Genomic DNA, 61,440 nt, shown 5'->3' with positions numbered 1-61,440 from the left:
TTGTTCATAGGGGCCAGTATTATAGTAGTTATATTCTTGTACATAGGGAGCAGTATTATAGTAGTTATATTCTTGTACATAGGAGCAGTATTATAGTAGTTATATTCTTGTACATAGGGGCAGTATTATAGTAGTTATATTCTTGTACATAGGGGGCAGTATTATAGCAGCTATATTCTTGTACATAGGGGGCAGTATTATAGTAGTTATATTCTTGTTCATAGGGGCCAGTATTATAGTAGTTATATTCTTGTACATAGGGAGCAGTATTATAGTAGTTATATTCTTGTACATAGGAGCAGTATTATAGTAGTTATATTCTTGTACATAGGGGCAGTATTATAGTAGTTATATTCTTGTACATAGGGGGCAGTATTATAGCAGCTATATTCTTGTACATAGGGGGCAGTATTATAGTAGTTATATTCTTGTTCATAGGGGCCAGTATTATAGTAGTTATATTCTTGTACATAGGGAGCAGTATTATAGTAGTTATATTCTTGTACATAGGAGCAGTATTATAGTAGTTATATTCTTGTACATAGGGGCAGTATTATAGTAGTTATATTCTTGTTCATAGGGGCCAGTATTATAGTAGTTATATTCTTGTACATAGGGAGCAGTATTATAGTAGTTATATTCTTGTACATAGGAGCAGTATTATAGTAGTTATATTCTTGTTCATAGGGGCCAGTATTATAGTAGTTATATTCTTGCACATGGTGGTCAGTATTATAGCAGTTTTATACTTTTACGTACATGTCAGTATTCTGTAGTTGTGCTGAAGATAAATCTACCCTGGCTTCACACGGAAAGTATTTCAATATAATAATAAGTTTAAGGTCTGTTGAATTGTAGGGCTATAGAGCTACTACACCCTGGCAGAACAGTCTTTTATTGCAGTGTTATGGTCTTGCCAGACAATGACAGATATGATGAGGGGTGAGATCTTCTATTGAAGCAGAGTTTCGGGGATTTATATTGCAGATTATAGTGGGATGAACTTGGGGCATACTTTATTTCTCTGATAATCTACAGTCCTCATTTTGCCAGAACCTTTCATCTACTTTCCTGGGATTCATGGCGCAATATGATAATTGCAGAAGCAAGCGGTTAAATCTTGGTAAACATTGTATATCGATCTCATTGTCGCCCTCGGGTTGAACGTGTGTGTGTGTGTGTGTGTGCGCCTCACAGTACTAATGTTTATGTATTGGAATAGAAAGCAAACAAAGAACTGGTTTATGTGGATTTCCTTCACCGCCCCATGTTCTGAACTTGTACAGCGATACCAGAGATGGGCATTAGGAGATGCTATCGTTTTCCCATCAGAAGTATTGTATTGTGATCTAAGTTGTCAGCTATGTCCGTCTATTAGGCTGAGGAGCACTTGATGTTTATGCTATGAGGATCCAAGATAGGTAGGAGAGGCAGCGCCCTGGCGTAATAATGCTCCTCAACCTAGAGCTGGCCATACCCATTATATTAATGTTAGTGAAGCCCACCGATTTCAGCAGGATTGGAGGACCATTTAATGTCCATGGAGGCCTCACAATTACCCCTGAAGGCATTGGGCAATTAAAATCCAATAGCTTGATCCTTCTATCTCCCGTTTGCCATCGTTTAACGAGAATTGTTGAGGTCCCAGTAGGGCATCTAGGAGCAGCAAGTGTAACAAGAAGGCAGTGGGAAGAAACTGAGTATATGGTACGTTGCTTGATTGTTTTTTTTAATTCCACCAGAACCAAACATTTCAATAAACAAGCTCCAGCTGTCGTCATTCTGGCCAGAAATGCAGCCGCCTGACCCCTTGATCTGGATTTAGTTTAATGGTTTCTCGTGGTGGTTCAACCAAAAGAGGAGGTGCTGGTGGGTCAAGTGGTCTCCCCATTGTATGCCTATCTGTATCCCTGCAAGAAGCCTCTCCCACAGATTGGGCTGTAAACAGCAGAGCCACAACTGTATGTGTGGTGCCAGGTCTGTAGGGCCCCTTCATTCTACTGAGTGCTAGGGATGTCACCGACCAGAACTGATGGCCGGTCCTGGGGACAGACTATCATGTCCAACAAAACCCTATAACAATACAGTTCCACAGTAAATCCTGTCCTCAGACTGAATAAAGCATCACGCGATATGGTGTTCTGTAATAAACGGTCATTCTGTGACATCATTCAGACTTTATTCATTGTGTGTATCGCCGTTGGCGGGATGCCTTTTGTGCTATACAAGACGGAAACTGAAATTCAATGATCACAAGATGATATTTCTTTACTACTACAAGAACTTCTTCAGTAATGATGTGGCTGTAGATACAGTGTCACCAAATGAGCTGCAGCGCGGGAAGGCCACCGGTGGGATTGGGCGATATTAAATGCCCACAGCGGCCGGGATCACCGGGGAACGGAGCACAAACTGAGAAATCTTCTGCAAAGTCTAGACAAAGAGATTCAGCATCAGTAAATGAAGATGGGGAACTCACTAAAAGAGTTAGAGCGGCCCGGTGTGCAACAACATTAGGGATCTCTCACACGGGACGGAATTACACTGCAGGACACAGCTAGCCTGCGGATATTGTTGCAGAATTCACCGCTGCTGCGGTGGGCGGCCTAGTCTGTAAAAGGTTCCTTTTATGTTCTAATTAGAGATGAGCGAACGTACTCGTTTTGGGTGATTTCACAATCGAGCATCGCTTTTTTCGAGTAACTGACTACTCGAGTGAAAAGATTTAAGGGTGGCGTGGTGGAGCAGGGGGTAGCAGTGGGGAACAAGGGGGAGCTCTCTCTCTTTCCCACTCCCCTCTGCAACCCCCCACTCACCCCACGGCGCCCCCCGAATCTTTTTTCGCTCGAGTAGTCAGTTACTCGAAAAAAGCGATGTTCGATTGCGAAATAGCCCTAAACGAGTACGTTCGCTCATCTCTAGTTATAATCCCTGATTACTCAGAAGGATCACTGATCAGGATTATTCTGACTACAAGATTGAAGTCGGGAAGGAATTTTTTTCTCTAAAAAGGAGGAAAATTGGCTTCTACCTCATAGTTTTTTTTCTCCTATTTCTGGATCAACATTAAAGGGGTAAAAGGCTGAACTGGCTGGACTGAGGTCTTTTATCTGTCTAACACAATATAATATGTTATAATATAAGTGTATGATGGAACGTTATCCTGACAACCAATAGAAAAGAGATTCCTGGTACAGGGGTGATTTTTAGATCTGTCAAGGATATCTATGGAAACAAATCCCCCGGCTGCCAGCTGCCTGCCATGGTCATCCCACCTACGGTTCTCTGGCTGTTGTGTAACTATAGCCCCCAATATGCTTTGACAGCCGCAGGTGCTGAGAGTTGTAGTTTCACAATAGCAGGAGCCACAGGCTGGAGACCACCGATGTAGGGTCATGACTTTTTATACTACCTCCATTGACTAGTGATTCTCATCATCTGTGCACTGAGGGTTTATGTCCGCAATGAGTGATCATATTATCTGCAGTCTGTATTCTGTGTATGCATATGATAATACACAGCCTGTAACCATCTCATATACTCACGGTCTCAGCATCTGTTTGTTGCCAACTCTTCCAGAAAATGAGCAGTATGATTCCATAATGAATCACCTTCCAGCTTAGTTCGTTCTACAAAACGACAGAAACATTAATCATAAGCAGGATGCGAGCGCACGTGATCCAATCCCTCACGGATTTATAGTATTGATTGATCATTGTTAAACACTAATCTACATAATACCATTGTGTCAGAGGTTGAGCGAAAATACATATAACATACACTGAGTGGCCCCTTTTATTAGAGCATCGGGCCCTCGCACAATTGACACTTCTTGGAAATTCTTCCCGTAATCAGCATAAGGCTTCTTTCACAAGAGCGCATATCGGCCGTTCGTTTTCACGCCGGCCGATATGCGCTGTCATCTGACGCATTGGATTCTAATGCATCAGATCACATGGGCGTATTTCTGAGACGTAAAAACGCCCAGGCAAACCAATATAGCGCCAGGCGTTTTTACGTCGACCTCAAAGCATAGTCCTGGAACTATGTTTTGGGCCGAGAATACGTCGGCTGTTGCATAGGCTCCTATGGGAGCCAATGGCAGCGGCTGTAGGTGGAAGGGAGTTTAGCAGCGTGGCTGCTAAACTCCCTCCCTCTGTTTTCCTCCCCCGTGCAGGCTCACCTCTGTCCGTCCCTGCTTGTTCTGTGCAATTGGAGGGGGCGGGATGGGGGCAGAGCTAAGCGCCGGTCCGCCCCGCCTCCTCCCATTGATGGCTATAGACAAGGGGTGGGATGTGAGCGGAGCTAAATGCCTGCCCTCTCCCCGCCCCTTGTTCATAGCCATCAATGGTAGGAGGTGGGGCGGACCGTCGCTTAGCTCCTGCCCCCTCCCATTGCACAGAGAGCGGGGAGGAACAAGAGGTGAGCCTGCGATGGAGAGGGAGGGGAAATGGGCAATGGTCTGGTGAGCTCGGCCTCACCAGACCATATGAACGGGCGCACAAACGTTTGATTTGTGCGCCCGTTCACCAGATTTTTCACTAACAACGTAGCATAAATCGGACGGCGATGAAAACGTCCAGGTGATATGCGCTCGTGTGAAAGAAGCCGAAGTCACATGGAAAGTTTTTCGTGAATCAGTGTCAGTGTGAATCCACATTAGATGGGAAAATCTAGTGATCTGAGTTACTTCTAACGAGGCCTGGTGATCAGTGCTACACTAGCCAGAGTCAGGATTTCACTGGGGTTTTCTCATGTAGCAGTGTGGAAAGTAGTGTAATTGAGGGAAAACTGTAAACCATAGGGATGAGCACTGCACACTGTAGGGAGGAGAACTGTAAACTACAGAGATGAACATAACACATTGTAGGAAGGAACAGAAAGCACTATAAGGAGGAGCACTGCACACTGTAGGGAGGAGCAGTGCACACCACAGGGAGCAGCACCATGCAGTACAGAGAGGAGCACTGCACATTGCAGTGAAGATCAGAGAGCACTGCGTACAGTACTGAGAAGCAGTGCACATTTGCAAGGAGGAGCACACTACGTACTGTATTGAGGAGCAGTGCACACTTGTAGGGAGGAGCACCATTCAGTGTAGAGAGGACTACTGCACACTGTAGGGAGGATCACTGTACACTGTAGAGAGGAGAACTATAAACTACACAGATGAACATCACATATTGTAAGGAGGAACAGAGAGCACTGTAGGGAGGAGCACCACAAACTGTTAGGAGGAGCACTGCACACCATAAGCAGCATCATGCAGTGTAAGGAGGAGTACTGCACATTGTACTGAGTAGCAGTACCATGCACGGTACAGAGGAGCACTGCACACTGTAGGGATAAGCACCGCATATTGTAGTGAGGAGCAGAGAGCATGGTAGGGAGGAGTACTGCACATTGTTGTGAGGAGCAGAGAGCGCTTTAGGGAGCAGCACCATGCAGTGTAGAGAGGAGTACTGCACATTGTACTGAGAAGCAGCGAGCACTGTAAGGAGGAGCACTGCATACTGTACAGAGGGGAAGTATCACGCAGTGTAGAGAGGAGTACTGCACACTGTAAGGATGAGCACCGCACATTGTATTGAGGAGCAGAGAGCAGTGTGTGTGTGTGTGGGGGGGGGGGGGCACTGCATAATCTAGGGAGAAGCAGCACCAGGCAGTGTAGAGAGGCGTACTGCACATTGTAGTGAGGAGAACACTTTATGGAGAAGCACTGCGTACTGTACAGAGGAGCACTGCACATTGTAGTGAGTAGCAGAGAGCACTGTAGAGAGGAGCACTGTGTACTGTACAGAGGAGCAGCACCATGCAGTGTAGAGAGGAGTACTGCACATTGTAGTGAGGAGCATAGAGCACTGTAGGGAGGAGCAGCACCACGCAGTATAGAGAGGAGTACTGCACATTGTAGTGAGGCGCATAGGGCACTTTAGGGAGAAGCACTGAGAACTGTACAGAGGAGCAGCACCACGCCGTGTAGAGAGGAGTACTGAACATTATAGGGAGGAGCAAAGAGCATTGTAGGGGAGAGCACTGCGTACTGCACAGAGGAGCAGCACGATGCAGTGTAGAGAGGAGTACTGCACATTGTAGGGGGGAGCACTGCATACTATACAGAGGAGCAGCACCATGCAGTGTAAAGAGGAGTGCTGCACATTGTAGTGAAGAGCATAGAGCACCTAGGGAGGAGCACTGCATACTGTACAGAGGAGCAGCACCATGCAGTGTAGAGAGGAGTACTGCACATTGTAGTGAGGAGCAGAGAGCAATGTAGGGAGGAGCACTGCGTACTGTACAGAGGAGCAGCACCATGCAGTGTAAAGAGGAGTACTGCACATTGTAGTGAGAAGCATAGAGCACTTTAGGGAGAAGCACTGCGTACTGTACAGTGGAGCAGCACCATGCAGTGTAGAGAGGAGTACTGAACATTGCAGGGGGGAGCACTGCATACTGTACAGAGGAGCAGCAACATGCAGTGTAAAGAGGAGTACTGCACATTGTAGTGAGGAGCATAGAGCACTTTAAGGAGAAGCACTGCATACTGTAGAGAGGAGCAGCACCATGCAGTGTAGGGAGGAGTATTGCACATTGTAGTGAGGAGCATAGAGCACTTTAGGGAGGAGCACTGCATACTGTACAGAGGAGCAGCAACATGCAGTGTAAAGAGGAGTACTGCACATTGTAGTGAGGAGCATAGAGCACTTTAGGGAGAAGCACTGCATACTGTACAGAGGAGCAGCACCATGCAGTGTAGGGAGGAGTATTGCACATTGTAGTGAGGAGCATAGAGCACTTTAGGGAGGAGCACTGCATACTGTACAGAGGAGCAGCACCATGCAGTGTAGAGAGGAGTACTGCAGATTGTAGGGAGGAACACTGCATACTGTACAGAGGAGCAGCACCATGCAGTGTAGAGAGGAGTACTGCACATTGTAGGGAGGAACACTGCATACTGTACAGAGGAGCAGCACCATGCAGTGTAAAGAGGAGTACTGCACACTGTAGTGAGGAGCATAGAGCACCAAGGGAGGAGCACTGCATACTGTACAGAGGAGCAGCACCATGCAGTGTAGACAGGAGCAGAGAGCAATGTAGGGAGGAGCACTGCGTACTGTACAGAGGAGCAGCACCATGCAGTGTAAAGTGGAGTACTGCACATTGTAGTGAGGAGCATAGAGCACTTTAGGGAGGAGCACTGCATACTGTACAGAGGAGCAGCACCATGCAGTGTAGAAAGGAGTACTGCACATTGTAGGGAGGAGCACTGTGTACTGTACAGAGGAGCAGCACCATGCAGTGTAGGGAGGAGTACTGCACATTGTAGTGAGGAGCAGAGAGCACGGTAGGGAGGAGCATTGCATACTGTACAGAGCAGCAGCACCATGCAGTGTAGAGAGGAGTACTGCACATTGTAGACAGGAGCAGAGAGCAATGTAGGGAGGAGCACTGCGTACTGTACAGAGGAGCAGCAGCATGCAGTGTAAAGAGGAGTACTGCACATTGTAGGGAGGAGCACCATGCAGTGTAAAGAGGAGTACTGCACATTGAAATGAGCATAGAGCACTTTAGGGAGGAGCACTGCATACTGTACAGAGGAGCAGCACCATGCAGTGTAGAGAGGAGTACTGCACATTGTAGTGAGGAGCAGAGAGCAATGTAGGGAGGAGCACTGCGTACTGTACAGAGGAGCAGCACCATGCAGTGTAAAGAGGAGTACTGCACATTGTAGTGAGAAGCATAGAGCACTTTAGGGAGAAGCACTGCGTACTGTACAGTGGAGCAGCACCATGCAGTGTAGGGAGGAGTATTGCACATTGTAGTGAGGAGCATAGAGCACTTTAGGGAGAAGCACTGCATACTGTACAGAGGAGCAGCAACATGCAGTGTAAAGAGGAGTACTGCACATTGTAGTGAGGAGCATAGAGCACTTTAGGGAGAAGCACTGCATACTGTACAGAGGAGCAGCACCATGCAGTGTAGGGAGGAGTATTGCACATTGTAGTGAGGAGCATAGAGCACTTTAGGGAGGAGCACTGCATACTGTACAGAGGAGCAGCACCATGCAGTGTAGAGAGGAGTACTGCAGATTGTAGGGAGGAGCACTGCATACTGTACAGAGGAGCAGCACCATGCAGTGTAGAGAGGAGTACTGCACATTGTAGGGAGGAGCACTGCATACTGTACAGAGGAGCAGCACCATGCAGTGTAAAGAGGAGTACTGCACACTGTAGTGAGGAGCATAGAGCACCAAGGGAGGCACACTGCATACTGTACAGAGGAGCAGCACCATGCAGTGTAGAAAGGAGTACTGCACATTGTAGGGAGGAGCACTGTGTACTGTACAGAGGAGCAGCACCATGCAGTGTAGGGAGGAGTACTGCACATTGTAGTGAGGAGCAGAGAGCATGGTAGGGAGGAGCATTGCATACTGTACAGAGCAGCAGCACCATGCAGTGTAGGGAGGAGTATTGCACATTGTAGTGAGGAGCATAGAGCACTTTAGGGAGGAGCACTGCATACTGTACAGAGGAGCAGCACCATGCAGTGTAGAGAGGAGTACTGCAGATTGTAGGGAGGAGCACTGCATACTGTACAGAGGAGCAGCACCATGCAGTGTAGAGAGGAGTACTGCACATTGTAGGGAGGAGCACTGCATACTGTACAGAGGAGCAGCACCATGCAGTGTAAAGAGGAGTACTGCACACTGTAGTGAGGAGCATAGAGCACCAAGGGAGGCACACTGCATACTGTACAGAGGAGCAGCACCATGCAGTGTAGAAAGGAGTACTGCACATTGTAGGGAGGAGCACTGTGTACTGTACAGAGGAGCAGCACCATGCAGTGTAGGGAGGAGTACTGCACATTGTAGTGAGGAGCAGAGAGCACGGTAGGGAGGAGCATTGCATACTGTACAGAGCAGCAGCACCATGCAGTGTAGAGAGGAGTACTGCACATTGTAGACAGGACCAGAGAGCAATGTAGGGAGGAGCACTGCGTACTGTACAGAGGAGCAGCACCATGCAGTGTAAAGTGGAGTACTGCACATTGTAGTGAGGAGCATAGAGCACTTTAGGGAGGAGCACTGCATACTGTACAGAGGAGCAGCACCATGCAGTGTAGAAAGGAGTACTGCACATTGTAGGGAGGAGCACTGTGTACTGTACAGAGGAGCAGCACCATGCAGTGTAGGGAGGAGTACTGCACATTGTAGTGAGGAGCAGAGAGCACGGTAGGGAGGAGCATTGCATACTGTACAGAGCAGCAGCACCATGCAGTGTAGAGAGGAGTACTGCACATTGTAGACAGGAGCAGAGAGCAATGTAGGGAGGAGCACTGCGTACTGTACAGAGGAGCAGCAGAATGTAGTGTAAAGAGGAGTACTGCACATTGTAGGGAGGAGCACTGCATACTGTACAGAGGAGCAGCACCATGCAGTGTAAAGAGGAGTACTGCACATTGAAATGAGCATAGAGCACTTTAGGGAGGAGCACTGCATACTGTATAGAAGAGCAGCACCATGCAGTGTAGGGGAGAGTACTGCGCATTGTAGGGAGGAGCAGAGAGCACTGTAGGGAGGAGCACTGCATACTGTATAGAGGAGCAGCACCATGCAGTGTAGGGGAGAGTACTGCACATTGTAGGGAGGAGCATAGAGCACTTTAGAGAGGAACACTGCATACTGTACAGAGGAGCAACACCATGCAGTGTAGAGAGGAGTACTGCACATTGTAGTGAGGAGCATAGAGCACTGTAGGGAGGAGCACTGTGTACTGTACAGAGGAGCAGCACCATGCAGTGAAGAGAGGAGTACTGCACGTTGTAGGGAGGAGCACTGCATACTGTACAGAGGAGCAGCACCAGGCAGTGTAGAGAGGAGTACTGCACATTGTAGGGAGAAGCAGAGAGCACTGTAGGGAGCAGCACTGCGTAGTGTACACAGGAGCAGCACCATGCAGTGTAAAGAGGAGTACTGCACATTGTAGTGAGGAGAATATAGCACTTTAGGGAGGAGCACTGCATACTGTACACAGGAGCAGCAACATGCAGTGTAGAGAGGAGTACTGCACAGTGTAGGGAGGAGCACTGCATACTGTACACAGGACCAGCACCATGCAGTGTAAAGAGGAGTGCTGCACATTGTAGTGAGGAGCACTGCATACTGTACAGAGGAGCAGCACCACGCAGTGTAGAGAGGAGCACTGCACATTGTAGGGAGGAGCATAGAGAACTGTAGGGAGGAGCACTGTGTACTGTACAAAGGAGCAACACCATGCAGTGTAGAGAGGAGTACTGCACATTGTAGTGAGGAGCATAGAGCACTGTAGGGAGAAGCACTGTGTACTGTACAGAGGAGCAGCACCACGCAGTGTAGAGAGGAGTACTGCACATTGTAGGGAGGAGCATAGAGCACTGTAGGGAGGAGCACTGCATACTGTACAGAGGGGCAGTACCATGCAGTGTAAAAAGAGGAGTACTGTACATTGTAGTGAGGAGCATAGAGCACTGTAGGGAGGAGCACTGTGTACTGTACAGAGGAGCAGCACCACGCAGTGTAGAGAGGAGTACTGCACATTGTAGGGAGGAGCATAGAGCACTGTAGGGAGGAGCACTGCATACTGTACAGAGGAGCAGCACCACGCAGTGTAGAGAGGAGTACTGCACATTGTAGGGAGGAGCATAGAGCACTGTAGGGAGGAGCACTGCATACTGTACAGAGGGGCAGTACCATGCAGTGTAAAGAGGAGTACTGTACATTGTAGTGAGGAGCATAGAGCACTGTAGGGAGGAGCACTGTGTACTGTACAGAGGAGCAGCACCACGCAGTGTAGAGAGGAGTACTGCACATTGTAGGGAGGAGCATAGAGCACTGTAGGGAGGAGCACTGCATACTGTACAGAGGAGCAGCACCACACAGTGTAGAGAGGAGTACTGCACATTGTAGGGAGGAGCATAGAGCACTGTAGGGAGGAGCACTGTGTACTGTACAGAGGAGCAGCACCACGCAGTGTAGAGAGGAGTACTGCACATTGTAGGAAGGAGCACCACACAGTGTAAATAATCCATACTAATATTATAAGTGCAAAAGTAACTGTCTGTCGGTCTGTTACCTTTTCACGACTAAAGTGCTGAAGGGATGTTGATGAAATTTGGCCAGGAGATGGCTCACAGCTTGAGGAAGGACATAGGCTACGTTTTATCCTGAAGATTTATAGAGTTCTCTAGAGAGCGTAACCAGACAGATTTATTTGGTGATGCGCAGGCGCACCTACATTTCACCGCCGCGCTGTACAGCGTGGCAGAGGGGAAGGGGGTGCACATCATAAACTATGCCTACACAAACAGGCAGACACTTGAGGGCAGATGCCATTGCCACATGTATGGCATTATTGAGTGCGGTGGAGCGGAGGGGAAGGGGGTGCACATTATAGGCTAGGCCTCCTCAAACAAGCAGACAGGTGAGGGCAGACGTCGTTGTCACACATATGTGATTATTAAGCTAGCACAGATACTCAGCACTTCCCAGGATTAAAACATAAACAAAAGACACATTAACATGGATTGAAATTTTAAAGAAAATCTGCGTTGCCCATAGCAACCAATCACAGCGCAGCTTTAATTTTACCTCAGCGGTATAATCTATAACAACCAATCACAGTGCAGCTTTTATTTTATCTCAGCGGTGTAAGATTCAAAAGGCTGCAGTTCCCTTTAAAAATAGCATTTGCGTTGACGATTATTAAGGCTCAAGGGTAAACACTGAAGGTAGCAGGTGTACATTTAAAAAAAAAACATGTTTTTCTTATGGGCAGCTGTATGTGGTGTGTCCATGTGTATACAGCCCACTAACTCTCTATATCCTAGCAAAGGATGGCAAGACCAAAAACATACAGAATGGTGCTGACCGCAGATCGCAGTTACATTCCTTTCACTAGTTCAACTTTTTACCTTTCAATATACAGCAAAACACAGATTAGATTAAAAAAATACAAATTCCACGCGGACAAAGTAGCGGTAACGAGCTAATAGACAATAAAGTAGACAATAAAAGTTATTAGATAGAAAATACTTACTGAACATTGCTGCCTTCTGGGCCAGAGAGACCCTAAATAGGATACAATGCACACAGCACTGCTGACAACCTAGAAGTAAGCAGAAGATCCACAATAGTGTCAGATATAAGAAGGAGGAGTTCATGTGACTATTATAGTTATATATAGTTATATAGTTATTCCCAGTATAGATATAGGGCTATAATGAGAGGTCTAGTATTATAACCATATTACTCACATTGAGGGCGCTGGGTCTGTAGTAAGTGTCAGAGACAATGAAGAAAGTGATGGTGCTGAACAAGGCGATGCGTCCCGGGTAAATCTGCCACACAACCATCAGTTATAAACATGTAATATCACATCCTCATCGTCGTTGGCTATTCACCAGGTACTCACCAGCGGTATCACAGGTCTTGAATTGTGAATACAGAACACCCTCGCGGTCGCTGCAGCCCAAAGCAGAAGGAGAATACCCTGCGGTAAAGAGGACACCATGTGTAAACCTCAGCGTGATGACAGAAGAGAAGGAAGGGGCGGAGTTAGATTCAAGATTGAGCTCATGACATCATTATTCTGCCGCCACTGATGTTGGACCTTCACCTCATGGCTGGCATACAAGTATTTTGTACCAAAACGCATGTCTTTATTAAGTTGTGGCCCTCTTATAAATAAAGTTTATGCAAGTTTAGAGTTTATGCATGCCATGGACTTCACTTTTAGTGAATCCCTGAGTTTCCTCCTAATGGGTTCTATGGTGTTTGGATCAGAACACTTGGGAGATGAGATACCAGACGGATGATACTTCTCATATAGAAGAAGTTGTTGGAATGGAATGAAACTTTCTCTGCATGATTGTAACATTGATACAAGTAATTGATTACAATATCAGAGCAAAAGAATCATTTATTGTAGAGGACTGACCCCTTGTAGGGAGGCTCTAGTACCCTGTTGTATCACCTCTAGCTTGGAGATGGCGGGGGCATGGAAGCTCTAGTACCCTGTTGTACCGCCTCCAGCTTGGCTACAAGATGTGATATGAGTATGCATGGAGGCTCTAGTACCTTGTTGTACAACCTCTAGCTTGAAAACAAGATGTGATACGGCGAGCATGGAGGCTCAAGTACCCTGTTGTACCACCTGTAGCTTGAATACAACATGTGATACGGCAGGCATGGAGTCTCTAGTACCCTGTTGGGACGCCTCTAGCTTGCATACAAGAAACGGGCATGGAGATGCAGCGTCTGAGGAACGGGCCCACAGCCAAGGAGATGGCGGGGTACATAAAGACTTTGTCATGAGTGGCTCTACCATCTCCTCCCCTGAGGATAGCTCAGGACTCGACCAAGTTACTGCTGGGGAGGTCAACGGCAAAGGCAGTTTAAAATTACTTTGAGTCTCTTTTGTAACTCATGACGGCACCGTTCCCTGCTCTGTGGTAGAGCTGGAGGTTGTAATAAAAGAGTCCACACACAGGGTAACTTTTCATGGACAAACTGGGAACGGTCGGTAATGTCCATTTACTTTAACTTCAGAACAGTTCCAACAAACATTAGGGTACTGACACAAATTACCCTTGCAGAAGGTGGTGTGACAGGGAGGACTTCTTGATACGATTCCGGATATCCACAGGCTAGTTATCTGTGAGATCCCACTCCCGGCGACTTTCTCTCTCACCCGCCAACTCTCTACTGGTCCACACTCACGCTTTTTGTGCCGTACTCTTGCCAGACAATGATCCCTCTCCTCACTCAGTGCTTACAAGTAGCACCGGTACATCCCAGGCTGAATAATCCTGGGTCGCACAACAGGGAATCGTTTGGCCTCTTCCATGCTTCTACACATAGACCGATGGTGTCTGTGTGCGGGCTGTCTCTCCTCCAAATCCACAATGAGCACACCAAAAACTCCTTGCATTCACTGTACAAACACATATATATCACAAGGTCACATGACATACAACATGATACATTTCTCAGACATAACCCAGACATTAACCCATTCAGTGCTGCAAAGGTGAAATTCATGCAACACAAAAAACACTGACAATACGATTGCACAAGACAAACCCTTAACATTACGGAGGGGGCCCCGTTAACTCTGGGCCACTGCAGAGGCTCTAGTACCCTACTGGGACGCCTCTAGCTTGGATACAAGATGTGGGCATGCAGGTTCCGTATGGTATCCTGTGGCATATTGCTCCACATTTGCTGTAACTGAGCCTCTAGATCATGCAAACTTAAGTTGGCTTCCAAGATGGTGCCATGCATGTTCTATTGGCGATGATTCTGGCAACCGGTCAGCCATGGAAGTGCGGCAATGTTGCAGAGACATTCCTGTGGCACCCTTGTTTGTGCGCTTGAGCATTATCCTGCTGGAAAATGCCTTTAGTAAGCCACCATGAGAGGAACACATGTAGCTGCAGGATGTCCTGAACATATCGCTGAGTTGTCATTGTCCCTTGTACCACCACTAAAGGTGAATGACAGTCGTATGCAATGGCCCATCCCTTTCTCCAGACCACCACTAGGTCTCCAGGTATGAGCGCAGTCATTTTTGGTCCCAAACCTAACTTGGATTAGTTGCTGAAGACAACCCGGTTCCACTCCATGGCAGTCCAGTTTCATCGTTCATTACACCACTGTAAACAGAGGCGATGGTGGGTGTCAAGGGCAGTACATGTAATGGGTACCGTGAGACCAAATGTCCATCAGCCAAGTGTCTGGAAATGGTTCTGCCAGATGCAGGAGTCTAATGATGGTGCCACCTGTCTCTGGATGGTGGATAACAAAACATTTGGAACGGCTCGTGTTTGTTGGACAATTAAATGATCGTCTCTACTGGTGGTCTGTTGGGGAGGTCCTGAGCCCGATCACCTTGTGTTTCTGTCCTCATGCATCCACTGGTTCAAACATCTCCTAATTGTCTGGTCAAAACAGCTCAGGTGGTGGGCAATTTGTCAACATGGCCATCCATCTTCTCTCAAGTTCTGTCTAGTGGTCAACAAGGTCCTCAGAGAGCATGTTATAGGTCAAGGGTGGAACCACTTTTAGTTGGCAAGACCATTCATCTAATCACGCCACATATCTGTCTAGTGGTCAACAAGGTCCTCAGAGAGCATTTTATAGGTCAAGGGTGGAACCACTTTTAGGTGGCAAGACCATTCATCTAATCACGCCACATATCATTTTAATCATCCCAATCATTTGTATATCTGACTGAGATGTAACTGTATGCTGAGCTTAACAGCAAACCGACAACTTCTTCTAGGGGCTGGATATTTTTGACAATGAGTGGATATGACATGAGTCTGTAGGCGTTTGTGCTTTTGCACATTGTGCACTAGAGCTTTCAGGGCCTCCATATCTACAGTGTCCAGAGTTGGAGGTCCTCCACTTTGCAGTGAAATCACAACCACGATGAGGGGGACATCATTGGTCATGTCTCAGGAATGGTCTCCTTCCTCCTTTGTATGTGCAGTAATTTATTATTGTACCAATAACTGCAAGTAATGAGTTGCCGTATGCAAATGTGATGAATAAAAGAGTAACGTAGATCAGAAAGGTTATTTCTATTTGTGTTCTGTTTTCCTTTAGATTCACCTTATTTACCAGATGATCGCTCTGTAACCATACATTACCCCGCACTTCCACTTCCCAGACAAGACAAAAAAACTCACATTTTCAAGGACTGGACTTTCTGAGCTCGACTTCCGGAGTGCATACAATGATAACGCCGATATCAGAAGCTTCCTCCAATTTCCCTAAAAACAGATGAATTTCAGTCATATTCAGGTCTGGCACCAGGAACTTCGCAAACAGAATGTAGAGATATGTCCTTTCTTACCCTCATGGCTGGATATAGTAAGATATGGGAATCATGAGATAACTAAATTTTCTAAACAACATGATATCACGATACTTAGTCAGGAGATCTCTATCCTATATGGGAAGTGTCTACTGTGGCCACCTAATGGTTGTGATGTGATTTACACGATTCAAAGGATGTGCCATTCTATGTAAGACTGGCTTATGGCAATAATAAGAAACTCCAGTATGCAGTCCTTCACCAAATTAGAGCTCAGCTAAGGGTGGACACCAGAGGCACATCTAGCAGGGTTGCAGGGAATGTGGCAGCTGCAGGCCCACTCACATGGTAGGGCCCACCCGATGCGCAAGGCAAACCCTACACTCACACGATGCCGGTACAGTTGCAAAATATAGTACAGCAGGCTCCCTTTCCTACCATTCTCCATCCTATAGGCTGAAGGTTGCATTAGGCATATTCTCAACAAGGTGAAATGTGACATCAGAGTTCCGACATAGGTGCCCCAATTATGTCACTGTATGCGATTGGCAAAGTAAGTGTGTTTTTTTTCACGAGTTACTATTATTTATGATGGGGCACTTGGTGGCCTTTTATGTTTGCAGGGGCACACAGGCCATTATTATTATTAATGATGGTGAACTTGTGGGCATTTTTATGATGGAAGAGGCATTTGGGGGGCATTATTATTTAAGATGCGGCACTCATAAGGCATTATTTTTTAAAGGGTCATTCAGGTGTAGTGGCCCGGATTTGGGGTGTCTTTAGGGTAGGTGTATGTCTGTCTCTTGTGAACTGTTTTGTGTATATATGTCATCTTGCTGTGTTCTTGGAAAATCAAGGTTGGATTCTGTGAGTAAAGGAAACCGTGTACCTCCGGTTTTGAAAATTAACTTTGTTTGTGGACTCTGTTATTTGCCGATGAGTAACTATCTATGGGAATAGAGGTACTGGCGTCACGTGACAATACCGTTGACATTGATTAGCACCATTTACATTTTGCCTGTTCTGTTTTTACACTTTCGCGCCACTGATCTAGGTCCTTGCCACCATTACCAGTAAGGAGATCACAAAGCCACCTGTGAAAACCGTCTGGAGGACATCCCCGTGGTCTCCTCTGCAACGGTGCACCTCAGGCTCGGACGCCACACAGCGGCATTCATTTTTAAGGGGCATTGGGGACATTCATTTTAAGGAACACATAGGAAGCATTACTGCTTTCAAAGGGGCATTATTTCATAAGGGCATAATGGTAACCTTTATTGGTACGTAGGAGCAAAAATGATGATACTATTAGTATTTAGGTACAATATGGAGCACTATCTCTTTAGCAAAAGTTTTAGGGTCACTAACTGGCACAACTGTTTTCAGGGGTGATATCTGTGTAGCACTATTGTTCTTTTTGGGAGGTTTATCATACCTATAACATTATATTTGAAGCAGAGTATTTGGGCATACAGTGCCACACAGCAGGTGCAGTAATAGGAGCAAATGGGGCAGCGACAGGCACAGAATTGGTGAAATAGCCGGGTGTAGGTCAGTAAATGTCAGGAAGGTGTCGGGAAAGTAAGGAGCCAAGGATGCCTGTGTTAGAAACCTTGCAAAGGCAAATCATAGCTGGAAAAAGTTGTCATGGCGGTCTGGGCTAGATAGAAAAGGCAGGAAACATGAAAGACTCCAGTCTGTGAGGAAGTGACCTGTGATCATTGGATATAACGGTACTGTAATCACTTCTGTGGTCTGCAGCGCATGTATAGAGCTGGTTTCTACCTCTGTATGGTGGTGATATTGGCCATTGTATGACCACTATAAAAGGCTTCCATTCTGTCAGGTTTTCGTTTCTTTGGACAGAAAAGTAATAAGGCAACCTGCGCTATTTTTCCACCCAAAAACAGAAACGTGACAGAATGGAAGCGAGCAGAAGCCTTTTCGTTTGCTTTCTGTTTTTTTTTTTTTTTTTTTAAACCCCATTGAAATCAATTGGGAAAATGGATCCTTTTTTATTTCCGTTTCTCGCTAACACAGGTGTTGTGATAGCAGCCTGACGTCGTAAACCTTTGCGCAGAATCTTCCACACAGTCGGTGGCGGAACATCCAATTCTCTGCTTGCCCTGACGGTGAATTTCGGAGGACTTCGTGTGAAACTTACACGGTTTCCACGCTTACTGATGGACGGACGGATGATTTTCGCTTACAGATGCGACGTTTTGCGAAAATGACATTGCAACTACTAACGCCTGATAGACGTGAAAATGAAGGGCTCAAAACGCTTTCCTGCCTCCATTGGCAGCCATTTTTCTTCATATCCCCCTAGTGATGACGACGGCAGAATAAAACGTTTTGGGCTTCATTTAAGAAAACTGTTACAGTAAGAGGGTGCTTGTTGCCCATAGCAACCAATCACAGTGCAGCTGTCATTGTACTGTATCAGCAGCTTGAGAGCTGTAAAACGGTTGTGGCTAGTAAGTAGCATTAATAATCACCATTCTAGATGGCATTGGAGACCCTCGCCACCGCCGTATCCAGCAGGACTGCCCCTTAGGCCTCATGTCCACGGGGAAAATCAGGCCCGCCGTGGATTCTTCATGGAGAATCCGTAGCGGGTCCCTCCTGCCCCGCGGACATGAGGCCAAAAAATAAGAATAAACTCACCTGTCCGGACGCTGCGGATCTTCCCTCCGTCGCGGCCGGATCTTCTTTCTTCGGCCCGGCGGATGTGCGCATGCGCTGGGCACATCCGCCGGGCTGAAGAAAGAAGATCCGGCCGTGAAGAAGGGAAGAACCGCATCGTCCGGAGCAGGTGAGTTTAATTCTGGTACGGGTCTCCCGCGGATCAACAGAAGCCTGCAGGAGCCGTCTCCGGGGGAGACCCGCACAGAAATGGAGCATGTCCATTATTTTTCCTGCACGCAGATCCGCGCCTGAAGGGAAAAATGACATCCGCAGGTATTCAACTACCTGCGGGTGTCCAATGCATCCCTATGGGGCGCGGATCCGCGTGCGGGAGAAACGCTTCAGATTTTAACCCCGTGGACATGAGGCCTTACCCTCACACTATGGGGGAAATGTATGAAGTCCGTCATTTCCTGCGCCAGGCTTAGTATGATTTCCTCCGCACACTGAATATATGAAGAGCCACAAATTACACAATAATCTTTTGGTCCGAGGCGCCCCGCATCATTGTCAAAACAATGTCAGGACCGGCGCAAAAGGCAGAAAAGTCACAAAATATCTGTGCAAGCCGGGCTAAAACAAAAATGTGTGATGTCATACATGTTCCCCACCACCAGTGCCCAATCTTGTACAGTTATCAGTCCGCCCTCTCCCCTCCATTATTTGTTGTAATAGCATCCAATTTCATAGTATATCCTCATTAGCACCCATCCATCATCCATCCATCAATCATCATCCATCTCTCTCCATCTATTGGTATACATCCATCATCAAACATCCGTCATTCTCCATCCATCATCGTCCACCAGTGACAAGGTTTACCTGCCAATGATTAACTGTTAAAATAAAATGACCTCCCTTAATGCCTCATGAACAGCGGAAGCATTCTATAAACTACTCACCTGTACGGGGGCGCTTGCAGGAGGGTCACTACCCTGGAACAAGGGAAGCACAGCATGTGAAGGTTCACGGGAGAGGCTTCTTTCGTTGTATTTTGATATGTGATCAACACTCACCTCAGTGCTTCTTGTACCCACACCTGTAATAATAGAGGAGGACATCGTTACATATCGCTCATTAACGCTGTACTACAGGAAAAAGTCTTCACCAACCAAACCCTCACTAACATTATATAGGGCATATGACCCATACCATTATACTACAGTAACAGCTATGTCTGAGGGGTTGTCACAGCTCCTAAATCATGACTGAGAGGTTGTCACAGCCCCTATATAATGTCTGAGGGGTTGTCACAGCCCCTAAATCATGTCTGAGAGGTTGTCACATCCCCTATATAATGTCTGAGGGGTTGTCACAGCCCCTAAATCATGTGTGAGAGGTTGTCACATCCCCTATATGATGCCCTAGGGGTTGTCACAGCCCCTATAACATGTGTGAGAGATTGTCATATCACCTATATATTGTATGAAAGGTTGTCACTGCCTCTATATAATCTATGAGTTTGTCACATCCCCTATATCATGCCTGAGAGGTTGTCATATCCCCTATATAATGTATGAGAGGTTGTTACAGCCCCTAAATCATGTGTGAGAGATTGTCCCATCCCCTATATCATGTCTGAGGGGTTGACACGGCCCCTATATCATGTCTGAGGGGTTGACACGGCCCCTATATCATGTCTGAGGGGTTGACACGGCCCCTATATCATGTCTGAGAGGTTGTCACAGCCCCTATATCATGTCTGAGGGGTTTTCACGGCCCCTTAATCATGTCTGAGAGGTTGTCACGGCCCCCATATCATGTCTGAGAGGTTGTCACGGCCCCTTAATCATGTCTGAGAGGTTGTCACAGCCCCTATATCATGTCTGAGAGGTTGTCACAGCCCCTATATCATGTCTGAGAGGTTGTCACGGCCCCTATATCATGTCTGAGAGGTTGTCACGGCCCCTATATCATGTCTGAGAGGTTGTCACGGCCCCTATATCATGTCTGAGAGGTTGTCACGGCCCCTATATCATGTCTGAGGGGTTGTCACGGCCCCTATATAATGTCTGAGGGGTTGTCACGGCCCCTATATAATGTCTGAGAGGTTGTCACGGCCCCTATATCATGTCTGAGAAGTTGTCACGGCCCCTATATAATGTCTGAGGGGTTGTCACAGCCCCTATATCATGTTTGAGGGGTTGTCACAGCCCCTAAATCATGTCTGAGGGGTTGTCACAGCCCCTAAATCATGTCTGAGGGGTTGTCACAGCCCCTAAATCATGTCTGAGGGGTTGTCACAGCCCCTATATAATATATAGTAAACCCGTCGGACGTTGCTGTAATCTCTGAGGAGAGGAAATTCAAGGAAACTCGTTCTGATAACATTGAATTTACATTGTGTCATTTTTATTTAAACTTACTCATTTTCATATGGGAAACATTTCAAAGTGTCATTTTAATTCTATGTATTTAATCATGTGCTTGTGGATACACAATATTTTTTGTTTTTCCGTCTGGTGCGTACACGAATAAATCCGAAGGTTTTCCGAGGCGTGAGCTGCCCACATACAGTTGTCCATGTGAGAAGCAGGGATTCTCCAAATCTAGCCCACACACTTGCAGCGATTGTCCTTGTGCTCTGTTGATGGTCATTGCAAAAGCGAGTCGCACCGGAAACTGTAAACGTTTGAGTTCCAATGGCATATCTGTTGGGATAATTGGAATCCGTGGCAACAGAACATCTTCCCCTTGAATTTCCCATTCAGAATTGTAGCTACGATGACATTCATCATCTTTTTCACTGAAAGTCTTGTACCGTTGCAAAGTCGTGGTGGATGGATGTTTCGGAGAAGAATGATAGGCACGCCTATTTTCAATGTTAAAATGTGCGGTGGCATACCTGGAAAATCGAGTGAATTCAAGAATTCCGTTGGGTAATTGACAGCTTCATCTTGATTCATCACAGTATCGATGGGCTTATACGTTGTCGCTTCACCTGGTCTTCCGTTTTGAATGCTGAAATTGATGGCATTGACATCGTTGTTGGTAGCTGCTAATATAGCCCGTGCGCGGAGCCACTGATGATTTTTGTAATTCCGCGCGATATTTGGGAACACCTTTTGGATCAATTCGTCTTTTGTTGATGTCATCTTACCAAAGTTTGTTGGCAATGTGATACATTGTGTAGATCTGTCGATTGGCATCTTCTCATTCCCAATATCCAGCAATTGTCTTGCGAAACGTTCGGCGGATGCATCACTTTGTAGTTGAGCACGCATCCCGTTGCTCGTAATGCCTTTTTCTTTCGTGCTCTTTGTTATTTTAATACAGTTACAGCTATTATTGAATTTGGTCCAGTACCTGAACAACTCCTTTAAGGCTGTTTTTCTGGATTAAACTGATAACAATCTCTATGAAGTGACCCAGAAGGATCCTACGCAGCAATATCGTTATATTATGGTAGTTCAAACATTTACCTAGGGCTTGAAATGGTTAACTACAGGTTAGTCTGCCCAGTAACTGGGTTAGGTATAATCTGCCCATAAACCAGCCTCTTTCCGATTGGCTGCTGGCAGTTCTAACTCTCATTAGCCAGTCTGCCTGATGAGAAGGATTCATGATTGGCTGAGAGACATTGGGGTGACAGTGAGAGGAAATCCGTGATTGGGGGAGAGTGAAGGGAAAGTCCCGCATGGGAAGGCAGGAAGCGCGTAGTCAGTGGCCGGAGAGCAGAGCATATGTGCTTGAGGAGAGTCAGTGAGAGCAGCAGTGAGGAGAAGACAGAGAGTGAAGACAGGAATGGACGGCAGAGAGCAGGTGAGCAGCTGTGAGGTAGGAAGAGCAGAGGAGAGTCAGTGAGAGCAGCAGTGAGGAGAAGACAGAGAGTGAATACCGGAATGGACGGCAGAGAGCAGGTGAGCAGCTGGGAGGTAGGAAGAGCAGGAGCCTTTCTTCTAGCCGGAGTCAAAAGGGAGCCTGTAACCGACAGGTAAAGCGCCGGAGTGCCTGAGGCCTGGTATAGTCACTTGGGGTGAGGGACTGAGTGCAACATCAAGTGCCTAGTTGTGACTAAAGGGTTAGTGCAGAAGCCAGAGTCAGTACTACCACATAAAACCTCCAAGTGCAGTGAACCAGTCCTGCGCGCTGCTATTTTTCATCGCCGTTTTCCACATCTCTGCAGGAGTAGGGAAATGGTGGTTAGTTCTTGGTGCACTGAGGTGGTGTTCCAAAGTGAAGGCTTTTGAGATAGGGAAATGGTGGTTAGTTCTTGGTGCACTGAGGTGGTGTTCCAAAGTGAAGGCTTTTGAGATAGGGAAATGGTGGTTAGTTCTTGATGCACTGAGGTGGTGTTCCAAAGTGAAGGCTTTTGGGATCTAGTATGGGATAAAGTAAGGTGGTGGTGGAATACAGTTCCTTCCGTCACCCACAAATATGAAGTTAAACTTCTGATCCCCCCCCCCCCATACTCTCGCACAAAAGGCAGTTGTTGCGGAGGCAATAAATCTCGGGCCTCTTTGTTGTCTTCATGAAGCAGTCTCCACGACAGGTACCGTCTCTCCACATAGCCATCTCTGCTGCTGTAACGCTGTAAGGTCTGTAGCTGCTCCCTCACAGGAGGAGCAGAAGTAGTAGAGGGAGAAGTAGATGGGGCATCCTCCGGCAGGATAGGGTTCCGTCTTAAAAGCTCCTCGGAAGAAGAAGAAGCAGGTGGTGGTGGGACAGGAGTGATGTGAGGTAGCCAAGCCAACATCTCCTCCATTTTTACTACACACAGACTGAAGGTGTCTGTGTGCAGACAAAGCTCTCCATCTCACATAAAAAGACTAAGCTTAACTAACTCTCATGCACCTTGCAACCACATATATAAAATAAGGTCACATGACATACAAGAAGATATATTTTGCAGTCATAACCCAGGCAGTAACTCATTCTGTGCTGCAGCTATGCAACACACATCAAATTCACTCACATAGAAGACACTGACAACACATAAGCACAAGGCACACAGATAATTCAGAAACGTCTAGAACCTTCTGTACACTACACAAGACTGTGTCCTGTCTACCACACAGCCAGATCCACCCCCAAGTCACCCTTTCTACCTCACAGCCAGATCCACCCCCAAGTCACCCTGTCTACCTCACAGCCAGATCCACCCCCAAGTCACCCTGTCTACCTCACAGTCAGATCCACCCCAAGTCACCCTGTCTACCTCACAGCCGGATCCACCCCAAGTCACCCTGTCTACCTCACAGCCGGATCCACCCGCAAGTCACCCTGTCTACCTCACAGCCGGATCCACCCCAAGTCACCCTGTGTACCTGACAGTCGGATCCACCCCAAGTCACCCTGTCTACCTCACAGTCGGATCCACCCCAAGTCACCCTCTTTACCTCACAGTCGGATCCAACCCAAGTTACCCTCTTTACCTCACAGCCGGATCCACCCCAAGTCACCCTGTCTAACTCACAGCCGGATATCCCCAAGTCATCCTGTCTACCTCACAGCCGGATCCACCCCAAGTCACCCTGTCTAACTCACAGCAGGATATCCCCAAGTCACCCTGTCTACCTCACAGCCAGATGTCCCCAAGTCATCCTGTCTACCTCACAGCCAGATGTCCCCAAGTCATCCTGTCTACCTCACTGCACTTGTTGAAGCTTTCTCTGTAACCACTGTATGATTTTTAAGAAAATCTTTATGCTGTAAAAAGGGGAAGGGGTTAAATATCACATTGGGTGAAAAGTAGTAAATTGTTTACATTCTGGTTATCTTAATATCACTCTCATCTTCTGTCTTATTTCTGCACTACTAACTATTATGCTGTATAGCACTGGTGTCACGACAGTTACCATCACAAGTCATCATTAGCTATTTACTAATGAAACAATGGTGATAGCCACTGTGACAGCAGTTTAGCTAACTCCTACTAGCACCATTAACGTCCAGTCTGGTGTAGTGCATCTTCTGTACAAATACTTTTGAAAGTCCAAACAACTTACTGTGAGAAATGACATCTTTGATGCTTTTCACTCTCCGCCTGAGCACTTCATTGCTTGCTTTGTCTTCTCGGGTGAACAGGAAGATGCCCTGAGTCAGAGTCTTCAGGCTGCGCTGATGTCCCAGAATTCTTTCCTTCGCCCCCTCACTGCTATCATCCAGATCATCAATGACAGTTATTACCCGCTCTTTACCTGTAAGAGACAGTTTCTCGGTCATCATTTGTAACAGATGGGGAAGTAGAAGGGAGAGATGGGGCAGACCCTGATCGATCCCGTCTCTACCACTGATTTGTAACATATCGACTGCTGCGAGCGCTCTTGCAACTATAACCACTTGTCATGGCAGAGCCTCGATCGATCACTCTAGCGGGAGTGCAAACGCAGAGGCTTTAGAATACAGGTGGATTTGTACCCAGCTTTCCTAGGCTTCTGCAGGCATGCAGAACGAATGCTCAAATCACCACTTGATCCGGTCTAATGGCTCCAGCACTCTACAAGACCCACACACACTTTCAGCAACCACCAGCTTTTGTTTCCCAGGTAAGATGGAACCCAGACTTATGAATTATTAACACAATCTTGAGAATTATGGTTCATTTTAAAATGGACAAGGTTTGACTAATAAATTGCAGATTTATTCTAAAAAAAAGACTAGCAGTGCTAAATAGTCATATATACAAAAATATACAGACAAATATGTTACAGTGGAGATGCGGTTTACAGGTCTACACAACAAACAGTATTTAAAATAAAGCAAGGACAAAATAAAGAAGGTACCACATTTTGGATATTTGACCCAAGATTCTGATTTGTGAGGAGTCACTTGAAATATGGGCAAGCGCTTACACTGTGGTGTATCTCTGAAGGTCTCACTACTGTGTCTCTTTGAGACCCCAGTTTTTAAAGTTTACCCAGAACACACCTCCCTTTGCCCCCTCTGAGGTCATTCACAAAAGGGTGAGTTACATGCGCATGGAAAAACACCATAATTCCCCATTTTAGCCATATCTCTGCAGGAGAACCTGCGGTCGGCAATATATACCTGCCATATTTCCATTCATAATTTGATCTACTCAGGGATACTAAATATGTCACAGAAATTATTACCAGGTACGTGGATATGCCATTTGGGGGTGTTCTGTGCCTTGCACCCCAATGAGTTAAGATGCATTTTGTTTAGCTGACCTGCCCAATTCTGAAAATATAATTCATATCAGGTTAGGACCTTCACACAACCAATAATCTTTATTACAAGATTTTTCCCTAATATGAATGTTGGAGCCAGCATGGCTGCAAGAACCCTGCTCCTAGGTGAATTAATTTTCTTAAACTTCATTAACAAGTAAGTGGTCACACAATTGGGTTCCCTCATGCTAATCTAAACCAAACAGACAAGTGGAGAAAAGAAAGGAAGGGGGTTATTTACATCACAGCTCAACTGGCAGCAGTAAGTAAATGAGTGGAAGGTCGACTGAAAACTACAAATACAATCTAACTACACACAAAATGGATGGCACACAAAATGGCTGATGGCTCACCAGTCTCTATGTCACAATCATCATAATGGACCACACATCATGGCTGCTCAGTGAGTGTCCTCCACCCAGGTTCCAAATAATGTAAGTCAAGTACATTCCTTGTCAAAAAAGTGAAGCCCCTAAAGTTGTTGTTTTGCTGTAAAACTTAGCATGCAGTTACATTTTAGGCAGATATGCAAATTATTAGAGTTGTGATGTTATTAGATAGATGGTCTTGCCACCTGAGACCCACTCTTTGTACTCTTGTGTAGAGCCTGTTGACTACTAGACGCATCTACTACACAATAACGCTACTAGGGGTGATTGACTGTTGTATGCGATGGCCCCAAGATCTTCACACCAGCAGTGGGGACAGTGTGCCGCTTCATAGCAAATGCAGAAGAGATTTCACCCAATTAGCAGAGTCTGAGAGGGGGCGCATTATTGGGATGTGAGAAGCTGGATGGTCTCATTGACAAATTGCCTGCTACCTGGGCCATTCTCATCAGACTGTTAGTAGGTGTTAGGACCAGTGGATGCGTGACGGTACACACACAAAGTGACCGGGCTCAGGATATCCTTAGAAGACCATCAGTAGAGAGGATTGTCTGATCGTTCGACAAGCATGAGCAGCTCCAACTGTGTCATTGCCTGCCATCCATTGACAAGTGGCACCATTGTTAGAGGCCCCTGTGTCTGTTTCAACTATTTCCATGCGCTTGTCTGAAGGACATTTGGTCTCACAGCGCTCATTACGTGTACTGCCTTTGACAGCTACCCACCATCACCTCCATTTGCAGTTGTGTCGTAAGTGAAAAAAAGTGGGCTGCTACAGTGTGGAATCAGGGGTTGTCTTCAGCGATTAATCTACGTTTAGTTTGGGCACTGACGACGGCCGTGTTCATGTCTGGAGACCTAGAGGTGAGTGCCTCAATTCTGCCTTTGCTATGAAGTGGCACACTGTCCCCACTGCTGGTGTGAAGGTCTTGGGACCATCGCATACAACAGTCAATCACCCCTAGTAGCGTTATGAGGGACATTGAAATCTCAGTGATATGTTCAGGACATCCTAAAGCCAAAATTGTTGTCTCTCATGACAGGGCTTCCAAGAGGCATTTCCCAGCAGGAAAATGCTCAGCCGCACACACAAGGATGTCACAGGAAGTATCTACAACATTGTCACACTTCTGTGGCCTGCCATGTCACCAGATTTATCAACAATATAACATCTATGGGGCAATCTGTGATACCAACTTTGACAACCTAGGAGTTTGCACATTCTAGAGGCTCAGTTACAGCAAATGTGGAGCGACATGCCACAGGATACCATACGGAATCTGTAGGCCTCCATGCCCACCCGTATCACATCTTGTATCCAAACTAGAGGTGGCCCAACAGGTACTAGAGCCTTCATGCCCACCCATATCACATCTTGTATCCAAGCTAGAGGCAGACCAACAGGCTACTAGAGCCGCCATGGCCGCCCGTATCACATCTTATATAAAAGTGGCCAAACAAGGTACTAGAGTCTCCATGCCCGCCATATCACATCTTGGATCCAAGCTAGAATCAGCCCAACAGAGTACTAAAGCCTCCATGCCTGCCCGTATGACATCTTGCATCCAAGCTGGAGGCTGTACAACAGGGTACTAGAGCCTTCCTTTCAAGGGCTCAGCCCAAACAATAAATGATGCTTTTGTTCTGATGTTGTAATCACTTAGGTATATCAATGTTACAATTATACAGAGAAAGTTTCATTAAAGTCCACCAACTCCTTCGAAGATATTTGAGCAAAGTAAACCCGATTTGAGATTGGGGCTGAGTAGAGGTTGTGGGTGTTATTTAGGCCAAGTACAGAGTGTCACCACCCAGGTCCAACCATGTAAATACGTTCTGTTCTTGACTGTTTCTTAGGACCCTTACACTGTGCTTCCTCAGCGCGTAAAAGAAGAGTTCAAAAATGTCCTGCGACTGCTCCTTGCGGCCTTCCTTCTGTTCATGATGACATTATTATAATGTCGTGTGCCATTCTCATACACAATCTTCACAACCTCCATGGGTTTTCTAATGCTGTCCTTTATCTATTAACACCATATGGAAACTTCTCCTTAGAAATCTCTATTCATACATTACTCCACTGCCACCTTGTTGGGGCTTCTTCACACTTGTGCTGTCATATTTTGAACAATGGGGAAACTCAAAGTGCTGGATTTTACACTAACCAAGCCCGAATGACGATGAACAGACCTCATTGAATATTATGGGGCCTGTCTGGCTTGCGTTATGCTCTCTGACATTTTTCATGGTGACATAACACTGCATGCTGTGCTATTTCTCCTGGAGTTTAAAGTAAATCGGCAAAGCAAGCTCCAAATGGAACCTCCGATGCAGATGTCAATGCGCCATATGTCCAAAATTGAGACTCGTTGGACTCCGGTTCTACTCATTTCCATAGGTCTGGATTTCAGGATTGAGTTCATTTCCAGAGGATAGGATGTCCTCTGTGGGATGATAAAGGGATATTCCTAAAAAGGACATTCATCACCCATAGACAGGATAGGAGATAAATATAAGACCACTGGGGACCCACAGATTTCTAGAACGGGCGTGCATCGTCCAAGCGGAGGTAAGCCAATGTGGGGGAGACCACGGGTATACCAGATGGATGTCACGGGTGGCTCTGCGATCTCTCCCTGCAATGGCTGCAAAGGGCCTTGCTCGGTCGCACGCAGTGGCAAAAGGGTTTCTACGGTTAGCAATTATCAATGGTGGTTTTGTCACGTGACACCAGTACCTCTTCTTTAATGGACTGCGGTGGTGAAGTAAAAAATAACTGACACGAGTCCTTTTGGCTTTGCTGGTAAACTTGAGCTACTCAGTTTACTTTAGCTCTTTGTAACATTCAAAACAACATTTACAGTTTATCAGTAATGGCAAGGGTATTACTTTGCATTGACAATGTTGCTCCAAGTTTCAATTCAGTACAAGACAGTTTAAACTTCAACGCTCTCTTTGCATTCAAAGGTTACTCAGCAAGAATTCCCACAGTCCTAGTTATATGAGGGTTGATTTCTTGAAGATTACTATGCACCTTGAAGTACACCTCCTCTCATGTCCTACTTTGATGACAACCTCCTCACTACTCCCTCTAACCCCTCCTTCACTTCCTCTCTTCTCTGACACTTTCTTTCCAAACTTCTCCAAACATCCTGCCTTGCCCTGCTCACTTTCTTGAATCTCACCCTTCCCCCTCTACCAATCAGCAGCAAGCTGTTGGCTGGGCAGATAGCTTAAGCCCATGAAGAAAGAGGAAAGACAGGGTCTTTCAGACATAAGACACCTTCGATGTCTCAGTATGATCACATGGCCAAGTGCTGCAGGACTTGTGGCTGTGTGACTACCCTGGAGGACTTTGCAGCCTTAATGACACTGATGCAGATTCAACAGTTTTTCTTAAAAAAAAACTTTTTATTGTGCAAAAGTAATAAAAATTCTCTTTAAAAAGATGTTCTTACCGAGCGCCTCAAACATGGTCTTCACTTCCTCATCATACAGAGAGTCGGTGACGTCCGTGATGTTGACTCGTCCTCGGTTTCGGGAATGGTAGAGGATTGCAAAGGAGCAACTGTAGACCTCCTTACAGAACAGGCTGTGGTTGGAGTTGGTGATGGTGAATGTAGACACCACCCAGTCTTCTCTCAGGATGTCCAACAACCATCTGTACTCCGTCTCTCCAGATCTGGAAAATATCACCAAACGAGACCCGGACCTGGGCACCATGATGTCCTGCAGGAATATTCCCAAACACATCAGTGCTGGGGTAAGAGGAACTGCCATGGAGTCATCTACACCTGGAAGGTCCTCCAAAACTTGGAAGAACTTCTATTCCCTATCAGATATAATAGAGTTTATCTGCCCATTTTACTGTACATTTTGTGCAGTCCGTGACCGTACTCATGGGTGTGGGACACACCGGCTATGTCCCACACTGCAGTAAGGCTATTACCCTTATTAGTGCCCGGTGTGTTGTTGTTTTCCGGTGTATTGTGCACGTATTAGGTGCGCATTTGTGCACCCCCAATAGACTCCTATGGGACGCAGGTGCACAAATGCACACCAAATAGAGTATGTAGCATGTTACATAAATACCATGGACTGTTACATTATAAGTTGTGTGGTTGTGTGTTTTATTACTGGTTATTGGTACATTCATGTGTCATGGCACATATTATCCCGTGTGTGGTCGGCATGGGTGGCTGTTCATCAGGATTTTGCATCTGGTTGCTCCTCCCTATGCATTTTGCAGGCCTGCATGCTTCTGGGTAGCGGTGTTTTCACCCCTTTGTATATATCTACCATCTATTAGTAAGCATGGTCGCCTGCTAGGTTCTTCATTAATTGTCCTTTTTTCCCTGATAACTGACTTCTTTATACAAAGAGGTAAAGCCCCTAACAGCCCGCCAGATCCATTAACAGACACCAGGGCAGTGATGGCAGATAGTACAGCGATCGGACTGGACAGTATATTCTAGATTCTCAGGCTACTACAGGTATATAACGCATACATCTCAACCAGTCATGAGCGGTAGCATATAATAGCAGGCAGATAGATTATTTAATCTTTTTAAAGAAATCATTCACATCTACCTGATTAACGGCCGACAGAGAGGAGCTGGAAGAAGAATAAAGGTGCAAACACAGATCAATATAGTAGTGTGTATGAAAACAAGGAATAAGTAATTAAATTATTACACCGATCAAATGACAACAGAAATCACACACACCAGAGGGAACACGTGTGTGTGTGTGTGTGTATGTGTATATATATATATATATATATATATATATATATATACATATATATATATATATATATATATATACAAAAGCCCTGACTGACTGACTGACTCGCCAAAAGTTCTCCAACTTCCCGATGTCGTAGAAACATGAATTTTGGCACAAGCATAGATTATCTCCAAAATAGGAAAAGTAATTGGGTCCCAACTTGATTATTCAATTCTAGCGCAAAAAAATTAGCGTCAAAATTTAACGTACATAATCTAAATCTCTCACTTGTCAATGTCATAGAAACCTAAAATTTGGCAGGGGCATTGAATATGTCATAAATAGGAAAAGCTAATGGGTCCCAACTCCGTTATTCAATTCTAGCGCAAAAGAATTGGCGTCCAAATTTTACGTACGGAATCTAATTCTCTCACTTCTTGGTGTCATAGAAACATGAAATTTGGAACGGGCATTGATTATGTCATAAATAGAAAAAGTTAATGGGTCCCACCTCAATTGTTTAATTCTAAGCGCAAAAGAATTAGCGTCCACATTTTACGTACAAAATCTAATTCTCTCACTTCCCGATGTCATAGAAACTTGAAATTTGGCACGGGCATTGATTATGTCATAAATAGGAAAAGTTAATGGGTCCCGACTCGATTATTCAATTCTAAGTGCAAAAGAATTAGTGTCCAAATTTTATGTACGGAATCTAATTCTCTCACTTCCTGATGTCATTTTATATAAATGAAACGTTGCATTGTTACCTCCCCATGGTGTTTCCTGGGTAATGCAGAGAACTATGCAAAATGGTGAACATATGTTTTTCCAGTATCTCTAAACTAACCATGACCTCATAAGATTTTCCGTGTGAACACCAGATAAACACCAGTACCAAATTAACTCGGGCGAAGCCAGGCTAGTATATATATATATATATATATATATATATATAATTGCCTCACTGACTGACTCGCCACTAATTCTCTAACTTCCCGATGTTGTAGAAATATAAAATTTGGCAGGAGCATTCTATAGGTCCTTAATAGGAAAGGTAAAGGGTTCACAACTCTATTATTCAATGCTAAGTGCAGAAGTATTGGCACCCCTATGTAATGCATTTAATAACACACATTTGTACTGCACAAACATGAAAATCCGCAATGTGTGAGAAAGTTATTTTTTCAAAAACCATGAAGCCTAGGGAAATGACTTGTATACTGAGGAGAATCTACTTCACCTCTGTGTGTGTATATACTAAGGAGAATCTAATGCTTCTCAATGTATATACTGAGGAGAATCTACCTCACCTCTACGTGTATATACTGAGGAGAATCTACCTTACCTCTATGTGTATATACTGAGGAAAATCTACATCACCTCTGTGTATACACTGAGGAGAATCTACTGAAAGGCTGTAAAGTGTATAAGAAAGCGGCCATGGACTGCAGGGATTTAACATGCCTTTAAGGCTAAGAAGGGGCTGCAACTTCCAGTCTAGGGTTAAATTTGAATATAAAATGGTGTTGCTTTTAAGAGTAAAAATTGAGGAAAGGGAGGGGTGGCACATTCTGCAGAGGGACATCACTACATGCAGTCTGAGGAGAATCTAATGCTCCTCTATGTGTATACATATTTTATTCCTCGGCTCTTCTAAAGTAACCATGACTTCATAAAATGTTCCATGCAAACAGATAAACACCTGTACCGAATTAACTCAGGTGAAGTTAGGTATATCAGCTAGTAACTATATTTATATATATATATATATATATATATATATATATATATATATATATATATATATATATATATATGTGTCTGTATATATACTATACATATATACACACAGAGATGTAACGTGAAGCTTCGGGGCCCCAATGCAAAACCTGTAACGGGTCCTCCAACTATAATGCCTTATTCATAGTACTGGGCTCCCTATATGTAGAAAAGAGGCCTTATGGGCCCCCTAAGGCTCCCGGGCCTGGGTGGAACAGCATCCCCTATAGTTATGCCCCTGCACGTGGCCCTTCTGTACTGTGCATGTGTGATATATACATTAGGTGACCAGATTTTCCCAGCGTCAAAGCAGAGCAGAGTGGAGTGGTCATGGGCGGGTTTATCACAACGTATGATTTTACCTCCGGCGTTATAAAATGTACAGGGTGGGTTTAAAAAAAGACAGGGAGCAAATTCTGCAGCATTTCTGCATCCAAAAAACAGTCAAAATCTGTACCATTTGTGTGGAATTTGACTGGAAATCAGCTGCGTATCCACAGCTGATGTCATACTATGTGGCACTCGCCCTCAACTCCTCAGTAGGGCTTCCCACTGTCAGCGCTCCTCAGCTTCTCGTTCTTGTAGCGGCATCACCTGACCAGCGGCATTGCACCAGACCAGGCCACTGGGAACCAGAAGCTAGGGAGCACTGATAGCGGGAAGCCCTCAGAGGAGATGAGGGGGAGCGCCGATGCGTATCTGCAGCTGAGTTCTATTCAAAATCTGCACCAATGGTATAGATTTTGACTGTTCTTTTAGATGCAGAATTTGCTGCGGAACTTTACCCTGCGGACATTTTGCAGCATTTCTGCCACGTGTAAACACACCCTTAGTCAGCTTGAGGTACGCTGCCACATGCAGAGGGGTCTCAGTAGTAATATTGTCCCCTATACTAGCCCCAGCAATAATAGTGGCCCCCACAGTGGCCCCAGTAGTATTAGCCCTTCCTTATACTATCCACAGCAATAATGGTGACCCACACAGAAGCCCCAGCAATAATGGTGAGCCCCCCCCCCCCCCCACAGACGCCCCAGCAATAATGATGACCCCCCACAAAAGCCCCAGCAATAGTAGAGACCCCTACAGAAGCTCCAGCAATAGTAGTGACCCCCACAAAAGCCTCAACAATAGTAGTGACCCTCACAAAAGCCCCAGCAATAGTAGTGACCCTCACAAAAGCCCCAGCAATAGTAGTGACCCCCACAAAAGCCCCAGCAATAGTAGTGACCCCCCACAAAAGCCCCAGCAATAGTAGTGGCCCCCACAAAAGCCCCAGCAATAGTAGTGACCCCCACAAAAGCCCCAGCAATAGTAGTGGCCTCCACAGAAGCCTCGGCAATAGTAGTGGCTACCACAGAAGCCTCGGCAATAATAGAGACCCCCACAGAGGCCCCAGCAATAGTAGAGACCCCCACAGTGACCCATAGTATTAGTGCTCCCCTATACTAGCCCCAGCAATAATGGTCAGCCCCACAATGACCCATAGTATTAGTGCTCCACTCTTAACAGCCCACTGCCCCTCACAGTGACCCATATACTTACCCTCCTCCTAGTCTTCACAGCGCTGACTATCCTCTCAGTGCTGCTTCTGGTGGGTGGAAGCCTGTGTGCACCTGCAGCAGCGCCTCCTCCCCTCTGCTCTCATCTCCTCTCTAGCGGAACCAAAGAGGAGAGCTGAGAGGAGGAGGATCCCGGATGCACACACTCCATCAGTGCATCTGGTCCGCGGTGCTGAAGAGTGATTACCGGGCGGGAACCTCTCCCGGTAATCACTTTAAGGGTGATCAGATGTCACCAGAAAGCGGGACAAATGCCTGTCTGGCTGGGGTCCTGGTGGAAGGCGGGACACAGGGCCCCAAAGCGGGACTGTCCTGCCTAAATCGGGATGTCTGGTTACCTTATATATATTATACACACACACACGCAACCGCTGCTCTGTTTGTGTGTGTATATGAATACATGTGTGTGAATATATATATATATATATACATACACGCAGCAAAGAGGGGGTATGTGTATGTATGTATATATATATATATATATATATATATATATATATATATATATATATATACACACACATATATATATATATATATATATATATATATATATATATATATATATATATATATATATATACATACACACACACACACAAAGCAGACAGGGGACACGTGTATAGACACACACATCACACACAGCAGACGGGGACAAGTATATACACACACACTATACAGAGGGGACATGTATATATATACATCACACAGCGGAGAGAGACACACACACATATATATATATATATATATATATATATATATATATATATATATATATATACACACACAAAGCAGACAGGGGACACGTGTATAGACACACACATCACACACAGCAGATGGGGACAAGTATATACACACACACACACTATACAGAGGGGACATACATGTATATATATATACATCACACAGCACAGGGGAGACATATATACATATACACATCACACACTAGACCCCCCTCACCTCACTCAGGAATCGTTGTCTTCACTCGTCTTCCTTCCTGTAACTGAGTTTTCTGTCTCACAATGAAAGTGAAACTACAGACTTGGCCCTGTGTCGGGCGGGGTGCGGGCTTTCGTTCTTTCATTTTCCTGTCCTCCGTTATTGTTATATAATGGAGGATGGGGGAGGGGGTACAGAAGGCCCTGGGCTGTAATCAGGAGGGCCGCGGGGTCATTTGTCAAGGAGGGACACTTCTGCTTCTTGTATCACCTGTCTCCCAGCCTTATCTCTACACTTTACTGCTTTGTAATTTAAAGATTAGCATAAAAATCATCAAAATATAGAAACCTCTACGGTGCAAATCGCTCCATGATGGAACAATACAGATATGGGGTCCTCGATACAGATAGGAGCCAGGCAGAGAGTTAATGGAGCAATGGGAAAAGTTTATTAATGCAAATCTACTTCCAAGCTGAGAAAGAGGGACACTGAAAGTGACCCTCCAACCTGGACCAACCAATGATGTAATACACAGTGTGCATCAGGTAGTCAGGGAAGCCGTGTGGACATCTTCGTTTGTCCAGGATTGGAGGGTTGCTTTAACCCATTAGTATTGCAGCCTATTTCTGTAAGGGACTTACCCCTCAAGGGTTAATGTCTCTTAAAGGACTCAAGGTGTGGCAATTCCAAGGATGTATTGGGCTAAACTGATCATTCTCAGTAGAAATTTTCTAGAGACTGGAGCCTTAGTTAGAACCCCCGTCATCCCCCCCTCCCCTCCCAATTTCAATACCACCATTAAAATCAAACTTTTATTAAACTAAATTAAAATAATAAGATGCATAGAGGTTAAAATTACAAACTCCTGCCTAGCCAACCTGGGAGCGCTGAGCCACCTATCTATATATATAAAGACGAAAGCCCTCACTGACTCACTGACTGACTCACTGACTGACTGACTCGCCAAAAGTTCTCCAACTTCCCGATGTCGTAGAAACATGAATTTTGGCGCAAGCATAGATTATCTCCAAAATAGGAAAAGTAATTGGGTCCCAACTCGATTATTCAATTCTAGCGCAAAAGAATTGGCGTCGAAATTTAACGTACGTAATCTAAATCTCTCACTTCCCAATGTCATAGAAACCTAAAATTTGGCACGAGCATTGATTATGTCATAAATAGGAAAAGCTAATGGGTCCCAACTCCATTATTCAATTCTATGCGCAAAAGAATTAGCGTCCAAATTTTACGTACGGAATCTAATTTTCTCACTTTCCGGTGTCCTAGAAATGTGAAATTTGCCAAGAGCATTGATTATGTCATAAATAGGAAAAGCTAATGGGTCCCAACTCCATTATACAATTCTATGCGCAAAAGAATTAGCGTCCAAATTTACGTGCGGAATGTAATTTCTTCACTTTCCGGTGTCATAGAAACGTGAAATTTGGCATGAGCATTGATTATGTCATAAATAGGAAAAGCTAATGGGTCCCAACTCGATTATTCAATTCTAGCGCAAAAGAATTGGCGTCCAAATTTAACATGCGGAATGTAATTTTCTCACTTTCTGGTGTCATAGAAACGGGAAATTTGGCACGAGCATTGATTATGTCATAAATAGGAAAAGCTAATGGGTCCCAACTCGATTATTCAATTCTAGCGCAAAAGAATTGGCGTCGAAATTTTACGTGCGGAATGTAATTTCTTCACTTTCCCATGTCATAGAAACGTGAAATTTGGCATGAGCATTGATTATGTCATAAATAGGAAAAGCTAACGGGTCCCAACTCCATTATTTAATTCTATGCGCAAAAGAATTAGCGTCCAAATTTTACGTGCGGAATGTAATTTTCTCACTTTCTGGTGTCATAAAAACAGGAAATTTGGCACGAGCATTGATTATGTCATAAATAGGAAAAGCTAATGGGTCCAAACTCGATTATTCAATTCTATGCGCAAAAGAATTAGCGTGCAAATTTTACGTGCGGAATGTAATTTCTTCACTTTCCAGTGTCATAGAAACGTGAAATTTGGCACGCGCATTGATTATGTCATAAATAGGAAAAGCTAATTGGTCCTAACTCGAATATTCAATTCTAGCGCAAAAGAATTAGCGTCCAAATTTTACGTACGGAATGTAATTTTCTCACACTCCGGTGTCATAGAAACGGGAAATTTGGCACGAGCATTGATTATGTCATAAATAGGAAAAGCTAATGGGTCCCACCTTGATTGTTCAATTCTAAGCGCAAAAGAATTAGTGTCCACATTTTACGTATGGAATCTAATTCTCTCACTTCCTGATGTCATTTTATATAAAGGAAACGTCGCATGGTTACCTCCCGTGGTGTTTCCTGGGTAACAGAGAGAACTACGCAAAATGGTGAACATATGTTTTTCTGGTATCTCTGAAGTAACCACGACTTCATAAGATTTCCGTGTGAACACCAGATAAACACCAGTACCAAATTAAGTAGGGTGAAGGCGGGTATATCAGCTAGTCTATATATATATATAAAGCTGAAAGCCCTCACTGACTCACTGACTGACTGACTGACTGACTCGCCAAAAGTTCTCCAACTTCCCGATGTCATAGAAACATGAAATTTGGCACAAGCATAGATTATCTCCAAAATAGGAAAAGTAATTGGGTCCCAACTCGATTATTCAATTCTAGCGCAAAAGAATTGGCGTTGAAATTTAACGTACATAATCTAAATCACTCACTTCCCAATGTCATAGAAACTTAAAATTTGACACGCGCATTGAATATGTCATAAATAGGAAAAGCTAATGGGTCCTAACTCGATTATTCAATTCTATGCGCAAAAGAATTAGCGTCAAAATTTTACATAAGGAATCTAATTTTCTCACTTTCCGGTGTCATAGAAACGTCAAATTTGGCACGAGCATTATGTCATAAATAGGAAAAGCTAATGGGTCCCAACTCCATTATACAATTCTATGCGCAAAAGAATTAGCGTCCAAATTTTACGTACGGAATGTAATTTTCTCACACTCCGGTGTCATAGAAACATGAAATTTGCCATAGGCATTGAATATGTCATAAATAGGAAAAGCTAATGGGTCCCACCTTGATTGTTCAATTCTAAGCGCAAAAGAATTAGTGTCCACATTTTACGTATGGAATCTAATTCTCTCACTTCCTGATGTCATTTTATATAAAGGAAACGTCGCATGGTTACCTCCCGTGGTGTTTCCTGGGTAACAGAGAGAACTACGCAAAATGGTGAACATATGTTTTTCTGGTATCTCTGAAGTAACCACGACTTCATAAGATTTCCGTGTGAACACCAGATAAACACCAGTACCAAATTAAGTAGGGTGAAGGCGGGTATATCAGCTAGTCTATATATATATATATATAAAGCTGAAAGCCCTCACTGACTCACTGACTGACTGACTGACTGACTCGCCAAAAGTTCTCCAACTTCCCGATGTCATAGAAACATGAAATTTGGCACAAGCATAGATTATCTCCAAAATAGGAAAAGTAATTGGGTCCCAACTCGATTATTCAATTCTAGCACAAAATAATTGGCGTCAAAATTTTGCGTACGGAATCTAAATCTCTCACTTCCCAATGTCATAGAAACTTAAAATTTGACACGCGCATTGAATATGTCATAAATAGGAAAAGCTAATGGGTCCTAACTCGATTATTCAATTCTATGCGCAAAAGAATTAGCGTCAAAATTTTACGTAAGGAATCTAATTTTCTCACTTTCCGGTGTCATAGAAACGTCAAATTTGGCACGAGCATTATGTCATAAATAGGAAAAGCTAATGGGTCCCAACTCCATTATACAATTCTATGCGCAAAAGAATTAGCGTCCAAATTTTACGTACGGAATGTAATTTTCTCACATAGAAACTTAAAATTTGGCACGGGCATTGATTATGTCATAAATAGGAAAAGCTAATGGGTCCTAACTCGATTATTCAATTCTATGCGCAAAAGAATTAGCGTCAAAATTTTACGTATGGAATGTATTTTTCTCACTTTCCGGTGTCATAGAAACTTGAAATTTGGCATGCGCATTGATTATGTCATAAATAGGAAAAGTTAATGGGTCCCAACTCGATTGTTCATGTCTAAGCGCAAAAGAATTAGCGTCCACATTTTACGTACGAAATCTAATTCTCTCTCTTTTCTTGGTGTGATAGAAACGTGAAATTTGGCACGGGCATTGATTGTGTCATAAATATGAAAAGTTAATGTGTGCCAACTCAATTATTCAATTCTAAGTGCAAAAGAATTAGCGTCCAAATTTTACGTACAGAATCTAATTCTTTCACTTCCCGTTGTCGTAGAAACATGAAATTTGCCATGAGCATTGATTATGTCATAAATAGGAAAAGGTAATGAGTCCCAACTTGATTATTTAATTCTATGCGCAAAAGAATTAGCTTCCAAATTTTACATACGGAATGTATTTTTCTCACTTTCCGGTGTCATAGTAACGTGAAATTTGGCACGAGCATTGATTATGTCATAAATAGGAAAAGCTAATAGATCCCAACTTGACTATTTAATTCTATGCGGAAAAGAATTAGCGTCCAAATTTTGCATACAGAATTTAATTCTCCAACTTCCCGATGTTGTAGAAACGTGAAATTTGGCACGAGCATTGATTATGTCATAAATAGGAAAAGATAATGGGTCCCAACTCGACTATTGAATTCTTAGCGCAAAAGAATTAGCGTCTAAACTTTGCGTACGGGATCTAATTCTCTCACTTCCCGATGTCATAGAAACATGAAATTTGGCATGAGCATTGATAATGTCATAAATAGGAAAAGTTAATAGGTTCCAACTCGATTATTCAATTCTAAGCGCAAAAGAATTATTAGCGTCCAATTTTTACATACGGAATCTAATTCTCTCACTTCCAGGTGTCATAGAAACTTGAAATTTGGCACGGGCATGCATTGTGTCATATATTGGAAAATTTAGTGGGTCCCAACTCGATTATTCAATTCTAAACGCAAAAGAATTAGCGTCCAAATTTTATGTACGAAATCTAATTCTCTTACTACTTGGTGTAATAGAAACGTGAAATTTGGCACCGGCATTGATTGCGTCATATATATGAAAAGTTAATGGGTCCCAACTTGATTATTCAATTCTAAGCGCAAAAGAATTAGTGTCCAAATTTTACGTACGGAATCTAATTCTCTCACTTCCCTTTGTCGTAGAAACATGAAATTTGCCAAGATTATTGATTATGTCATAAATAGGAAAAGGTAATGGGTCCCAACTCAATTATTTAATTCTAGCGCAAAAGAATTAGCGTCGAAATTTTACGTACATAATCTAAATCTCTCACTTCCCAATGTCATAGAAACATGAAATTTGCCATAGGCATTGAATATGTCATAAATAAGTAAAGTTAATGGGTCCGAACTCGATTATTCAATTCTAAGTGCAAAAGAATTAGCATCCAAATTTTATGTACGGAATCTAATTCTCTCACTTCCTTATGTCATTTTATATAAAGGAAACGTCGCATGGTTACCTCCCGTGGTGTTTCCTGGGTAACGCAGAGAAGTATGCAAAATGGTGAACATATGTTTTTCCTCGGTATCTCTAAAGTAACCACGACTTCATAAGATTTTCTGTGTGAACACCAGATAAACACCAGTACCAAATTAACTCGGGCGAAGCGGGTATATCAGCTAGTAATATATATGATTGCTGTATACTGTGCTTTATTGAGCTCTCCTAAGTAGCTGGTAACTGTATAAGATATTAAGCAGGCCAGCAATGTAGACTCTGCCTAAATAATATCACCAGGTGTGCATGTTTGAGCCAAAAGAAGCATAGAATCAACCCAAAAATGTTCACCAATGTAGTGGAATTTTCAGGGTTCTGGGGTTATTAGAGGCCTCCTCAGGGGTCTGGAGTTACTAGAGGCCTCCTCAAGGGTCTGGAGTTACTAGAGGCCTCCTCAAGGGTCTGGAGTTACTGGAGGCCTCCTCAGGGGCCTGGAGTTACTGAAGGCCTCCTCAGGGGTCTGGAGTTACTGGAGGCCTCCTCAGTTGTCTGGAGTTATTAGAGAGTCCTCAGGGGTCTGAAGTTACTAGAGGCCTCCTCAGGTGTTTGTGGTTACTAGAGGCATCTTTGAGTGTTTGGGGTTACTAGAGGACTCCTCGGGTGTTAGGGGTTACTAAAGGGCCTTCTCAGGTGTTTGGGGTTACTAGAGGCCTCCTCGGGTGTTTGGGGTTACTGGAGGCCTCCTCGGGTGTTTGGGGTTACTAGAGGCCTCCTCCGGTGTTTGGGGCTACTAGAGGCCTCCTCAGGTGTTAGGGGTTACTAGAGGCCTCCTCAGGGTTTTGGGTTACTAAAGGCCTCCTCAGGGGTTTGGGGTTACTAGAGGCCTCCTCAGGGGTTAGTGGTTACTAGAGGCCTCCTCAGGGGTTAGGGGTTACTAGAGGCCTGCTCTTGGGTTAGGGGCTACTAGAGGCCTGCTCTGGGGTTAGGGGCTACTAGAGACCTCCTCAGGGGTTTGGGGTTACTAGGGGCCTTCTCGGGGTTTTGGGATTACTAGAGGCCTCCTCCGGGGTTTAGGGTTACTAGAGGCACCCTCAGGGGTTTGGGGTTACTAGAGGCCTCCTCAGAGGTTTGGAGTTACGAGAGGCCTCCTCAGGGATTTGGGGTTACTAGAGGCCTCCTCAGGTATTTGGAGTTACTAGAGGTCTCCTCAGGTGTTTGGGTTACTAGAGGCCTCCTCATGGGTTTGAGGTTACTAGAGGCCTCCTCATGGGTTTGAGGTTACTAGAGGCCTCCTCAGGGGTTTAGGGTTACTAGATGCCTCCTCATGGGTTTGGGATTACTAGAGGCCTCCTCAGGGGTTAGGGGTTACTAGAGGCCTCCTCAGGGGTTAGGGGTTACTAGAGGCCTCCTCAGGTGTTAGGGGTTACTAGAGGCCTCCTCAGGGTTTTGGGTTACTAAAGGCCTCCTCAGGGGTTTGGGGTTACTAGAGGCCTCCTCAGGGTATAGGGGTTACTAGAGGCCTCCTCAGGGGTTAGGGGTTACTATAGGCCTGCTCTGGGGTTAGAGGCTACTAGAGGCCTGCTCTGGGGTTAGGGGCTACTAGAGACCTCCTCAGGGGTTTGGGGTTACTAGGGGCCTTCTCGGGGTTTTGGGATTACTAGAGGCCTCCTCCGGGGTTTAGGGTTACTAGAGGCCCCCTCAGGGGTTTGGGGTTACTAGAGGCCTCCTCAGAGGTTTGGAGTTACGAGAGGCCTCCTCAGGGATTTGGGGTTACTAGAGGCCTCCTCAGGTATTTGGAGTTACTAGAGGTCTCCTCAGGTGTTTGGGTTACTAGAGGCCTCCTCATGGGTTTGAGGTTACTAGAGGCCTCCTCAGGGGTTTAGGGTTACTAGAGGCCTCCTCATGGGTTTGGGATTACTAGAGGCCTCCTCAGGGGTTAGGGGTTACTAGAGGCCTCCTCAGGGGTTTGGGGTTACTAGAGGCCTCCTCAGGCATTTGGAGTTACTAGAGGCCTCCTCGGGTGTTTGGGGTTAGTAGAGGCCTCCTCAGGTGTTTGGGGTTACTAGAGGCCTCCTCATGGGTTTGAGGTTACTAGAGGCCTCCTCAGGGGTTTGGGGTTACTAGATGCCTCCTCATGGATTTGGGATTACTAGAGGCCTCCTCAGGGGTTAGGGGTTACTAGAGGCCTCCTCAGGGATTTGGGGTTACTAGAGGCCTCCTCAGGTATTTGGAGTTACTAGAGGTCTCCTCAGGTGTTTGGGTTACTAGAGGTCTCCTCATGGGTTTGAGGTTACTAGAGGCCTCCTCATGGGTTTGAGGTTACTAGAGGCCTCCTCATGGGTTTAGGGTTACTAGAGGCCTCCTCATGGGTTTGGGATTACTAGAGGCCTCCTCATGGGTTTGGGATTACTAGAGGCCTCCTCAGGGGTTAGGGGTTACTAGAGGCCTCCTCAGGGGTTTGGGGTTACTAGAGGCCTCCTCAGGTATTTGGAGTTAGTAGAGGCCTCCTCGGGTGTTTGGGGTTAGTAGAGGCCTCCTCAGGTGTTTGGGGTTACTAGAGGCCTCCTCATGGGTTTGAGGTTACTAGAGGCCTCCTCAGGGGTTTGGGGTTACTAGAGGCCTCCTCAGGGGTTTGGGGTTACTAGAGGCCTCCTCAGGGGTTTGGGGTTACTAGAGGCCTCCTCAGGGGTTTAGGGTTACTAGAGGCCTCCTCAGGGGTTAGGGGTTACTAGAGGCCTCCTCAGGGGTTTGGGGTTACTAGAGGCCTCCTCAGGCGTTTGGGGTTACTAGAGGCCTCCTCAGGGGTTTGGGGTTACTAGAGGCCTCCTCATGGGTTTGGGGTTACTAGAGGCCTCCTCAGGGGTTTGGGGTTTCTAGAGGCCTCCTCAGGGGTTTGGAGTTACTAGAGGCCTCCTCAGGTGTTTGGGGTTACTAGAGGCCTCCTCGGGTGTTTGGGGTTACTAGAGGCCTCCCCGGGTGTTTGGGTTACTAGAGGCCTACTCGGTTGTTAGGGGTTACTAGAGGACTCCTCGGGTGTTTTGGGTTACTAGAGACCTCCTCGGGTGTTTGTGGTTACTAGAGGCCTCCTCAGGTGTTAGGGGTTACTAGAGGCCTCCTTGGGTGTTTGGGGTTAGTAGAGGCCTCCTCGCGTGTTTGGGGTTACTAGAGGCCTCCTCGGGTTTTGGGTTACTAGAGGCCTCCTTAGGGGTTTGGGGTTACTAGAGGCCTCCTCATGGGTTTGAGGTTACTAGAGGCCTCCTCAGGGGTTTGGGGTTACTAGAGGCCTCCTCATGGATTTGGGATTACTAGAGGCCTCCTCAGGGGTTAGGGGTTACTAGAGGCCTCCTCAGGGATTTGGGGTTACTAGAGGCCTCCTCAGGTATTTGGAGTTACTAGAGGTCTCCTCAGGTGTTTGGGTTACTAGAGGCCTCCTCATGGGTTTGAGGTTACTAGAGGCCTCCTCAGGGGTTTAGGGTTACTAGAGGCCTCCTCAGGGGTTTAGGGTTACTAGAGGCCTCCTCATGGGTTTAGGATTACTAGAGGCCTCCTCAGGTGTTAGGGGTTACTAGAGGTCTCCTCAGGGGTTTGGGGTTACTAGAGGCCTCCTCAGGTATTTGGAGTTAGTAGAGGCCTCCTCGGGTGTTTGGGGTTAGTAGAGGCCTCCTCGGGTGTTTGGGGTTAGTAGAGGCCTCCTCAGGTGTTTGGGGTTACTAGAGGCCTCCTCAAGGGTTTGAGGTTACTAGAGGCCTCCTCAGGGGTTTGGGGTTACTAGAGGCCTCCTCAGGGGTTTGGGGTTACTAGAGGCCTCCTCAGGGGTTAGGGGTTACTAGAGGCCTCCTCAGGGGTTTGGGGTTACTAGAGGCCTCCTCAGGCGTTTGGGGTTACTAGAGGCCTCCTCAGGGGTTTGGGGTTACTAGAGGCCTCCTCATGGGTTTGGGGTTACTAGAGGCCTCCTCAGGGGTTTGGGGTTTCTAGAGGCCTCCTCAGGGGTTTGGAGTTACTAGAGGCCTCCTCAGGTGTTTGGGGTTACTAGAGGCCTCCTCGGGTGTTTGGGGTTACTAGAGGCCTCCCCGGGTGTTTGGGTTACTAGAGGCCTACTCGGGTGTTAGGGGTTACTAGAGGACTCCTCGGGTGTTTTGGGTTACTAGAGACCTCCTCGGGTGTTTGTGGTTACTAGAGGCCTCCTCAGGTGTTTGGGGTTAGTAGAGGCCTCCTTGGGTGTTTGGGGTTAGTAGAGGCCTCCTCGCGTGTTTGGGGTTACTAGAGGCCTCCTCGGGTTTTGGGTTACTAGAGGCCTCCTTAGGGGTTTGGGGTTACTAGAGGCCTCCTCATGGGTTTGGGGTTACTAGAGGCCTCCTCAGGGTTTTGGGGTTACTAGAGGCCTCCTCAGGGGTTTGGGGTTACTAGAGGCCTCCTCAGGGGTTTGGGGTTACTAGAGGCCTTCTCAGGGGTTTGGGTTACTAGAGGCCTCCTCAGGGGTTTGGGTTTACTAGAGGCCTCCTCAGGGGTTTGGAGTTACTAGAGGCCTCCTCAGGGGTTTGGAGTTATGAGAGGCCTCCTCAGGGGTTCTGGGATTTCTAGAGGCACACCCATCTACATGACAGCTGTTATATACCATGAGGGAGGGCTTTTACGATTTGACAGACCAGTGAGCGACCAACAGAGAGAAAGCTGATGATGTAGGATTGCTCCTTATACTGATAAATACTAATAAATGCGGGTGTTAGTTCTGCATTTTGGCCAAGACACATAAGATGATGGGCCAATGGCAAGGCCACCATGCGTCCATCAGAACCTACGCTATCTCACTGTTAGATACAATAAAATCACATAGGTAAGAGAAAAATAAGGACATTATTCACTGAAAATGAAGCTAGTAATGCAAGTCCTGATAGACTGCAGGCCAGGCACAATCGCCGTAGACTCTAGTAGAATACAGTGGGTCATACAATAATTTGGAGGAGCCACTTGTTTAATGCAGGCCACTCACTTGGGTCTACGGCGATTGTGTCTGGCCTGCAGTCTGTTAGGTGTTGCATTACTGGCTTCCTATTCGGTGAATGATGCCCTTATTTTTTCTCTCACCTCTGTGATTTTGCCCGGTCTGTAGGGGACCACACTGTAATAAACTTCCAGGTGGCCCAAGTGCTGTGAAAAGAGATTCTACAATGTTCACCATCTAAGGAGCGCTGTGGATTATTGATGGGGTATTCAAGGCGTTGAATCCATAGATTAATTTAAAGGAATTAAAGGGATTTAAGTTAAAGGTATTAGGGCACGTTGCACTAATATATATAATTAGAGATGAGCGAGCGTACTCGTCCGAGCTTGATGCTCGTTCGAGTATTAGGGTACTCGAGACACTCGTTACTCGAGACGAGCACCACGCGGCACTCTAGTCTATTACATTTCCTTCCCTGAGAAATTTGCACCATTTTCTGGCCAATAGAAAAACAGGGAAGGCATTACAACTTCCTCCTATGATGTTCCAGCCCTATCCCACCCCCCTGCAGTGAGTGGCTGGCGAAATCAAGTGACCGCCTGTATTTAAAGTGGGCCCGCCCGCGGCTCGCCACAGACACACGCTAAGAGAGATCAGGGAAAGTGCTGCGGCTGCTATAGGGAGAGTGTTAGCATCTTCAAGAACCACAACGGTCCTTCTTAGGGCCACAGCTCACCTAGTGCATTACTGTTGTGGCTGCTATGAGCAGTTTTGCACTTTATTTTATGTATATCGGGCGTGCAGCCTGTAGCGTTCTCAGGCTGCAGTCTGTACTTGAGTATAAGGGCAGTATTGGTCAGGCAGGGACAGTGGTAGTGTAGAATCCTGTCTTCAATAACCCCAATGGTCCTATTTAGGACTACCTGTGACCGTGTGCATTTAACTCTGTGGTTGCTGGAAGTTGTAGTACCTCAGTATTGCACAGCAGAGCCTGCGTGCAGCCTTCATGTAAATATTTTTCTGTCCGCAGTTAGCGTAACGTCAGCGCTGTCTGCCTCTAAGTGTACGCCCAGAAACCACAAATTTTTTACACCGCTCTGTCTTACACGCCAGCTGCCGGCGCAGTGTACGGTGCCAGACAGCCATAGAGGGAGAATCCAATGGACGCTCCATTGCCTGCATTGCATTGAAGAAAAACTAATTTTAAAAAAGGAATCCTTTTTTATGTCTGCTTGTAACCCAGTGCACATTACTGCGTGGCCTGTGGGACTTGAGGTGCATCTCAACTGCATACAGCACATCTAGTCCTGCTTGCATCCTTCCTTGTAATTTATCTCAGGCTTCTTTTTGCGTTGTATAACCGTTGGCAGGCACCAACAGCGCGGCAATAATTCAAAAAAATTTTCACACCGCTCAGTGTCTGCTCGATTCTTAATCCACCATGCTGAAGGGTAGGGGTAGGGGTAGAGGACGTGGACGCGGGCAAGGACGCGGAGTTCCAAGTGAGGGTTTGGGTATAGGCCGAGTTCCTGGTCCAGGCGAATCACAGCCGGCTGCTGCGGGAGTAGGAGAGAGGACAGTTTCTGGGGTCCCCAGATTCATATCACAATTTTTGGGTCCACGTCGTAGACCTTTATTAAAAACCGAGCAGTGTGAGCAGGTCCTGTCGTGGATGGCAGAAAGTGCATCTAGCAATCTATCGACCACCCAGTCTTCTACGCCATCCACTGCTGCAACTCTGAATCCTCTGGCTGCTACTCCTCCTTCCTCCCAGCCTACTCACTCCATGAAAATGACACATTCTGAGGAGCAGGCAGACTCCCAGGAACTGTTCTCGGGCCCCTGCCCAGATTGGGCAACAATGGTTCCTCTCCCACCAGAGGAGTTTGTCGTGACCGATGCCCAACCTTTGGAAAGTTCTCGGGGTCCGGGGGATGAGACTGGGGACTTCCGGCAACTGTCTCAAGAGCTTTCAGTGGGTGAGGAGGACGATGACGATGAGACACAGTTGTCTATCAGTGAGGTAGTAGTAAGGGCAGTAAGTCCAAGGGAAAAGTGCAGAGAGGATTCGGAGGAAGGGCCGCTGGACGATGAGGTGACTGACCCCACCTGGTGTGATAAGCCAACTGAGGACAGGTCTTCAGAGGGGGAGGCAATTGCAGCCGCAGGACAGGCTGGAAGAGGCAGTGGGGTGGCCAGGGGTAGAGGCAGGGCAAGAGCGAATAATCCACCAGCTGTTTCCCAAAGCACCCCTTCACGCCAAGCCACCGTGCAGAGGCCAAGGTACTCTAAGGTCTGGCAGTTTTTCACTAAGACCGCGGACGACCGGTGAACAGTAGTGTGCAGCCTTTGTCGCACCAAGATCTGCCGGGGAGCCACCACCACCAGCCTCACCACCACCAGCAGGCACAGGCATATGATGGCCAAGCACCCCACAAAGTGGGACGAAGGCTGTTCACCACCTACGACTTGCGCCACTGCCTCTCCCCCTGGGCCCCAAGCTGCCACTGAGATCCAACCCACCTCTCATGACACAGGCACGAGCGTCTCCTGGCCTGGACCCACACCCTTACCTCCGCTCTCCTCGGCCCCATCCAGCAATGACTCTCAGCGCAGCGTCCAGCTGTCGCTAAGAGAATCATTGGAGCGAAAGCGCAAATACGCCGCCACGCACCCGCACTCTCAAGCTTTAAATGTCCACATAGCCAAATTGATCAGCCTGGAGATGCTCCCCTACAGGCTTGTGGAAACTGAGGCTTTTAAAAACATGATGGCGGCGGCAGCCCCGCGCTACTCTGTCCCCAGTCGCCACTATTTTTCATGATGTGCCGTCCCAGCCCTGCACGACCACGTCTCACGCAACATTGTACGCACCCTCACCAACGCGGTTACTGGCAAGGTCCACTTAAAAATGGACACGTGGACAAGCACAGGCGGGCAGGGCCACTATATCTCCCTGACGGCACATTGGGTGAATTTAGTGGAGGCTGGGACAGAGTCAGAGCCTGGGAGCGCTCATGTCCTACCCACGCCCAGAATTGCGGGCCCCAGATCGGTGCTGGTTTCTGCGGTGGTGTATGCCACCTCCACTAAACCTTCCTTCTCCTCCAACGCAACCTCTACCTCGCAATCAAGATGTGTCAGCAGCAGCACATCGCCAGCAGTCGGTGTCGCACGACGCAGCAGCACAGCGGTGGGCAAGCGTCAGCAGGCCATGCTGAAACTACTCAGCTTAGGAGAGAAGAGGCACACGGCCCATGAACTGTTGCATGGTCTGACAGAGCAGACCGACCGCTGGCTTTCGCCACTGGGCCTGCAACCGGGCATGGTTGTGTGTAACAACAGCCTGGTGGCAGCTCTGCAGCTCGGCAGCCTCACGCACGTGCCATGCCTGGGCCACGTCTTTAACTTGGTGGTTCAGCGGTTTCTGAAAGGCCACCCACACTTGTCAGACCTCCTCAGCAAGGTGCGCTGGGTCAGCGCACATTTCCCAAGTCCAACACGGACGCTGCCACCCTGCAGACCCTGCAACATCGGTTTAATCTGCCAGTGCATTGACTGCTTTGCGACGTGCCCACACAGTGGAACTCTACACTCCACATGTTGACCCGGCTGTATGAGCAGCGTAGAGCTATAGTGGAATACCAACTCCAACATGGGCGGCGTAGTGGGAGTCAGCCTCCTCAATTCTTTACAGAGGAGTGGGCCTGGATGGCAGATATCTGCCAGGTCCTTGGAAACTTTGAGGAGTCTACCCTGATGGTGAGTGGTGATGCTGCAATCATTAGCGTCACCATTCCCCTGCTATGCCTGTTGAGAAATTCCCTGCAAAGCATAAAGGCTGAAGCTTTGCGCTCGGAAACGGAGGCGGGGGAAGAGAGTATGTCGCTGGATAGTCAGAACACCCTCATGTCTATATCTCAGCGCGTTGAGCAGGAGGAGGAGGAGGGGGAGGAGCCTGAGGAGGAAGAGACAGCTGGGCCCACTGCAGAGGGTACCCATGCTGCTTGCCTCTCGTCCATTCAGCGTGTATGGCCTGAGGAGGAGGATCCTCAAAGTGATCTTCCTAGTGAGGACAGCCATATGTAGCGTACAGGTACCCTGGCACACATGGCTGACTTTATGTTAGCATGCCTTTCTCGTGACCCTCGCGATAGACGCATTCTGGCCACTACGGATCACTGGGTGTACACACTGCTTGACCCACGGCCAAGTAGAAGGGTAGGTGCAGAGATCAGGCAGCATGTTCAGCGCAGGCAGGGGAACACTCTCCAAGGCCTTTGCCAGCTTTATGGCTCCCCAACAAGACTGTGTCACACCTCCCCAGTCCAGGCTCAGTCGGAGGGAGCACTGTAAGAAGATGGTGAGGGAGTACGTAGCCGATCGTACCACCGTCCTCCGTGACGCCTCTGCTCCGTACAACTACTGGGTGTCAAAGCTGGACACGTGGCCCGAACTCGCGCTGTATGGCCTGGAGGTGTTGGCTTGCCCTGCGGCTAGCGTCTTGTCAGAGAGGGTGTTTAGTGCAGCTGGGGGAATCATCACGGACAAGCGTACCCATCTGGCAACTGACAGTGCCGACAGACTTACACTCATAAAGATGAACAAAGCCTGGATTTCCCCAGTCTTCTCTTCTCCACCAGCGGACAGCAGCGCTACCTAAAGACCTCTGTCAATCTGTGTATGATATTCGTCGTCCTCCTCCGGCTCCTCCTCCTGACACCTCACGTAATCACCGCGAACGGGCAATTTTTCTGTGGGCCAAAAGGCTCATATAACTTTTCTAAATAATATTTATTTGTTTCAATTCTCATTAAAGCATTGAAACTTCCACCTGAACCAATTTTTTATTTGACTCTGCTGCCTCCAGGCCTAGTTAAGAATTAAGCCACAGTACACTAAGCGATTAATGGGTTTCACCTGCCCTCTGGGTTGGGCATGGACAATTTTTTGTGGGGTACATTTGTACTGTCGATACACCAATTTTTCGGGCCCTCGCCTACAATGTAATCCAAGTAATTTTTATGGGCTTCACTTGCAGTCATGCTACACCACTGTGTCTGGGGTTGGCCTACACTTTTGCTACAGAAGTGTAACTCTGTTCTGCCTACCTATACTTCTGCCACAGTAATGCTAGAGGGGTCTGACTATACTTCAGCAACAGAAATGTAACTTCGGTCTGCCGATACTTCTGCTCCTGAAATGTTACCTTGGTTGGTGTATACTGTCACTACTGTAATTGTACTAATACTGGGCTCTGCCCATACTGCTTCAATGGAAATGTTATTGGGGCATGTCTATACTGCTATAACTGAAATGTAACTAATAGTGGGCTCTGCCCATACTGCTTCTACGTTAATGTTACTGGGGTCTGACTATACTGCTACTACCGAAATGTTACAAATGCTGTACTCTCCCTACACTGCTGCAAGGGAATTGTGAATCGGCTGTTTTGTCCATACTGCTTCTACGTTAATGTTACTGGGGTCTGACTATATTGCTACTACTGAAATCTTAAAATAAATATATGCAATCAGAATAAAAGGAAAAAACACTTCAGCGCTCCGTTAAAACTGTACCGGTATATGTCAGGATCTTACTTGTTTGGGGGTGCCCGATCTTCTGGCACTAGAGATGAGCAAACGTACTCGTCCGAGCTTGATATTCGTGCGAATATTAGGGTGTTCGGGATGCTCGTTACTCTTAACGAGTACCACGCGGTGTTCGGGTTACTTTCAGTTTCCTCTCTGAGACGTTAGCGCGCTTTTCTGGCCAATTGAAAGACAGGGAAGGCATTACAACTTCCCCCTGTGACGTTCAAGCCCTATACCACCCCCCTGCTGTGAGTGGCTGGGGAGATCAGATGTCACCCGAGTATAAAAGTCGGCCCCTCCCGCGGCTCGCCTCAGATGCCTTGTGAGTTAGCTGAGGGAAAGTGCTGCTGCTGGTGCTGCTGTAGGGAGAGTGTTAGGAGTGAGTGTAGGCTTCAAGAACCCCAACGGTCCTTCTCAGGGCCACATCTATCCGTGTGCAGTACTGTGGAGGGTGCTGTTAGCAGTGTTGCACAATTTTTTTTTTTTCAAAATCGGCAGTCTGCAGAGCATTGCGCCTTGCAGTAATACTACAGGGACAGAAGTGGTGGTTAGGTAGGGAGAGTGTTAGGAGTGAGTGTAGGCTTCAAGAATCCCAATGGTCCTTCTTAGGGCCACATCTATCCGTGTGCAGTACTGTGCAGGCTGCTGTTAGCAGTGTTGCATATTTTTTTCTTTTCAAAATCGGCTGTCTGCAGAGCATTGCGCCTTGCAGTAATACTACAGGGAGAGAATTGTGTAGGCAGGGCCAGAAGACATATATTATTGATTGAATATAGTCAGTGGGCCCTCCGTTTCCCAAAAAGGGAAAAATTGTATTTGTCCTGCAGGCTTGCGCCAATTTATTTGCTGCCTGTGAAAAATAACTGCTCTGCTGCACTTCATATAACTGCATTTCTGTGCAACACATATCTTATCTGATTGAATATAGTCAGTGGGCCCTCCGTTTCCCAAAAAGGGAAAAATTGTATTTGTCCTGCAGGCTTGCGCCAATTTATTTGCTGCCTGTGAAAAGTCTCCGCTCTGCTGCACTTCATATAACTGCATTTCTGTGCAACACATATCTTATCTGATTGAATATAGTCAGTGGGCCCTCCGTTTCCAAAAAAGGGAAAAATTGTATTTGTCCTGCAGTCTTGCGCCAATTTATTTGCTGCCTGGGAAAAGTAACTGCTCTGCTGCACTTCATATAACTGCATTTCTGTGCAACACATATCTTATCTGATTGAATATAGTCAGTGGGCCCTCCGTTTCCCAAAAAGGGAAAAATTGTATTTGTCCTGCAGGCTTGCGCCAATTTATTTCCTGCCTGGGAAAAGTAACTGCTCTGCTGCACTTCATATAACTGCATTTCTGTGCAACACATATCTTATCTGATTGAATATAGTCAGTGGGCCCCCTGTTTCCCAAAAAGGGAAAAATTGTATTTGTCCTGCAGTCTTGCGCCAATTTATTTCCTGCCTGGGAAAAGTAACTGCTCTGCTGCACTTCATATAACTGCATTTCTGTGCAACACATATCTTTTCTGATTGAATATAGTCAGTGGGCCCTCCGTTTCCCAAAAAGGGAAAAATTGTATTTGTCCTGCAGTCTTGCGCCAATTTATTTCCTGCCTGGGAAATCACTGGTAATACAGCATGCTGAGGGGTAGGGGTAAGCCTAGAGGACATGGACGTGGCCGAGGACGCGTAGGCCCAAGTGAGGGTGTGGGCACAGGGCGAGCTCCTGATCAAGGTGTATCGCAGCCGACTGCTGCGCGATTAGGAGAGAGGCACGTTTCTGGCGTCCCCACATTCATCGCCCAATTAATGGGTCCACGCGGGAGACCTTTATTAGAAAATGAGCAGTGTGAGCAGGTCCTGTCGTGGATGGCAGAAAGTGCTTCGAGCAAGCTATCATCCACCCACAGTTCTGCGCTGTCCAGTGCTGCAAATCCAAATCCTCTGGCTGCTACTCCTCCTTCCTCCCAGCCTCCTCACTCCACTACAATGACACATGCTCAGGAGCGGGCAGACTTCCAGGAACTGTTCTCGGGCCCCTGCTCAGATTGGGCAGCAGTGGTTCCTCTCCAAGCAGAGGAGTTTATCGTCACTGATGCCCAACCATTCAAAAGTTCCCGGGGTCCGGGGGATGAGGCTGGGGACTTCCGACAACTGTCTCAAGACCTTTCAGTGGGTGAGGAGGACGATGACGATGAGACACAGTTGTCTTGCAGTGAGGTAGTAGTAAGGGCAGTAAGTCCGAGGGAGGAGCGCACAGAGGATTCGGAGGAAGAGCAGCAGGACGATGAGGTGACTGACCCCACCTGGTGTGCAACGCCTACACAGGACAGGTCTTCAGAGGGGGAGGCACGGGCAGCAGCAGGGCAGGTTGCAAGAGGCAGTGCGGTGTCCAGGGGTAGAGGCAGGGCCAGACCGAATAATCCACCAAGTGTTTCCCAAAACACACCCTCGTGCCATGCCACCCTGCAGAGGCCGAGGTGCTCTAAGGTCTGGCAGTTTTTCACAGAGACGCCTGACGACCGACGAACAGTGGTGTGCAACCTTTGTCGCGCCAAGATCAGCCGGGGAGCCACCACCAACAGCCTCACCACCACCAGCATGCGCAGACATATGATGGCCAAGCACCCCACAAGGTGGGACGAAGGCCGTTCACCGCCTCCGGTTTGCACCGCTGCCTCTCCCCCTGTGCCCCAACCTGCCACTGAGATCCAACCCCCCTCTGAGGACACAGGCACTACCGTCTCCTGGCCTGCACCCACACCCTCACCTCCGCTGTCCTCGGCCCCATCCACCAATGTCTCGCACCGCACCGTCCAGCCGTCGCTAGCGCAAGTGTTTGAGCGCAAGCGCAAGTACGCCGCCACGCACCCGCACGCTCAAGCGTTAACCGTCCACATAGCCAAATTTATCAGCCTTGAGATGCTGCCGTATAGGGTTGTGGAAACGGAGTCCTTCAAAAGTATGATGGTGGCGGCGGCCCCGCGCTACTCAGTTCCCAGTCGCCACTACTTTTCCCGATGTGCCGTCCCAGCCCTGCACGACCACGTCTCCCGCAACATTGTACGCGCCCTCACCAACGCGGTTACTGCCAAGGTCCACGTAACAACGGACACGTGGACAAGCACAGGCGGGCAGGGCCACTACATCTCCCTGACGGCACATTGGGTGAATTTAGTGGAGGCTTGGACAGAGTCAGAGCCTGGGACCGCTCACGTCCTACCCACCCCCAGAATTGCGGGCCCCAGCTCGGTGCTGGTATCTGCGGCGGTGTTTGCTTCCTCCATTAAAGCACCCTCCTCCTCCGCAACCTCTGTCTCGCAATCAAGATGTGTCAGCAGCAGCAGCACGTCGCCAGCAGTCGGTGTCGCGCGGCGTGGCAGCACAGCGGTGGGCAAGCGTCAGCAGGCCGTGCTGAAACTACTCAGCTTAGGAGATAAGAGGCACACGGCCCACGAACTGCTGCAGGGTCTGACGGAGCAGACCGACCGCTGGCTTGTGCCGCTGAGCCTCTAACCGGGCATGGTCGTGTGTGACAACGGCCGTAACCAGGTGGCAGCTCTGCAGCTCGGCAGCCTCACACACGTGCCATGCCTGGCCCACGTCTTTAATTTGGTGGTTCAGCGCTTTCTGAAAAGCTACCCACGCTTGTCAGACCTGCTCGTAAAGGTGCGCCGGCTCTGCGCACATTTCCGCAAGTCCCACACGGACGCTGCCACCCTGCGCACCCTGCAACATCGCTTTAATCTGCCAGTGCACCGACTGCTGTGCGACGTGCCCACACGGTGGAACTCTACGCTCCACATGTTGGCCAGGCTCTATGAGCAGCGTAGAGCTATAGTGGAATACCAACTCCAACATGGGCGGCGCAGTGGGAGTCAGCCTCCTCAATTATTTTCTGAAGAGTGGGCCTGGTTGGCAGACATCTGCCAGGTCCTTGGAAACTTTGAGCAGTCTACCCAGGTGGTGAGCGGCGATGCTGCAATCAATAGCGTCACCATTCCTCTGCTATGCAACTTGAGAAGTTCCCTGCAAAGCATAAAGGCAGATGCTTTGCGCTCGGAAACGGAGGCGGGGGAAGACAGTATGTCGCTGGATAGTCAGAGCACCCTCCTGTCTATATCTCAGCGCATTCAGGAGGAGGAGGAGGAGCATGAGGAGGATGAGGAGGAGGGGGAAGAGACAGCTTGGCCCACTGCTGACGGTGCCCCTGCTGCTTGCCTGTCATCCTTTCAGCGTGCATGGCCTGAGGAGGAGGAGGAGGAGGAGGAGGATCCTGAAAGTGATCTTCCTAGTGAAGACAGCCATGTGTTGCGTACAGGTACCCTGGCACACATGGCTGACTTCATGTTAGGATGCCTTTCTCGTGACCCTCACGTTACACGCATTCTGGCCACTACGGATTACTGGGTGTACACACTGCTCGACCCACGCTATAAGGAGAACCTTCCCACTCTCATTCCCGAAGAGGAAAGGGGTTCGAGAGTGTTGCTATACCACAGGACCCTGGCGGACAAGCTGATGGTAAAATTCCCATCCGACAGAGCTAGTGGCAGAAGCCACAGTTCTGAGGGCCAGGTAGCAGGGGAGGTTCGGAGATCGAGCAGCATGTACAGCCCAGGCAGTGCAACAGTCTTTAAGGGCCTGGACAGCTTTATGGCTCCCCACCAAGACTGTGTCACCGCTCCCCAGTCAAAGCTGAGTCGGCGGGAGCACTGTAAAAGGATGGTGAGGGAGTACGTAGCCGATCGCACGACCGTCCTCCGTGACGCCTCTGCCACCTACAACTACTGGGTGTCGAAGCTGGACACGTGGCCTGAACTAGCGCTGTATGCCCTGGAGGTGCTTGCTTGTCCTGCGGCTAGCGTCTTGTCGGAGAGGGTGTTTAGTGTGGCTGGGGGAATCATCACAGATAAGCGTACCCGCCTGTCAACCGACAGTGCCGACAGGTTAACACTCATCAAGATGAACAAAGCCTGGATTTCCCCAGACTTCTCTTCTCCACCAGCGGACAGCAGCGATACCTAAGCAATACGTAGGCTGCACCCGCGGATGGAAGCATCGTTCTCTCTCACCATCCAAAACGGGGAACGTTTCTGCTTCATCAATCTGTGTATAATATTCCTCCTCCTCCTCCTGCTCCTCCTCCTGAAACCTCACGTAATCACGCTGAACGGGCAATTTTTCTTAGGGCCACAAGGCTCACTCATATAATTTTTCTAAAAAATTTTTATACGTTTCAATGCTCTTAAAAGCGTTGGAACTTTAACTTGAAACAATTTTTCGTTAAACTGGGCTGCCTCCAGGCCTAGTTACCACTTAAGCCACATTAACCAAAGCGATTAATGGGTTTCACCTGCCATCTTGGTTGGGCATGGCCAATTTTTACTGAGGTACATTAGTACTGTTGGTACACCAATTTTTTTGGGCCCTCACCTACAGTGTAATCATAGCAATTTCTATGTTCTTCGCCTGCACTCATGGTACAGAAAGGTGTGTGGGGTTGGCCTACACTTTAGCTACATAAATGTAACTTGGGCCTTGGCTATACTGCAGCTACTGAAATGGAACTAAGACTGCGCTCCCACTATACTGCTGCTTCGGAATTGTTCCTGGGGCCTGTGTTGGCTGCTACTATTACTGAAATGGAACTTAGACTATGCTCCTCCTATACTGCTGCTTCGAAATTGTTACTGGGGCCTGTCTTGAGTGCTACTATTACTGAAATGGAACGAAGACTGCGCTCCCACTATACTGCTGCTTCGGAATTGTTACTGGTGCCTGTCTTGAGTGCTACTATTACTGAAATGGAACGAAGACTGCGCTCCCACTATACTGCTGCTTCGGAATTGTTACTGGGGCCTGTCTTGAGTGCTACTATTACTGAAATGGAACTAATACTGTGCTCCCCCTATAATGCTGCTAGTGATATGTTAGTGGGGCCTGTCCTAATGCTACGGCTGAAATGTTACGAATTATGGGCTCTGCCTATACCGCTGCTAATGGTATGTCTCTGGGGTGTGGAAACAGAGGCTTCCCAAAGACATGATGGCGGCGAGGCCATTTCCCACCAACGCGGTTACTGTTAAGGTGCATATAACCACGGACACGTGGAGAGGACACGTAGTGCCTCAAAAACATCCCCCGCCACGGCCCACTTAATCCTGGCCACATTCCGAAAACCAACAAAATAAAACCGCGCTACTAGGTCCGCAGTCACCACCACATTACCACCAACGCGGTTACTGTTAAGGTACATATTACCAGTCTGACTGGGGCATGCAGACACCTTGACAGAATGAATAGTGTGTGGCACATAGGTTCCCCATTGCTATGCCCACGTGTGCAGCTCCTGATGGCGGTGGCACAGGATTATATTTCTCATTGCTTCTGTACAGCATTGTGGGCTATCGCCCCACCACTTTTAAAGAGGGTCGCTGCCTAGCCGTGCCAACCCTCTGCAGTGTGTGCCTGCAGTTCCTCGTCATGGCAGACGCACTTATAAATAGACATGAGGGTGGTGTGGCATGAGGGCAGCTGAAGGCTGCGCAGGGACTGTTTGGTGTGCGCTGTGGACACTGCGTCGTGCAGGGGGGAGGGGGGTTGGGCAGCATGTAACCCAGGAGAAGTGGCAGCAGAGTGTCATGCAGGCAGTGATTGTGCTTTGTTGTAGGTAGTGTGGTGCTTAGCTAAGGTATGCCATGCTAATGAGGGCTTTTCAGAAGTAAAAATTGTTGGGGGGGGGGCACTCTTGCCGCTATTGTGGCTTAATAGTGGGACCTGGGAACTTGAGATGCAGCCCAACATGTAGCCCCTCGCCTGCCCTATCTGTTGCTGTGTCTTTCCCATCACTTTCTTGAATTGCCCAGATTTTCACACAAGGAAACCTTAGCGAGCATCGGCGAAATACAAAAATGCTCGGGTCGCCGATTGACTTCAATGGGGTTCGTTATTCGAAACGAACCCTCGAGCATTGCGAAAATTTCGTCCCGAGTAACGAGCACCCGAGCATTTTGGTGCTCGCTCATCTCTATCTGGCACCCCTCACATCCAGAGAAGCAGAAAACCCAATGAAGGGGAGCGTATTCTTGTAGGTCCAATTTAATAATATTAAAACAAATTAACAATGCTGCGATGCGTTTCGGTTTATACCAAGCCTTTCTCAAGCATATAGAACAAGTGACAAACTGCCTCTATTTATAATGAACATACAAATGAAGCAAATAGGAAAAAGAAGGGGGGGGAGGGGGGTATGGAGAGGGAGGGGGAGGATCCGTTTTGTTACTCCCCTGGGTGGGTGTTGAGCTTTCAGTTGTTAGTATAATGAACTATATATGAAAGATCTGAGAATATCTTACCCCTTAATTGTTGTTGCTGTGGGTCACACGTCGTATGTTGCTGTACAGGCATATAGTGATGGATAAGTGGCGCTCTAAAGTGGCGTCCGCATGGCAGCGCGGCGCCATTAATGACATCTATATGATCATATAGTAGCACAGGTTTCCAAAGGAGAGGGGCGGAGTTGTATGGCGTCACGGGGAGGGGAATGTTCCTAGTGACGTGAGTGTAAACACTTAGTAATCCTAGCTTTAGGTTGGGGGCGAGCGGGCACCCCCAAACAAGTAAGATCCTGACATATACCGGTACAGTTTTAACGGATCGCTAAAGTGTTTTTTTCCTTTTATTCTGATTGCATATCGTTTTCCTCCTTAAACGTATTTGTTTGGAGTCATCTTCTGCTGCTCTCCCTCTGGAATGTCTTAGAACCGTTGACCCTTCAACAACCAAATTTTTGGTATGAGGCTTACGTGGATCAACAGACTGACCGGTTCAGTTGTGGTGAGTCCCCATATACACCAGTTCCTTCTCTGTCTTTCCCACATACCACTGGAGCGCCGCTTCTGACCTATATTGTTTTACAAAAAAAAATATATGCTCTCCCTACACTGCTGCCAGAGAAATGTGAATCTGTAGCTTTGCCCATACTGCTTTAATGTAAATGTTACTGGGGTCTGTCTATACTGTTACTACAACTGAAAAGTTACTGCACTCTGTCAATACTGCTGCAAATGAAATGTTACTGGGCTCAGCATACACTGCTGCAACGGAAATGTTAAAGGGGTGTGTCTATACTGTTACTACTACTGAAATGTTACTGGGGCCTGTCAATACTGCTGTAAATTAAATGTTACTGGGGTCTGTCTATACTGTTGCTACTCAAAATGTTACTGGGACCTGACCCCAATGATACTACTGAAATGTTACTGGGGTCTGTCTGCACTGCTGGAACTGAAATGTTACTGGGGTCTGTCAATACTGCTGTAAATGAAATGAACAACGGAAACCATAGGAATGAAGCCTTTCCATTTTCGAGCTTGAGATGAGGAGTGCAGACTTTCAGTACCTTGAGTATCCTTTTCATTGCAATCAAATGCCCCTCTCTTGTCTTAGAAAATACTAGCTTTTCCACATAGGTGTTGTCAATCTGTCTATACTGTTACTACTGAAATCCCACTAATACTGGGCTTTGCCTATCCTGCTGTTACGGAAATGTTACAGGGGTCTGTCTATACAGTTACTACTGAAATGTAACTGATACTGTGCTCTGCCTATACTGCAGCTACTGAAATGTTACAGGGGTCTGTTGATACCGTTACTGCTGAAATGTAACTGATACTGTGCTCTGCCTATACTGCAGCTACTGAAATGTAACTGGGGTCCGTCTATACTGTAACTACAGAAGTGTTAATAGGGTCTCCCTAGACTTCTGCAACATAACTGTTAGTGGGGTGTGTGTATACCTTAGCTACAGGAGTATTACAGGGGTCGGTGCATACTATGGGTGCACTAAGTGTTCCCATCGTGGTGTTCCACGTACATGGCCCAAAAAACAATTACCCAGTCTGACTAGGGCATGCAGTGTGGGCCGAAGCCCACCTGTATTTAATCTGACGTTAGCTCTGCTGTCCAGGGCACTGCAATGGGATATATTTATGTACCGCCAGTGGCTTCCTGGGACCCACCCATGCTGTCGGTCAACACGGACCTCACATTAGGGAGTGGTACCTGCCTGTGTCGACTTATAAAAAAACCCAGTCAGACTGGGGCATTCAGTGTGGGCCGAAGCCCACCTGTATTTTATCTGACGTTAGCTCTGCTGTCCAGGGCACTGCAATGGGATATATTTATGTACCGCCGGTGGCTTCCTGGGACCCACCCATGCTGTCGGTGCACAGGGATTTCACAATAGGGAGTTGTACCTGCCTGTGTACACTTATAAAAAAAAACAGTCTGACTGGGGCATGCAGTGTGGGCCGAAGCCCACCTGTATGTAATCTGACGTTACCTCAGCTGTGCAGGGCAATTCAATGGGATTTATTCTTGTACCGCCAGTGGCTTCCTGGGACCCACCCATGCTGTCGGTCCACACGGAGTTGTACCTGCCTGTGTCGACTTATAAAGAACCCCAGTCTGACTGGGGCATGCAGTGTGGGCCGAAGCCCACCTGTATTTAATCTGACGTTAGCTCTGCTGTCCAGGGCACTGCAATGGGATATATTTATGTACCGCCGGTGGGTTCCAGGGAGCCACCTATGCTATCGGTTCACAGGGACTTCACATAGGGGATTTGTACCTGCCTGTGTCTATGTATTAAAAACCCCAGTCAGACTGGGGCATGCAGTGTGGGCCGAAGCGCACCTGCATTTTATCTGACGTTAGCTCTACTGTCCAGGGCACTGCAATGGGATATATTTATGTAACGCCGGTGGCTTCCTGGGACCCACCCATGCTGTCGGTCCACACGGAGTTGTACCTGCCTGTGTCTACTTATAAAGAACCCCAGTCTGACTGGGGTATGCAGTGTGGGCCGAAGCCCACCTGTATTTAATCTGACGTTAGCTCTACTATCCGGGGCACTGCATTGGGACAAACTACAGGAGCAATACAGCGCTAATGAGACGTGCACAGCTACGCTAGCATAGGCCCGCATAGTTGTAGGCCCACGATTGCTGAGGGTCTGTGCAGAGGCCTATGTCCTTGGTGCAGTGAAAGTCCGCTTCCTGCCTAGGACTGCTGAAGCTGTGGGCCGAGGCCTATGTCATCGGCGCGGTGCAAGTCTGCCATGTTTGGACGCTCAGATAAATTTTTTGTTCATGTCTTGGGTTTCCTAGGACTCACCTATGCTGTTGGTGCAAACTTAGTACCCATCGCGGTGTTTGACCTGTCTGGCACAAAGACACTGACTGACTTGGGTAGGGGGCAGAGCGCAGATGTCTTTCCCCTTGCAGTGTCGATTGAGCTATGCGACACC

General features: G+C 47.0%; 1 protein-coding gene across 3 annotated transcripts; it reads right to left on the bottom strand.

The window, feature by feature from the left end:
- Nucleotides 1-2,134: 2,134 nt before the first annotated feature.
- Nucleotides 2,135-35,203, bottom strand: LOC136577236 (uncharacterized). 3 transcript variants are annotated; one of them, XM_066577046.1, is made up of 11 exons: nucleotides 35,100-35,203; nucleotides 29,529-29,799; nucleotides 24,497-24,688; nucleotides 19,565-19,587; nucleotides 19,451-19,483; nucleotides 15,730-15,813; nucleotides 12,450-12,527; nucleotides 12,292-12,375; nucleotides 12,075-12,143; nucleotides 3,546-3,629; nucleotides 2,135-2,433 (listed from the first exon to the last, which is right to left on the bottom strand). In XM_066577046.1, exons 2-11 carry the CDS (start codon nucleotides 29,791-29,793, stop codon nucleotides 2,368-2,370), a joined length of 978 nt encoding a protein of 325 aa, XP_066433143.1. In that variant the 5' UTR covers nucleotides 29,794-29,799; nucleotides 35,100-35,203; the 3' UTR covers nucleotides 2,135-2,367. The 3 variants fall into 3 exon arrangements, with proteins under 3 accessions (XP_066433143.1, XP_066433142.1, XP_066433141.1); XM_066577045.1 differs by adding an exon at nucleotides 30,661-30,685 and having other exon boundaries at nucleotides 19,451-19,587; nucleotides 35,100-35,174; XM_066577044.1 differs by having other exon boundaries at nucleotides 19,451-19,587.
- Nucleotides 35,204-61,440: the final 26,237 nt, after the last annotated feature.

The sequence above is a fragment of the Eleutherodactylus coqui genome, chromosome 8 (assembly GCF_035609145.1).
Source record: "Eleutherodactylus coqui strain aEleCoq1 chromosome 8, aEleCoq1.hap1, whole genome shotgun sequence".
NCBI classification, from domain to species: Eukaryota; Metazoa; Chordata; class Amphibia; order Anura; family Eleutherodactylidae; genus Eleutherodactylus; species Eleutherodactylus coqui.
Note: the sequence above shows the minus strand (reverse complement) of the source record. Positions and strands in the feature narration are given on the sequence as shown.

What these genes read in the sequence shown, in the direction of transcription:
- LOC136577236 (XM_066577044.1), bottom strand. Translation starts at nt 29,793, where the DNA reads ATGGTGCCCAGGTCCGGGTCTCGTTTGGTGATATTTTCCAGATCTGGA. An exon ending in CTGCAAGCGCCCCCGTACAG is followed by an intron (nt 15,814 to 19,450) that starts GTGAGTAGTTTA and finishes ATCTGTTTTTAG; the next exon opens with GGAAATTGGAGGAAGCTTCT. An exon ending in CCAGAAGGCAGCAATGTTCA is followed by an intron (nt 3,630 to 12,074) that starts GTAAGTATTTTC and finishes GTCGTTTTGTAG; the next exon opens with AACGAACTAAGCTGGAAGGT.